The sequence below is a fragment of the Carassius auratus genome, chromosome 20 (genome assembly GCF_003368295.1).
Source record: "Carassius auratus strain Wakin chromosome 20, ASM336829v1, whole genome shotgun sequence".
Classification (NCBI taxonomy): Eukaryota; Metazoa; Chordata; class Actinopteri; order Cypriniformes; family Cyprinidae; genus Carassius; species Carassius auratus.
In genome coordinates this window covers 15,534,613-15,606,701 of record NC_039262.1, presented here as the reverse complement: position 1 = coordinate 15,606,701, position 72,089 = coordinate 15,534,613, and the positions used below count along the sequence as shown (strand labels likewise).

At 37.8% G+C, this 72,089-nt stretch overlaps 1 protein-coding gene across 1 annotated transcript; it reads left to right on the top strand.

The window, feature by feature from the left end:
• The first annotated feature begins 19,390 nt into the window (after nucleotides 1–19,390).
• On the top strand, nucleotides 19,391–69,744 carry nudt14 (nudix (nucleoside diphosphate linked moiety X)-type motif 14). Its single transcript, XM_026291227.1, has 5 exons — nucleotides 19,391–19,649; nucleotides 55,047–55,090; nucleotides 60,433–60,497; nucleotides 62,764–63,061; nucleotides 67,335–69,744. Exons 1-5 carry the CDS (start codon nucleotides 19,569–19,571, stop codon nucleotides 67,582–67,584), a joined length of 738 nt encoding a protein of 245 aa, XP_026147012.1. The 5' UTR covers nucleotides 19,391–19,568; the 3' UTR covers nucleotides 67,585–69,744.
• Nucleotides 69,745–72,089: the final 2,345 nt, after the last annotated feature.

Sequence of the window (72,089 nt, the reverse complement as noted above, 5' to 3'; positions counted from 1 at the left end):
AAGACTCCAGTCTTATCAGTAGCCTAATTAAATAATAATAATAACAATAATAATTAATTGTTGTAATGAACCATGATTTATTTTGTGAGGGATGGGGGGAGGACTATGATTTTTCTTTTAAGCATTTTAATTAAGGATGAGATGGATGAGAACTGATGGATGAGACTTACTGGAGTAGATTGTATAGATTTAATTTTTGTTATATATTACATTTATGCCACAGATGTTACAAGAGTGCATTAAGAGTGCATTATCGTAACATACATTTTTAATTTAAATTATGCCATATTCCTACTGCACGGATATGCAAATATGGATGCACTACATTGCTGAACGCACCTTTAAGTGCACAAAATATGTTGTAGTAGAGACTTTTGTGGGATAAAGCTGCAAGTCACCTGCAGGAAGTAAACAAGAAGAAAGGACGGTAAAGATGGTCGTTTTTTGCCATTAACATAGACTCTGAACCCTGAAGCCTTCAAAAGCCCAAAGCACTGTTGAGAGCCAAGCTCTTCTGCTGCTTATTAATCTAAACACTTGATTCATCTGTGAGAAGGGAATGTAAAACAGGTTGAATTCAATTCAAGAGCTATTTACTGAACGTGTCTTCATGAGCTCTCATATTTTATAGAAGTAACTTCAAAGAGTTTCAGGTCATCTGCAAGATCGAAACATTGAAATGAGCCCTTATGTCCTTCAGGCAGATCTGAATGTGCTGGAGAGGCACTAATTGAGCAAAATAATACAATTAAGACTAAATCCTCCATTAACGAAGTGTTCAAGGTTGCTTACTCTGTGCAGAATTGACTCTTGGCTGGTGACCGTTATCATGCTGATTTAAAAGGCACAGCATGTTAACGAGCAATCACTTATGCCCCTCAACGTGTAGATGTGTGTGTTTGGCAGGGGGTAGGCATGATGAAGGGTTAATGCATTTATATTTACTACACACTACTGGGGTGCCAGTGCAGAGGAGGGATTTAGGAAATGTCAGTGTGCACAACAATATTCACAGATTTGTCATCTTCGTTTAGATGTTTTCATTAAGCTCACCACATCTGTAAAGAAGATCCAGTTCTGCCTAGAGGTTTTTAAACAACTAGGAAGAGTAAAACATTTGGTTCTCGGTTGACTAGGTCATTTTGGCTTATTCTTTACTGTGGTTTCTTTCATTTGATCGCCATAAAGTTAGATGTTTGTTCATCCTAGGCTTTAAGCCAGCAGGTGTCACCCTGGAGCGTTTGCTGAGCAGACTTGAGACGTGAAGGGATTTTTAACCTGAAAATAAAAGATCTGTCATCATTTACCCTCATGTCGCTCCAAATCTTTATCAGTTTCTTTCTTCTGGGGAAGAAGGACATTTTTAGAAAAATGCATTTTCATCAAGATAATTTGTGTTCTGCAGAAGAATAACATTTTTTACAGGTTTGGAATTACACGAAGGTGAGTAAATGATGAGAGAATTAGAATTTTTAGGGTAAACTATCATTTTAAAATACCTTTAGTTCAGTGGTTCTAAACAAGAGGTCGGGGGCCCCTAGGGGCTTTAAAACATCTAAGGGGGCCTCAAAATTACTTTAAATAAACGAGTAAACAAGCATTAAAATATTTAGAAACAACAAGATTCTTATTTTAATTCACCCCCTAAACACAGTTTGTTTTTCTGTGAATTCTTATAAAAAATTGATTTCTAGATTTGGAAAAGCCATAAAAAATAAAAATAAAAACCTAAAAACATTTTATGTATGTGCAGGTTTCTAGTGGACAACAGGAAGCCTTGGAGTCAAAAGTGTTGAGAACCACTGTTTTAGTGAACTGTTACTTTCGGTGTAATTACTTGGCACAAGCACAAAATCAGAAATGGTTCAAAATAAGGAATTTTGAGGGCTTGGAATGACATTTGGTAGATGTAGGGTTTAGGTTAATGGCTGTAGTCAGGACTTTTCTTCTGCTATTCATCATTTTAATTGTTTCTCTGTAGCCAGTTATGATCAGATCCATTATAAGCGGACACGTTAATAAATGACAATGAAATCAAATTTGTGTGTGAAAGTAGATAAACTGGCTTGAGAAAATGGTGAATAGTGTTTAAAGACACTGAAATTCACTAGAGAAACAATGGGAGTAGGTCTTTATTTATTATTTATTTTTTGTATCACACTTATATTGCAGAAGCTGTTCAGAGGATTTGGTTTCTGCTGATTATAAAGCACATTTTGAACCATGAGTCCCTTCCATAGGCCAATGCATTGCAGGATAGACGGTGAACAAGAGAACACTTTTTTTCAAGAGAAATCTATCCTGCTGTGTTCCTTGCTTTTTTATTACTTGTTTGCATTCATTTTAAAGACCTGAATGCTGAAGTGCAGTATCCAGCTACTCTTCTGTCCGTTATCTCTGCAATCACAGCAATACCCTCCCTCTCAAAGTAACAAAACTGATCACTGTGAAAGACCCTTTCAGTGCTTTGTAAGTGTCTACACAAAAAGAGTGTGAGAGAAAGAAAGAGAGTCAGTGGATCAGAAAGAAGTGTATTATTATGTAGGCTGGTGTATTGTTTCACTAGTGACACTTCAAATGAATGCAGATGGTGGTTGGGTAAAATTACCTTTTTTCTCAGGTCTGTGACTGATATGTGGATAAGATGTGTAACAATGAGCCTGCTGGTCCTGACATTCCCTGTCTCTCTCTCTCTAAAAAAAGTATTTGTCAATCAAATACATGCCACAAGCTCAGGGTTATAGTGCTCCTGTGGGGACGCAGCTCTGGAAGATGTTGTCAGACAAAAATAATAAATAAAAATTCCATGTTATCTTGTGTTTCCATGTTCCAGAAGTGTGACCAGGTAGCATCTAGTCATGAAAAACCTGCCAAGCGTATCCTTTAGGCCCACATCTACATCTGCTGAGCTCCAAAGAAAGCTCTGCAGATTTCCACAGAATTGGAATGCCTGTCAATCATAAAATTCTTAAAATCCCTGTTCCCTTGCCTAATTCTTAAAAAAACTTGGATATTTTAGTAATGCTTGAAGTTACAGTTACAGTTATCTCTGTTTACCACATTTTCCCTCAAATCAAGACAGTGCTAAATACAGTATAGAACTAACAGTCAGGGTCAGTTGGGTCAGATTACCCCAAAAGTGTAAAAAAATAAAAATAAATAATAATAATAATAAATGGTCAGAAATAGACTTTTTTTTTACTTTTCTTTGGTGACATATTTTGATTGTGTAACTGTCGATTTTACAGACATGGAAAAACTACAATAGGTAAACATGTCAGCTGTGTGAACTCTAACAATATTGATTTCTTGATTTGAATCAATCTTTGTTTTGTTGACATGATATCGATTCCTAATTTCCAAGCTCGATCGTAGTCTATGCTGTTTTCTGTTGATGCATGAACAAAACTAAACATTGCTTGTAGTGTACCTGCCATCCAATTGTTAGTTTTGATATGAAACAAAGTCATAAACAAAAAAAAAAAAAAAATATATATATATATATATATATATATATATATATATATAAACAGAAAATGTAGTGTAATGGGTTTTTTTCTGCTCTTTAATGTGACATGACAGATAGCTGTAGCCAAATTTACTAAATATATACTTTATTACATACTGTTAACCTGTTAGTGATGTCTTTACTCATTAATGTCAATTTTTATTACAGCCACCACTGAAATGTTATATTGTGAGAGACATCTTTACATCTTTAAAAAGTTGATAAACTGCCTGATGTGTAATTAAAATGTGTTTGTTTTTATTGAAGTGTTGATTATAAATAAATCTGGTTAACTAATTCATTAATAAATAACACAAAATAATTTGGATGAATGAAAACTTTAATTTTGGTTTCTGTGATTTAGTAAAAAATCACAAAAAAAAATCAGTGGAAATAGGCCTAATTCATCTCAACATGTCTGTGTTTATGAATAATCTGCACACTTCTTTGTGCACTCTCAAGGGGATGCTGGTAAAAAGATGGAGATGGGTGTGACTGGGTTCCCATGATTCCATGTATTCTACTTAGAAGAGCCTCAGGCATCCTCTGCATTCATGAGTTGCTGCTCAGTAGACGGCCTCTGATTCTTATTGATGTCATGAAAGAAGCGTGAGAGCATCAGGCGTCCATTAATGTCTCATTAACACAGACTGTGAGCATGAGTGAATGGTTCAGCTCAGCCAAGTAATACCATTGATCTGCTTTCATAAGCTTGAAGTCCAGCAACAACCCAACAACCACCTTACTAAGGCATCTGACTTTATCATGTAAATCATGTTATGTATTTTATTTATTTTAACATTAACAAACTGAATCTGTATATTTTTCGGTCTGTACCATATAAATCACCCAGAAAAACCCTGGTAATCAAATAGAAACCCACTCAAATCACCCAGAACCGCTTAGCAAACACATAGCAGGGCTAAGGCAGCAACCCTGCAATATGGTGACATTGTGATGGCCAATTTTACATGTGCAAGCAATGCTCACTATTCTGCAAATATAAAAATAGACTATCAGCTTTTTGTGTTTTCTTGACTGGGTGTCTAAATGTGCATTTAAAAGAATTTGATAGGTCGGTCTCATGCACTGCATTACAGAAAGTCACATACCCTCATACATACTAATGTGACTTCCTGTAGAAGGATATAGGAAACCAATATAAGGGCATTTCGTGTCATCACAGACCTGTATTTGACCATGTTTGATATTAATGATGACTTGATAGAATGAATTGAAAGTGATTTTCTTTAATGGCAGATCAAGTCGTTCATGTGAACTTTAAAGTATAAATCATTTTTAAATTCTGGCTCAGTGTAATGTGTGTGTTGTTGTTGTTTTTTTATTTTCTTCTTCTTCTTTTTCCATTGATCTCACTGAGGGCAGGACTCAACAATGAGGATTAGCCACTATTGCAAATTTCCTTTTCGAACATATAATTTTATAGAAATTAAAATCCAAATTTTATGTAAACAATATATAATTATGTTTTTTATATATACGTTTTAATATTAGATATGAATTAAAATTAATTAGAATTAAAATACAAATGTAAATATAAATAAATAAGAATTACATAAATATAATAATATAATATAATACACACATTAATAAAATCCACCAGAAAAAATGTCTTATTGTTAAGATCTAGATAGTGGAATCATGTGAATTCTTGACATGCTGCCTAACAAAATGTACTGTTCCATAATAAATAATAACATGAGAATGACACGACCGGCCAGATGGCGCTGTTGTCAAATAAAAGAAAGGCTTTTTTCATCTTTTCAGCATTAACAAGTGAAGTAGAGCAGGATCAGCTTTCTCCTTGGAGTCTTTCAGTGTAAATTCAAATATACATAATATGAGCCTTCAAAATACAGACGCAAGACATTTTTTTTTTTTTTTTGTAAGTTCTGAACCTGTCATCTGTGCAGGTGCTCCAGCACATAAACTGTATATAATTTGCGGTTATTAATGTGAACTTTAAAACTGACAGGATTATGCCCTATAGCAGAGCTTCGTCTAAACTCACATCAAAGCCTAAGTAAATCATCTTTATCCCCCCCCCCCCCATCCCACATGTTAAATACTTGTATTTTTTATGTATTTTTTTTTTTTGCACCACTCTGAAATACAGTAGCTGCCTTAATAGTTTAGGAACTTATTTATTTTTATAAAAAAAACATTTGCAAGGGGATCATTATGCTATGTGTGGGTCCTTCCTTGGCAACAAAAAATTAGAAAACCACTGCCATATAAGTGGGATTTCCATAAGGCACCTCAAATAACCTTCCCCAGTAGCTTTCCACCTATTTTCCACCTCTATGCATTGTTGTGATTGACACATGGGTTCGTTAATGATTATTCCATGTTTCCATTGCTGTACCTCCGTGAGCTAATAATAATAGTTCCCGGAACGTGCCACGGTAGCCTATATAGGCCTGTTTGCTCCCTTGAGCTAATCCCTCTTGAAAAAGAGTTCCGCTCTACAGCAAACTGCGCGCCTGCCGCCCTCCCTCCTTCTCTTTTGCAGCAGGGCTGACATGAGGGAACACATCCCATTAGCCACCTACGCTCGCTCTTCTCCTCATGGATAAACCAGCTGCACACCACCTCCAGTGCACCCCCAAACAATGGCACTCAGAAGGCACATTCTTCTCTATTCATATGTTCTGTAGCCTCCTAACACCGGCCACACATTTCTCTATTCTCTGCACAATCATTATTCAATATAGCTAGGCTTCCTCTGGATTGCTCGGGCAAAGCCTAAACAAGTTCTGTCATATGATGGCTTAAGTCCTGCTTATCGTACACTTTCCATCAGCTGTCATGGTTGGAGGAACTGAGACTAAAGCCAAACACTATTTCCAGTAAAGACAATAGATCCTGGAGGGAGTCGTAGGACGTTATAATTGAGCTAAGGCTGAGCAGAAATATGATCTCTGCTGTAACACTATCTTTCTAAAGTACAATGCAGCGATATAAGAGATTGTTGTCATCAGGGGAGGCAATTAAACATAAAGAAAGGAGAAAAGAAATAGGCGAATTGAACCATGGTATACCGTATATATCACTTCAATGTCGGTCGGCGGAACCGGTGGAATCAAAGCACCCCTGGGAGGAAGCCGACTCCACTTCAAATGCTGGTTTTGCTGGTACAGTATATGGGCCTGGCATTAGATTCCTCTTAAAGGAGTAGTTCACTCTAAAATAAAAAATGGTATAAACCTGTATGGCTTACTTATGGCTTATGTCTTTCTTTTGCAATTTTTTTGAAGCTGTTTGTTGATATGGTGAAAGTCAATGGCATCCAAAATGTTCAAGTTTCAAAAAGAGCATACACTGTGGTTCAAAAGGTTGAGGTTGGTAATATATATATATATATATATATATATATATATATATATATATATATATATATATATATATATATATATATATATATATATTATTGCTGGGCACTAACTAAATACGATGCAACTTTGTTGCTCAAGGAACAATTCTTATTATTGTCAATATTACAAACAGTTGTGATTCCTATATTTTGCGTAAGCTCTGACAATTTATTTATTTATTTAGCATTTTTTGACATGAGCTGAGCTAACTTTTCAATCGTTTGGTGTAATCACAATTGGTACTGTAAATTAATGTTATTTTTTTTTTCAATTGGTCAGAACAAAACTGGCAGACATGTTACTTGTACAGATGACATTTTATGGTGAAAATTCTTATTTTGTACATACTTCTAAGACGTACTATCTGTAATTCCGAAGTACAGTAAATATCCACACTGGCGCTTGAATGACAGCCCACTCATATGCCTCAAAACATTAGATTCATCCACGGTGAAGAGCTGTGCCGACGCACAACCCACGTAAAGAAGACATTTCTGCAAATAACTGCAATTTCAGGTTTTACACAGAGATGACATTCAGCATTATTTAATATTATGTTTATTATTAATTTATTTCGAAAATACTACAGTATTTGGAGTAGTGTAATTGTTGGAATTAGCCTGAACGTTCTGAACCCCATTGATGTTCATTGTATGTACAAAACAGCTAAAACATTATTAAAATATCTTCTTTTATGTTCTGCAGAAGAAAAGAAGGTCAAACATGTTTGGAAAAGCATGAGGGTGAGTAAATTATGACATTTTTCATTTTGGAAAGAAGTATTCCTTTATGGAGAGCTGTGAGTATCTTAACATACTGGCAGTTTTGTGTCAGTAGGCCATAGCAACTGGCCAAATGTCCTTGGTGATGTGAAACACTATGTTCTTATGTGTTATTTAAATCCAATTATCAGGATCTGAGCTTTTAAGTAAGCACACATTCTTCATAGAAACCATAAAAGGAGTGTATTATGATTTAGGCCGATCCCTTCTTTACAAAGTCTTTTTTTTTTTAGGATTACCAAAGCCGTGGCCTGATTGAGAGAAAAAATGCTAACATGTATGGGCAGGCGGTCTGACCCCTCCACTGATTTCTGGGCACACACAGGTGTGGTGATATACAGGAAACGATCCAACGTTGAACAAAAGATCCAAATGCAACCCCAAGGCACAAATGCATCAGCATTCAGGGACACATTGTTGTTGTGCGCCGTCCGTGGCTGACAAACCTGCAACGTAGCTTTCAAATAACTTAAGCACTATTGCACTATTTACCCCGCGTTTATACAGAACGGGACACATCATTTTTAATTATTATTAATAAGTTGTTCCCTGGTGGTCTTAAATGCCAAACAATGCAACAATGAAAGGCACGTACAGGATATCAGCCATTTTAAAGCACCGTACAATTACGGTTATCACGATGGGAAACAATCAAACTTGTCGAGAGCTTTTAATACCCCGCTCTTTGTTGATGCTTCCTGCTGGTCACCCAGTCCCATTGCTGGGACATGTTTGCGCAAAGCGCCACCCTTATCGGGGCCTATCTACCAAAGCCAGCAGAGCCCGGCGAGTGACAGCAGGAGCACGTACAGTGGAGGGAAGATAAAGGTGGTGCTGTTTAAATAAAGAGCGGCAGCGGTAAAGTGGGCTCAGAGGAAGGCCGCATTCTACGTCTAGTACAATGGAATCATTCTTCAGACCTGGGGACAGAATAATATTGCCCTTCTGAAGCGGGTGGCACAGGAAAAGAGGGAGCCTCTAGGGAGTTACCCAAAACTCTCTGGCTTTATTTACAGCCGTCCGGTCACTGACGTACTGCTGGCACCCATGGGAGGGCTGCAGAATCAAAAGCGCAGCACGACAAAACACCCTGGCTGGGCCTTGACTCTGGAAATCTTTTCTCAAGGCCTCGCAAGTGTGGCTGCCTCAGCCGAGGAATTGTTGTGCAGCAACAGGATCTTTTGATGGATTTACAGCTGCATGACGTGTGTTTGCTTAAAGATTGATTTAGAGTTTTACTGAGGAGTACAATGGCTGAGCTGAAGATGTCCTTGTATGCTTGTGTTTGAACACACAGTACTTCTGAATTCATTTTAACACAAATTCTCTGGCTTTCAGGGGCAGTTCAGGACTCTGACCAATGGATGGCGCTTATCCCTCAGAAAGTTGCAGACGTATCACGTCCCCTTTGTAAAGACTTTGCTGTGTGATAAATATCTTACCATAGATGAGAATCAGTTTGGAGGGTGTAGGCATTATACATATTAGTGTGTATGCTTTATGTGATTAACAGCTTACTGTAAGACCATCTGTGACTAATCAATTCACACTTCATGTTGATGTGCAAATGTACAGGAAGAGATAAGCAGCAGACAAAAACTTTTCCATGTAAATCGTGGTCATTGTGAATGAGAAGTTACATCGTTCTGGATTGTATTTGTCATGATTTTTATCATAACCTCCCATGTCTGTTTCAAAAAAGACAAACCCTAACTTTGTATCATTTTCAGTCTCTCACTTTTTAGGATTATGAAGATTTCTTTTTTTTTACCACTGCAGGTGTCTTGCTCTCTCCGAGCCAGAGGTGAAAATGAATGCTGGTTGTTGAGTGGGGGTGTGAAACTGTTTCTTCACACTGATAATGAATTCTGCCCTGCAGTCATTAAAAGAGGTTCTGAATACCCAGATGATTTCTGCATGTGTTTTACACTCATGTAATCATGTTTCGATAAAGAATGTGATGATCTAAGGCTGCCTTTCAAAAGCTTTTCCCCCCAGAACAGGATTCATTTTATCTCAGTATTGCTGCATATACTTTTCTACTCTACTTTTAATTTTAGCCTCAGATGATAAATGGGCTCTGATTCCGCCTGTTTTGGACTATATTAACCCTTGAGGCAACATTTTACAATAAAGTTCCACTCATTAATGTTAGTTATTTAAATAGGTATCATTACGTATGACCTGGCAATAAACACTTAAAGGGTCATTTGATGCTTTTTTAAAGATCTTTTGTGTGTGTGTGTGTGTGTGTGTATTTGGTGTAACAGAATATGTTGACATGCTTAAATGTTCAAAAAACACATTATTTTTCAAATACTGTACATTATTGCAGGTCCTCTATGTCCCACCTCTCTCAAATGTGACGATTTCTACAAAGTCCCTCCTTTCAACAAGCACAGTCTGCTCTGATTGGCCAACTGACTTATTATTGGCCGAACACTGCAAGCACTCGTTGGAAATGTAATGCCACTCTCCATAATCGCGAGTTTTATCTTTCAAAATAAATGTAAAGACTTAGTTTTACCATCAGTTCAAGCTTGAAAGGGGAACAGAGTCGTGTGACAGTGATGAAGGTTGTATGTTTTTTCAGTACACAAGCCACGGATGGTTAAGACAGCTGACTCCACTGTGTGACTGTCTCTCTCTCTCTCTCTCTCTCTCTCTCACACACACACACACACACACACACAAACAAACGCACGCGTGATGCACAGATACTATTAGCAAAAATCAAAACATTCATTAGCAAATACTTAAACTGATAACAAAACATACTTACAGTACAGTAGCTGACTCAGAAGTGCCAGATTGTGGTTGCAAAGTCAGAATTACCTTCTCTCCTAGGTTCACGAAACAGTCATCCATAAAATGCGTTGCTGTTCAGTTGTAAGTAGTCTTTAACATTCCTAAATGCATCTATTTTTTTTTTTTTTTGGAAAACCCAAATAAAGTGTTTTTGCTTTCATACACACAGCATCTTCCTGACATGGCTGCTTCAACACTAACTGTGGTTACTGAAACCACACCTTCTTTCTTTGCATGAACATTTGGGTGGCATTCAGCAAATATTTCCACACAGTGATGTAGACATGTGGGGGCGTGTTTGAATGAGCCGTTTTAGGGGGGCGTGGCAGATTCTGAATATCTCTTTGCATTTGAGACTTTAGTTTTTGCAACTTTACAGATCTTCTTTATGCACCAAGATTTGTAACACTCCAAAGAGAAAGGAAAACTTTAAATTGCATCATATGACCCCTTTAAGGTATAGTTCATGCTTGTTCATATACATTATAATATTATTGTTCAATACATTAGCTGTTTTAAGTTACTTATTAATTAACCAACAATAATAATAATAATTTCCAGTTTCTCTGATGTTGTCAACTTTTGTTTTATTGTTGATTATATCATAAGCATACATTCAAATGGGAACAATTTTAATTCCTCCTTTAATCCATTTCTATTTGAGCTTGTGAAAATATTCCAGAGCTTCAAATATTTCAAAAAGCATGTCAAATATTGTTGCTCCTTGTGTTCTTCTTTTTTTTTTTTTTGGCATTCATTGGTGGATGTCCCCTTTCTTGTTTTGTACAATCTGCAAATTAATAATAATAATAATAACAACAACAATAGAGATCGTTAATTCATAAAATTACTAAATAAATAAGAAACAAATAATGCTGTTAAAGTATTTGTCATTCATGTCAGCTGTGGCATAAACACATTTTAATAAAAACATCTTTATTGTAAACTGTTACCAACCTCGACTATGATTGCTTATTGATAAACCATATTACTGAAAGGCTAGACCAAATGTTAACTATATAAGCTGTGAAAGAGGCCGACAATTCCTGGTAGTAACCAGGCTCTAGTTTTGTTTCGGGGCTGTTAATCACCTGTTGTACGTTTTTTTTGTAGCCAATCTTCCTTGATGCAACATCATGTGCAGTTGATGTTTAGGGCCACAGTGCCGCTGCAGTACCACTCTCTGCAGTGATTACAGCCCACCATGACATTAACATACCACTGCTACAACAAAAGCACTAATTATTATTCTTAGACTGTAGTTAATGAACCCAGCTGCAACCGAGGGCCCTCTGCCATAGTGCCTTTCCCACCTATCACCACCAAATAACTTCATCAACCACAACTGTGACCAGCACCGATTTTCCCCCCACCGTCACAGGGCACAGAATGGTCTATGGAATTAGAGACAGAATTGCATTTGCACAGTTGGTTTAGTGTGACACACTGTGTTTCTCTCCTGTCACCTTTTCCACTACAGCCCCCACCGCCGCCCTCCGTAACCCCTTGCTCCATATACAGCCTGCACCTTCTGTGGAGTGTCTCAGGTTTTTGGGATCAGGTTACATGTCATTAACTGTGCCTCTGTGGGCCAATTCAAGCGAGTAATTAGCAAGGGAACGTGCATTCCCATGGTGATGAGAGGCACAACCCATCTCGCAAACACACTTGGGCCGGAGCCCTGCATTTGAGGCCAAGCTCGACTGTGTGCAAGCATCATATAAAAACAATAGGATTTGAATTTCGAGGCATTTAAAATAGTCTCCCCTCCAGGAAAGGGGGTGGTCAGCTGTTCCTTAGTAAATTGAGAGAGTGAGAGATCAAGGTTCAGTCGGCTTGTCAGGCCTGTGGCCCTATAATCCCCAAAGACGACTGCCACTTTTGTCCACTTCTAAAAATACCTCCTCCGGCGCCCCTTTATCACTTTACCATCACCTTTCTCAACACATCAGAATCACAAACTGCCTCTTTCACCTCCTTTTTTTATTTGTGACACTTGAGTTGTTGGTCTGAGTACGCGATCATCATTTTTGTGCAAGATGAAGAGCAGGATGCGGGAATTCTGTCTGGGTAACACATCCGGGGCCGAGAACAATAATAGCTCTGCCTGAAAATACAAGAAGCAAAATAACAGCGGTGGATTCCATTACAAAGGCCTTGGATGGAAGGGAGGCCTGCTGCTTTGAAGGACTATTCAGGAGAGGCAAGTTCCACACAGATCGGGTTGCCTTAATTTAGGCCCTACCTGGAAAGGGAGGAGGGTCGAAGTCTCGTTTGATGTGACAGGCAATTGCCATTCTTATCCCAGCCAAAGCCGCACACATCACACCTGCCCACATGGCATCACGTACGAACCCTTTATTTTCCAGCCCAGCTTTCTGACTCGTGATGGTCATGGTGCATTCATTGCATTGCTGTAGTGGAACTCAGCAACGTCTCCATACAGTATCGATTAACTTCTTCTATTTTGAGTAATATTCAAATTGTTTATTCAGATTTTTATAAAGGCATTTTTTTGTATTTAATACGGGAATTGAAAGGAAATGCAAGAAAGAATATGGGACACTTGTTATTTTTAACTTATCTTTAACATTTTCTATGATGAGGATTTTTACATTTTTGTATTAAAATACATTTTTCTATATTTGGTGCAGGCTCATAAATGTCAAGGTGACACAAATATTTATGCACATAAATACACACACACACACACACAAATTCTTTACTGCTTGTTTATATTCTTGTTTTTGCTCATAAAATATATATTTTTATAGATTTACAATATATTGCTTTTAATATTATAAATAAAAAGTAACATGCTACTTTTTACATGAGTGATTTGGCATAATAAGATTTATCAATGAAAATCATTAATTGATAAATCATATAATTCTAGAACACTCATCACTTTTACCTACTTAGATATTTAAAAAGCTGCCAAATCATGTCAAGTCATGTTTTCCAACATGCAGGGGAAAAACATCATGACAGGAAACAGGAAACGACATCATAGAGAGGATGTGGAAGTCCCCTCATGGATGTGTGTCAAGGTCAGTAAGTGACTTAAAATATTAAATAATTTGACCTTTTTATAACAAGAATGTTTCACGTATTTATGACATTTTCATTATTGTAATATATATGTAGACTACTATATATAAACTGTATGTATGCAGGTTCAGTTTTATATATATATATATATATATATATATATATATATATATATATATATATATATATATATATATATATATATATATATATATATATATATATATATATATATATTCAAATAATTTTCTTTATTTTCATGACTATGAAAATTATAGATTCACACTGATATATATGGGCTTAAAGTGCACACTGAGCTTTAGTCTCATACAAATTTGAGGAAAGGTTAAGGAATTGCAGCTCTATGTACCTCCCCCCTTTTTCAAGGGTCCATAAGTAATTGGACAATTGACTCATAAGCTGTTTCATGGACAGGCTTGGGCTATTCTTTTGTTATTTCTACATCAATTAAGCAGGTAAAAGGTCTTACGTTGATTCTAAGTGTGCCATTCGCATTTGTTTCTGTGAACCCACATCATGTGGTCAAACAGACAATTGTTAGGCTTCAAAACCGTCTGAAATTAAGATCAAACTGTACCAGAATGACGAGAAGAAAAAAGTTTGGAGAAGGCTTGGAACAGCTCATGATCCAAAGCACACAACATCATCTGTGAAACATGGTGGAGCAGTGTGATGGCAAAAGCATGCATCATTTCCGGTTGCGCTGGGTTACTGCATTTCAGTGATGTTGTGACAGGACAGAAGCAGTCAGAAGAAGTCTGAAGTGTATAGGGATATAGTGTCCACCTAGATTCAGCCAAACGCAGCAAAGTTGACTGCACTGCACTTTTTAGTACAGATGGTCAATGACCAAAACCATACAGCAAAAGCAACCCAGGAGTTTTTGAAGGTAAAAAGTGGCAATGGCAGAAAAAGTCAATCTCCTGATGTCAACTCGATTGAACATGCATTTATCTTGCTGAAGACAAAACTAAAGGCAGAAAGACCCACAAACAAACAACAACTGAAGTCAGCTGCATTGAAGGCATGGCAAAGCATCATAAAAGAGGAAACCCAGTCTCTGTTGATGTCCATGAGTTTCAGATTTAATTCTGTTCTGGGGCCATAGAGAGCCAAAATTATGAAAATTGTGTCAGTGTCCAAATATGTATAGACCTATCTCTGTCTCTATCTATTTGTGTGTGTATGGTCACATTTCAATCAGCTCCCTAGCTCCCGAGTTTGTGAATCAGAAGATTGTGAACATGAATTCGGTCACTCAAATTCCAGTGACATGATTACATACAGTGTCAACAGACAACATAGTAGAACGTCATCACTGGAATTAAGAAACAACAGGCAGGACCAATCAAGTTTTTATGTTTTTTTTTTTTTTTTTTGGTTACATGTTCTTACAACATTTCAGCCAAATATGAATTATAAATAATAATTGGATGTGTTCATTACCTGTCTAGCGCTGTGTGTTTATGTCGAAATATACTAAAACAGTCTGTCTTTTAAAATCTTCTATCGTGTGTCATTATATTTATCGTGTTGACTCGTGTGGTTTATGTTTCACGCTTCAGAAATGTGATGTTATTTTATAAGGGAGCATAGTGAGTGCCGATGCTCCCTAGATTTTGTGGTGCATTGTGGGATTTTTCATGGAATAAACGTTTCAGTGCACTGGAAGGATTTCGCGATTGAGACTACCCTTAAAATGGCCAACTCCCTGATCAATGCCCTGACTCCTGAACAAGAGAGCTGATTGAGATGTACCCATATATATATATATATATATATATATATATATATATATATATATATATATATATATATATATATATATATATATATATATATATATATATAAGTACTAAGAAGAATTTTGCATGTTTTGAGAAGATCCTTTTCATTATAGTGTACACTCTTATATGTCATTGACCCATATGCAACTGACCTTCAAGACCACAATCTATAACGGGATGTCGTGTCTGGCTCGACACCCTGTGAACGCTAACAGAAGGATAGCAGGCACCTCAGCTAAGTGCATTCCCAGAAGTCTGACCTTTGTCATCTCCGGCAACAACAAATCCCTGCTTGACCCATGCTGATAAACTGACTGTGCCTAGACTACTAGAGGAGACAGAGAGAAATCTAGAAATATGAAAAAGAGTGTGTGAAGTTCCATGACCCTGTATTCTGTGGAGCCAGCAGTGGCCTGGCTTGTGTTGCAGCACCAAAGAGTGTAATTCAGAGTGAAGGGATGGTCCAAACCACAGCGACGCCCTGAGGTGCGCACAGGGGTGCGGGATTAGCACACTGTTGGGGCTCCCGAGCCAAAAAGATGGTATGATAAGATACAGGGGGTCTTGCAAGGGGCCTCATGTTGACTGAGAGGAAGACCAGAATATCCAGTATCCGTTTTCCATTCAGCTTTAAGAGACAGACTGTGTAATGAGCCATGTCTCATCTTGAGTTATCTTGTGTTCTCAGACTTTCACTACTTAGGCTACTTATTTGGATGCTGTGCGAAGTTCAAAACAAGGGCAGTTCACACAATAGCTCTGCCGCAGAACACAAGGCTGTATTTACAATGGCAGTTATAAATATCTTCCAAATCCTGTGAATGTTTAATCTCTTTCAGTACAAAGCATTTTACTACGTGCTAGAAATAGAACTTGGAGAATAAGACATAAATTAGGCAAAAGATACATTTGAACTGATTTGTGAATGTGAGTCATTGCAAATGACTCTTATGAGCTGGTTCTTTAGTAATTCAAAAACATACAGCACAACCAATGTAGTCCAGTTCCCAAATTAATAACTATACGAGTTGGAACTCAAAGGATAGTTCAAATTACTGATTTGAATCAATCTGAGAAATCCTTCACTGCACTGAATCCATCAGAGCAGTTAACTTAATCAACATCCAATTCACCTACTGAACTGCAAGTTATCATTATATTTAGTGATGTCTATGAATTGAACAAAGTTTTGTAAAAAAGTTATTGTATTAATACCAATTAGCATGCAAACATATGAAAACACATATTCAAATCCGGTAAAAGGTCCTTTAACCTCTCTGTGAACCACTTCTTCAATTCTGAAAGCCACAACTGTGAACCCCCAGTACTGCTTATCATAGACTGCAGCCTTGTTCAATCGGTTCATATCAATTGGCCGGGTGGAGAAAAAAGGGCTGCGTTTCCATTCCAGTCGCACATTGTTTTGTCTAGCAATGTTTATTTAGATGTAAATCAGCCAGCAAAAGTGTTACATCCTGCCAGTGTTTGGAGGGTGGGACTTCTGGCCCTCCGAGGAGGAAACTGGCTTGAAGAGATTGGGACCCTCGGTATGTCAGAAACGGAGTGCCATATTGCAGTTTGGGTGACATCATTCTCTCTCCATCAAAGTAAGGGCATCCTGGGTGTTACACGACTTCAGCTCCTCTCAACACCTCCTGGCCCAGGCCTGTCTGGTGCTCAGTGATTGTACTGATTATTGTATTATTGTAAGCAACCACAATCACTGTACCACACAGTATTGCGTCTTAAGATGTTTGGAAAGGTGCACACCCCGGGGTCCACACTGAATTTCCTTATCGACCGACTTCCACCCAGCCTTAATCAAGCGATCTAATTTAGATCAAATTAGAAGTTGTATTTTTCCAGTCAAACTCAGAAGATTGCAAGGGCGGGAAAAAGGAACCAAGGGGCGGAAACTGTTCGTGTGGGAGAGTTCTGAGGACTATGATTAGAGGTATGAGAAATGTGATTGAAAGAACAGGGTGTGGAGTATATTGTGGATTGAATTGCCATCACATTAATCACTGTGGTTATAAAGAGAAAACCATGACCACATGAGAAATAAAACACATCTTTTTTGGTGTCTTTTTTTATAATATTTGTTTGATTTTTTGAAGAGGCAAAAGCCTCAAAGATATTGCTGAACATAGAAGAAGGTTAATGCAAAACAAAATCGCATTCAAATACATTTGTTTGATGATCAATTAAGAGAACAAAATTTCATACAACTTTATAAAACTAGAGCTTTTCTAGTAAACATTTTATGTCTTTCACTAAATGCTTGTGTTTTGGATTTTTTTTATTATTATTTAAAACTAAATTAATGTAGATAATTCAAGAACTGCAAGCTAATTTTATGCTCTTTATGTACCTTGTAACCTTGACCTGACAGTCATACAGGGTGATTTCCTCAGTCCAATTAGCAGTTCTCTCCACTTTTGCTGTCTCTGAAATCATGTCAAACCATCAAAAGACATATTCTCCACCTGTTTATGATGAACCGACTAGATGTCATTTCTATATGTGAGAGCAATGATCACATCTAAAGCAGACAAAGGAAAATTGTCACCCTAAGAGGCAGTAGCTACTTGTCGGGGGAGGCACAGCTTCCCCAAAACTATAGGTGAAAATAGGTCGATTTCATGTTAATAAAATTCACAATTCAGTTCATGTCTCAGAATGTGTATTTTTTTGTTTGTAATTTCACAGCTGTAATACCATACTGAAGTTACTGAAGTTGGAAAGTGTCACTTTTCTATGGTGAATGTGTCAAACCTGCTGCTAGCCTCCCTTCTGGTATATCAACCAATTATCATAGAGAGTAAATTACGTGCTATTGATAATTTAAGTACTTATGATGATGGCGACATTAAATATTTGATCGCCAATAGATTTACAAAGCTGTCATTCAAAAAGTATATATACACAAATTACAAGTAATGGGAGAACATGCTTAAGCTGGATATGGGCTACACCAGTCGGGCTGATGGTGACAAACAAGCATCCTCCTCTCTTACTTCATCACTGATTTGAAGACATATTTTATATCATTATTGAAATACTTTAACATTTCGATTCAAATTACTTCAAATTTACCATTTTGAGCCTATTTCAGCGGATCCTCAGAGAAAATCATGTGTTTTGATGCTTTAGTGCTGGGACCCCCAAATAAGTCACCTCAAGACTCAAACATCGAGAAAAATAAAAAATAAAGTAAAGATAAGTAAAGGTGTACCAAGGAAGAGAGGATAAGCTTCTTCATCTGGTTTTGATGAGACATTATCAGAAGCATAAGGTCAGATTAGAAACCTCCATTAGTTTCCTCAAACTACATTGGAACCACATGTTTAGATGTTTCCTCTGAGATTACTGATGTTTTAAGGCCAACAGATAAGCAGAAAGATTTACTTTGCAGTAGTAGATGTTTTTATTATGAGGATGAAATACTTTTGCTATAAGATGGAAGACAGAAAGGCTATATGTCTAGGATAGTACACTGCTGCCTATAAAAGTAGGCTATAAAAGAATGTTTCAGATTATTGACACGACCTAATTAGCTCACATTAATATAAAGTTAGACTATTTCACTTTTTAAGGCACTTGTTTGGCAGATTAACAAAATAAATGGGTCTGGTCAAGAAAGAGAAAACAAAGAAATGTGTATGTTAAGGTATATAGGCTAAATAAATCAATTAGTATATATTCAAATATTTAAAAAATAAATAAAATAAATCATTGTTACTCTCTGTATAATGTATTATGTACAAAGTTTTGTTGTCATTTTCTTTTTTCCCACAATTATACTGAAGCCAAAGTTAATATCCTGTCGAGGAAGGTGAGGGATCAATCATTCAGGCATTTGGGCAGTATCCGTTTCTTTAAAGATTTACAGAAAATTATTAAGTACTAGTTTTGGCGGTTTATTCAGCGAATCACGCGCTTCCTGAAGTTGGCGCTAAATCTGAGGTAACGCCTGCACGAGCCAGATTCATTTATTTAACCTTTAAATAAATGAATGACGTCATCATCACGCAACTATCGCTGACTGGCAGTTTTCTGCACCGCATAGTCCGGACATTACTGCAACGCAAAGACTATAGAGCGTTCTTATTCTGCCCTTCACAGGCTTCCGTAGACATTTCCCCTATTCTCCTCCAGTAGTCTGCGGCTGTGCCATCTGTGGGGAGAAGTACCCGTGGGCAGCTATATCAAAGCCATGGAGCAGATCAATAATATTCAGGTGGTTCCGTGCACCAGCTCTAACTATCTGAAACCGTTTAGGGTGCATTATAACCAGGTGAGTCGCTATAGTCTAAATTGCACGTTATCATCTGTCAGTGATGCGGTCACACCTCATCATTTTGCTGTCAGCTGCCCAACCCCCATTCATTCTGTCATTGCTTTTATCGACCAACATTGTTTGTAATGTTTCACAATGAGCATACCATCAATTGCGTCATTCAGGATTTCAGAGGAAATGTTGTTGATTTCGTATAATGTCATATTAGCTTGACTAACAAGATGCTATTGCGCTAAAAGGCTAGACAGGAAAGCAGCCACTTTTCCTCGAGCACATGCTTTATATTACAAGCAGCAGCAGCACAGCTGTCTTAGGAAAGCTTTACTAAAAGCCTGATACACACAATATTGTACAGTTGGTAGTACTGGAAACGCGTGTGAAATAAATAGGCTAGAAAACAAATTCTGTTATTAAATCTATCTATCTATCTATCTATCTACCTATCTATCTAAACATTTATTTAAAATTATATATATATATATATATATATATATATATATATATATATATATATATATAATGTGTGTGTGTTTATATGCATGTTTATATGTATGTGTTTGTATGTAGATAGATGAATATAAACACAGAATATTTATAGATATAGGGCATTATGTATTTTGATAGTTATCATGAGTAATAGCAATTGATGGAGACATCTCTTAGTAGAGTCCTTTTTGCTTTCATAAATATACAATTTAAATATACCGTAAGGATCAATTATTAAAAAAAAAAGAAAAAAAGAAAATTCAAGCAAATTCATTAGGTGGCATCCTTCTCCTTACTAGAATAGAATTCTTGGCATAGCAGAATGTTGATGGCAAAACTGTTCTCTGTGGTAGCTGTGCAGACGGGTGAATGATCACTGATGCAATGATCATTTTGTATTTTATTTATTTATTTTTATTTAGTTTTGAGAGAGAGTGAGTTTATCAGACTTTTTTTTAATGTTAGCTTGTAGCTATACATTCAGCGACACTCACCATCACAACACATAGGGGGATATACACATAAATAAATAAATAAATAAATACCGTATATTAGGGGTGGCACGGTTTGCTTGGAAAAAAAACCATACCGTTTGGTTCACCACACACGATTGGCACGCGATGGGACCGCGGTTCAACTTAAATCAGCATGTGTAATACGGTTTGTTATAAATAGCAGTTAATATGTTTCTGTTGAAGGATGCGCATTCTGGATTCCCAGACATTAAAACAATAGCGATGAGAAAAAAAAATCCCTGGACAAACCGTTCACTCTTAATCAATGTGAATGACTTATGCTGGAATATGAGCAGTCATTTATTCTGTCATCATCCGGGTGCTGAAAGTGTGCGCACTGATGAGACTTGAACAGCACACGTTAATATGTATTTAAAATAAACTAATTTAAGCTTTGTCAGTTTAAACATTTAAGAGCCAAAGACGCGAGCTCGCGTGTGCAGTGAGAAGAATTGTGACTGCGCTCACCCGAAGCGTGCAAACCCTTTTTACATTTTATTACTTTATTCAATTTCTGTACCTAAAAACTTGTGCTAGACCTGACAAAAAAGGTCTGTATCATTACTCTATTGTATATATGTGTGATGTTGCTTGTAGTTGGATTGAATATTCTTCTTCTTCTTTCTTCTTTTTTATTAGAAAGTATAGTTTTTCCATAAACATAGCACATACCGAACATTACCAAAAACTGTGACTCTAAAACCGTGAAACCGAACTGTAAAAATGTTTTTATGTATATATATATATATATAATGTAACGATACGCGTATTCGTATTGAACCGTTCCGTACGAGGCTTTCGGTTCGGTATGCGGTACGCATTATGTACCGAACGGTTCGTTGGACTAATTAATTATATTTGAAAAAAAAAAAAAAAGTTAAATATGATGATATGCGTTCAACAAGGTAGCCCAATAACCCAAAAGACGTAACAGGCAATGCCCCTGACACCCCCGAAGAAGAAAAAAAACCACCAACTTATATGTTTATGTTAGGCTACTCACTCAGTCAGGCGCTCGCTCACTCAGTACGCGCTGAGTGAGCGAGCAGTTCCTGCACGTTACGCGGTGGCTAATGCGTTTAACAGACCAGAAATAGAAGATCCTCCAATAACCAACAGGTCTGGTGTTTGGGTGCACTTTGGATTCCCTGTAAGCTATAATGGTGATTGCAAGAGAGTGGTGGATAAAAAAACAACGGTATGTCGCATCTGCTACATGACAATAGGGTACACCAGCGGGAATACAAAAAAAAAAAAAAAAAACACCAGCAGGAATACTTGAAACATGTCAACTCATTTACGCTGACATCACCTTAGTTTGTCAGTATCTGGGAAAAGACGAAAAAGATGAGAAACATACACGCAACAAACTATCCCTGCAGCATTTATTAGATAGACATTTCCAACTGACTCAAACAGGGCAAAAGACATCACCGCGGCGATTGGTAGGCTACATTTACGTTACATTTACATTATAGCCGCAGATATGAGACCTTACTATTTACCATTCATTCTATCATCACCATTATAGCTTACAGGGAATCCAAAGTGCACCCAAACACCAGACCTGTTGGTTATTGGAGGTTCTTTTTCTAACTTCGCTCGGTGTTTCACTATGGGAATCGCTTTGGGCGTGACCAACTACGGAAGCTCCTATGCCACCACGTCTGTCTTTGACAGACAGGTCGACCTGAGATCAGGCTCCGCCCCCACCTATATTACTCAGGTCGACCCCTACGAAGTCATTCTCGCTTTCTTCCCGTGAGGGACTACAAGTTCTCTCAGCAAGTCCGAACTTTTCGCTGATTTCGCTTAACTGTTCAACTGGCGGGCCGTCATTGGAGTACGCTACCGAACGCGACATCAGTGGATTGGATTGGTACTGTGTTGAGTGTCACACCGAATAGTGTCCGCGTCAAGGCGAGCTATTCTGTTCAGATTACCGCGTGTTATCACGACGATAGGATTTTCAGTGGTGTCAAGCCACCATAGGCTTTACGCGTCAGGGCGAGCCGCGAAAAGGGCTAACTACCCTGTGAACCATTAATCGGACTAACGTGTTACGACGAGTCTTCGAATCACTCTTTCTCTCTCCAGCCGTCATGTCGACAGTCATTACCCCCGCCAAAGGGAATGAGTCGAAGAAGGAACCCGCACCCCGCCCGTGTCCATCATCATGTGGAGCAACCGTCTCGGGCAGGGATCCCCATCCCATGTGCATTGTGTGCATGGGCGCCAAGCACGCTCAAACGTCGCTTGTGGACCCACAAACGTGCGTTCACTGTGCGTCATTGCCGGTTAAAATTTTGGAGAGAAGGCTGAGAGTGGCGGTGGCTAGTCAGCAGGACCCATGTCTGGCTGGAGCCATCGCGAAAACTAAGGCTAACGATCATCAGCGAGCTACTACGACGAGCTGGGCTGAGATGATGGAAGCCGAATCCCCGGATATGCCTCCTCTGTTCGATGGCCTTCTCGCACACGAGGATGAGGAGCCGGGAGACGAGGACGCAGAGGGCGATGCTAACTCTGACCTCCTCGACTTGGACATGGACGAAGAGGAGGAGGAAGACAACTCTCTCTTCCCTGTCCAGCAGTCTAGACCTCCTAGCGCGACTGACACTGGCTCGCAGGCAGACAGTAACCTGCACGAGGTATGCAAGCGAGCCGCGGCAAAACTGGGCCTAGCGTGGCCCGCGGCCCAGGATTCAGAGGGAGCAGAGAGGGACCTTTATGACGGGAAAAGGCTACCGCCTGCTCATACCACAACGAGACAACTCCTACCCGCCGTGCCGGCGTGCATGAAGGAGATGTCCCGCCATTGGGGTAGCCCCTTTAAGAGCAAGCTCCCGACCAAGGGATGCTCTAAACTTGAGATCCAAGGAATGGGAGAGCTGGGGCTGGCCGGACCCCCAGCGATAGAGTCTTCAGTGGCCTATCACCTCCATCCATATCGTCGATCTATTTCTGCCTCTTCCCAAATTTCGCTGCCGAACAAGATGGAACGCCTGACCGTGTCCATCTATCAGAGGATGTACAAGTATGCGGCGCAGTCAGTGTGCTCGCTGAACGCGGTGACTTTACTGTCAGCGTACCAGGCGGAGATTTTGGAGGAGATGGGGCGACAATTAGATACAGGAGTGCCGAACCCAGCTCTCTGGGACGAGATATGTGTGGTAAACGACCTAATTCTCTGTTCTTCTCGTGGCGCGGTTCAGGGCTGTGGCCGTGTTATGGGCTTGGCCGTTTCAGGTGAGAGAGCGTTATGGCTGAACCTGTCTGGTTTAGGCGACGCTCAAAAAGCTGAGGTGATGGACGCTGCGTTCGACCCAACTAAGGGCCTTTTCGGACCAGCTCTCGAGAAAATGAGAGAAACCAGCACCCTCAGGAAACAGGAGGACGAGGCTTTTAACCTCTGTTTACCGCGCAAGCAAACACCGCGACCACCCTCTCAGCCAGCACGGCAAGGTTTTGCAGCAGCCGCTGCGGCGAGAGGAAGGCAGACGGGAGCTAGGAGTGTGAGACCGCCTCCCAGCGGACAGCAAGTAGGCTATCGTCCGAGATCTGATGGCTCCGGACCCGGGGGGAAACATTCATTTGCGGCCGCGGCGGCGAGAAACCGCCCACCCCACCCCGAGGATCGGAAGAAGAAGCGTGCGACCTGACACGCGAATGTTCCCCGTCACTTCTCTCTCCGCCCGCAAAGAGAAAGAGGGGGTCCAGCCCTGTTGTTCTCAGTTCAGTAAGGGCTCCAGCTATAAGCAATCAAGTTCAAAACGTTTTCAAGTGTCACCAAGCACTTACACTGGGTTTTCAAACGCCCATCAGTTCAGGTGAATGTTTAATAAAAATGCATTATCGCATCCAGGCCACAGGCTGAGGGCGACGTGCTCCCCCAACTCATTAAACACAATAAAGGTTTCACTATCGCAGCCAGGCAGACAGCCGAGGGCGATAGATTGCAAAAAAATCCAAACATTGAAATGTGTATCCCTAGCCTCTCCGCTGGAGGGAGCGCGCGCACCTCCAGAAGGGGTCAGCGCGGAGACGGTAATGACGTCATTAAAACGCGCCGGCGTTGGGGAAGTATACAGGGGACCTCTCTCGGCTCGCATACTCAGTTGGCGCGCATGCGCAGCTCATCCGTGGGTTGTAAACACGATTTCACGGGGATACAGGCTTCAATTTGCCATGAAACCACCCAGATTCAGTGGTATAATAGCCTCAGCGGCCGAGGGAGAGTCAGCTCGCGTCCTGACGGCCGAGATAGACTGTCTTTTAGAAAAACGAGCCATCAGAGTAGTGCCAAAGGAAGTGAGCTGTCAGGGCTTTTATTCCCGTTACTTTGTGATCCCAAAGAAGGGGAGCATATCTCTGCGTCCAATTCTAGATCTCCGTGTGTTAAACAAGCACCTACGGAAATATTCATTCAAAATGTTGACACACAAGACACTTTGTCGATCCATCCGCCAGAACGACTGGTTTGTGACGATCGATCTGTCAGACGCGTATTTTCACATAGATATTTACCCGTCTCACAGGAAGTATCTCAGGTTTGCTTTTCGAGGCACTGCTTACGAATTTCAGACAATGCCCTTTGGTCTGTGTCTAGCACCAAGAGTATTCAGCAAATGTGTGGAAGCAGCACTTTTCCCACTGAGAAACAGGGGGATAAGAATACTGTCGTACATAGACGATTATCTGATTTGCGCCTCGTCGAAAGAGCAAGCAATCAAAGACGCAGATATGGTGTTATTGCATCTCGACAGCTTGGGATTCAGAATAAACATGGAAAAGAGCCGCTTAGAGCCAGCTCAGCACGCAGAATATCTGGGGCTCAGTATAAACTCCCTCTCTTATCGAGTCACTCTGACAGAGAGGAGGATCGCGTCATTCACTCAGTGTCTCTCCCGTTTTCAGACGGGGAAAGTTGTCCCGTTCAGACTGTGCCTGCGAATGCTGGGATTAATGGCTTCAGTGATATCTGTAGTACGACTGGGACTACTAATAATGAGAGACTTTCAGCGCTGGGTCGCGCATCTGCGTCTGTGTTCTCGGCGTCATCTCAACCGACAGGTGAGAGTGACGTATGCGTGCGTCAGAGCGCTCAGACATTGGAAAAGCCCCGCGACCCTCAGATCGGGGATTCCCCTGGGGGCAGTGTCGTCGAGAGTCACTATGACGACGGACGCATCATTAAAGGGCTGGGGAGCGACTCTAATGGGCAGAACTGTGAACGGCGTTTGGCCCCCTCAGCTAATTCACAAACACATAAATTACTTGGAATTGTTGGCAGTGTTTCTAGCGCTGAAACATTTTCTGAGCTTCATCAGGGGTCAGCATGTTTTAGTGAAAACAGACAATTCCACAGTGGTTGCTTATATCAACCGACAGGGAGGCACACGCTCTCTTCAGCTGCACCAGCTGGCAAAAGAGCTGATTGTGTGGTGCGACATAAGTCTTTTATCCATCAGGGCAACCCATGTTCCAGGGATATTGAACAGGGGGGCAGACTTGTTGTCCAGAGGAAATCCCCTGTACGGAGAGTGGAAGCTTCATCCCCAGGTGGTGAAGCAGATATGGCAGAGATACGGCCAGGCGGTCGTAGATCTCTTCGCCTCGCAGGAAAACGCCCAATGTCCTCTGTACTTCTCTCTGGCAGACGGAAATGCACCATTGGGTGTGGATGCTTTAGCCCACCAATGGCCAAATGTCCTGCTGTATGCATTTCCCCCTCTGAGCCTGATTTCACCCACTCTAGCCAGGGTGAGGGAAATGGGATTGTCGCTGATACTGATAGCCCCACGTTGGCCTTCCAGACCTTGGGTGGCCGAGATTGTTCAACTACTGTCGGGTCAGCCGTGGCCCTTCCCTCCCCGGAGGGACCTCCTGTCACAAGCGGGGGGGGAAATCTACCATCCTCACCCAGACAGGATAGCTCTCTGGGCCTGGCCCGTGAAAGGTGAAATTTAAGTGCAGCAGGTCTGCCCCCATCGGTCATACACACTATACAGAGTGCAAGAGCCTCTTCCACTCGTTCACTGTATAGTAATAAATGGCGAGTCTTTGATGAATGGTGTGGACGGATTCATATTGTCCCTTTTCAATGTTCAGTGAGGGACATTTTATGTTTCCTGCAGGATCTGCTAGATAAAGGGAAAGCTTTTTCTACGATAAAGGTATACTTAGCGGCTATATCTGCTTGTCATGTGGGTTTTGGTGACAAGACAGCAGGTCATCACCCTTTAATAAGTCGATTTATGAAGGGGGCACGACGTAAGAGGCCAGGGGCCAGGCGAATGGTCCCATTGTGGGATTTGTCTACAGTCTTAGAGGCCCTTTCTCAACACCCTTTTGAGCCATTGGAAGCTATAGGGTTAAAGTTTCTCTCGCTCAAGACAGCACTACTGTTAGCGCTGGTGTCAGCTAAGAGGGTGAGTGACTTACAGGCACTGTCGGTTAGCCCATCTTGTCTGCAGTTTTCTGCAGGGTTTAGAAGGGTTTCCTTTCGCCCTAACCCGGCTTTCGTACCTAAAGTAGTGGATTCGTCATATAGATGTCAAACTTCAGATCTTGCAGCTTTTCACCCTCCTCCGTTCTCTTCTCCAGAGGAGAGGAGGTTGAATGCCTTGTGTCCTGTACGAGCACTTCGTGTGTACGTAGAAAGGACAGCAGGTTTCAGGAAAAATGACCAACTGTTCGTGTCATGGGCTACTCCTCACAAGGGGAAGCCATTGTCACGTCAGCGACTGTCCCACTGGATTGTAGAAGCTATTTCCTTAGCATATGCATGCAGAGGTTCCCAACCTCCCGAGGGCTTAAGGGCCCACTCAACTAGGGGCATGGCGACATCATGGGCCTTACTCAGAGGTGTTTCGGTCCAGGAGATCTGTGCTGCAGCAAGCTGGGCCACACCGCACACTTTTGTGCGATTTTATAGACTGAACATGTCTGAGCCATCCTTAGCTCATGCAGTGTTAGGAGTCAGCACGTCAAGTCCCATATGATTGGTATAGCGTATGTTGCAATCCGGGAGTGGTCTATATCTCCCATAGTGAAACACCGAGCGAAGTTAGAAAAAGAACGATGGGTTACTTAACGTAATCCCAGGTTCTTTGATAACAGAGTGAGGTGTTTCACCAACACTTCCCTCCTTGCATAGGAACGGGAAGAAATCTCTCTTAATGACTTCGTAGGGGTCGACCTGAGTAATATAGGTGGGGGCGGAGCCTGATCTCAGGTCGACCTGTCTGTCAATGACAGACGTGGTGGCATAGGAGCTTCCGTAGTTGGTCACGCCCAAAGCGATTCCCATAGTGAAACACCTCACTCTGTTATCAAAGAACCTGGGATTACGTTAAGTAACCCATCGATCTTCTATTTCTGCTCTGTTAAATGCATTAGACATTTTGCAACGAGCCTTCAGCGCATGCTGAGTGAGCGAGTGCCTTAGGGGCCGTTGTAGCAGTCGACTCTGTTCTCCTCGGAATGTCTGTTTCCCCTCGGGTTGCCAGGTCCGTGTAATAAACCCAACCAAATAGTTAATCAAACATTTTACCAAAGTAGCCAAAATTCCACGGATTTGGCAACATTCCGCATGAAAATACATTAAACATACCTTGATGTAAGGAAACCAAAAAGGGACAAATTTATTGCTACACTGCAGCATAGTAAATTGATTCTCACACTCCCGTTTATGTTCTTTTTTAATTATTATTCATCTTGCAGTTGTTCCGTTATGTTTGTCTTATGTTTTTACATTTCAAGTTGAAAAACCTGTCGTCTTAAATTTAATTTCAAACTTAAGATTTAGGACGGTATTTTGTACTATTTTACTTGCCGTACATCCAGTCACACTTCTTGCGCACGCTAGTTCTGATCGTACGTATAGTAACTCGGCAACTACGCAAGAATTGTAGTATGTTTCCGTAAAGGGGAACAGACATTCCGAGTCGACTGCTACACCGTTCACATATCGTGCCTAAAAACGCGTGGAAAACGCTAGGTGCGTCTTTCTCCTCCTTTCCAAAGCGCTCGGGCAGAAGCGCCCCTGAGGCATCTGCCTTTGCTAAGCAACAATTATGTGCTCTCTCCATGAAGACGCGGAAATTTCAGCAAAGGATAAATGGATTTGCAGCTCTAAAAATCGCTTGCAGTAGGCTAGCTCTGCTACTAAATTTATTTCAAAATTGCAATCCATATACAACTATGATCAGCTGTTCCTCCATCTTGGCTGAGCTTTCAACGTTGTTACGGGAAAGGATGAAGCTGATTGGTTAGTTCTTGTCACATGACACATGTGCTTTTACATTTTGCTGTATCTAAAACGTACCGAACCGAACCGAGACATCAGTGTATCGTATCGAACCGAACCGTGAATTTTGTGAACCGTTACACCCCTAATATATATATAATAAAAATGTATGCATTTAGCAGACACTTTTATCCAAAGCGACTTACAGTGCATTCAGGCTAACATTTTTTACCTAACATGTGTTGGAATCGAACCTACAACTAGTGCTGAAACGATTCCTTGACTAACTCGATTACAAAAAATGATCGAGGCAAATTCCTCTGCCTCAAAGCCTCTTTTAATTTATTTTAAATCTCACGTCAGGTTCTTTCGCAATGATTTTTTTTTTGAGATACAACGCGTTTACGTCACCCACAAAGCAGAAGGAGACACAAGCGTTGCGTCCGAAATCGCATACTGCAAGGAGTCAGCAGTGTTTTGATTTGAGGGCGCAGGCAAAAGTAAAGAGAACGTTGTGGCGTGTGTCCATTGAAAGATGGAGCTGGCATACCACAACTAGGGCCCTATGATTTCCGCAATGCAGAAAACAGGGAATTTGCCAATTTTTTTGTGAATTAAACAAAAATAGGTCATTGCACTTACATCAAATTACGATATGGACTTGTATCTGTAAATATTAAGCCGGAACAGTCTATTTAAATATGAATCCTGCATGTTCTGCGTGTTTGTGTTAATGAATGGAGCAGAAGCGCGACTTCCTTTATCACACACACTGAAGCGCGCATGACGCTCTCGGTGATTTCGTCTGCTGTCTCACTATATAAGGACGTGAACAGCACATGAACAACATCTCCAGAACTGCTCTGATAGTCACTTCATGAGCATTTGACCATTTGATTTGAGTAAAACTAGCATCACATCACATACACAGAACTTTAAAGGTACGTCAACCAGTCAAAATAAAAGTCCGGTTTAGTTTAACAAAAAGTATTTGCCAGATATGTACAGTATTACTATCGTTCAGCAGAATGTACGTAGCCTACTACTAAAAAAAAAAATTAAAAAAAAAATAAACTTTTTTTTTTTTAAGGTTTAATCACACAACATGTTTTCCATGTTTTATTTTTCAAAGTAAATCCCCTTTGTTTACCAAAAAGTTTAATTTTCAATAATTAAAAGATAAATTAAATTAATGTTTTATGTGTTTAATGTTTAATGTGCATCTCAGAAAATGCTTTATTTTAAACCCCAACTGAATGGCACTTAAATGCACTTAATTCATCTGTCAACTTTATTGTCATTGTTCACAGTTCAAGTCCAGACAGAGAAACAATGAGTAATAATTACATTTTTATTTTTGATGTATGCATTGCATAAAAAAAAATAAATATATATATATATATATATTCTAAAAAAGGAAACTTGAGTCTTATTTTCTCTTGCATAATTAATATTGCACTTTAATTAAGCAAAAACACATTTTATCCAATTACTCGATTAATCGATGGAATTTTCGGTAGAATACTCGATTACTAAAATATTCGATAGCTACAGCCCTACATTCAACCTTGCACTGCTAACGCAATGCTCTACCACTTGAGCCACAGGAACATAGGAATATAATTGAAAAGTAATATTTTAGGCATTCAGTGTTTTTTGCCTGAAACTGTGTTTACTTTGTGACCCTGGTTTTATTTTATAACATACTTATGTGTTGCATTCCTTTTCCTTTTCCTTTTCACATCTGTAGCTCTTGCTATTATATTCAAATAGCCTATGGTAATGGTTTTAATCTTTTAACCTGTTGGTACTGACTGCTTTTTGGCATGCATCCCCATCCTTTTCTGTGGAACCGTGGTAGCAAATATGTCAACACATAGTGTTTTCCTGAATTTACATCCTTTTTCTTCTGTTGTGCTGACATGCATTAAAACTTTTTCCTCTTTGATTGTTATCCTCAAGCTGTGTGCTGCATTTTTTGGAGTAAAGTAATGCTTTCTCCTGCTGTAGTTTGACAAGCAGACCCTGGGTCCACCTCATACATGAGGTGTCTTAGTCATCTGCATCCATTGCACTGTGCAGGCATGGATGGAATGTACCGGGCTTTCTGTCCAGATTCTCTTGCTATTAGATTAAGTCTCTTAAAAAGTAAATTTGTAAATTCTCTTAAAAAAGTAAAAAAAGTAAATATGCGCCGAATTGCTGTGTTCAGATCCTGCTCAGAGGCTAATTTGATTTTAATATTAATGTTTTAACATATTAGCATGATTTCTAGGTGGCGTGGTACAATCATATTTACACTGTGTAAATCTGGTCTCAGTCTAGATTTGTGCCGCGTTTCCACCAAAAGTACCCGGAACATTTGTACCAGGAACTTTTTTCCCCAGGAACTTGTTTTCCCCCCAGACCTGTTGCTTTCTGCGTTTCCACCGCAGTCTAAAGTACCGGGAAGACTAGGCAAATAGTCTGGTGACGTAGGTCTGCGCGCGTTTCTCAATACAAACTACAATGATTTTGGACTTGCATCCTCTGTAGTTCAGACTTTGCGCATTCAGCTCAGGAGTGTGATGTCTGTGACGACGCAAATCCGGTAATTCTGCAAACAGCAGTGTACTTGATAACATCAGTCAGCTCGCCTTTGCTACTGCAATTTTCATCACTGTATATTTAAAATAAAATGAAATAGGATATCAAATAACACTACCTCCTTTCGTTTTCATTTAAACATAATAGTAGCTGCAGGAATGTACTAAGTTCAGGGAAATGTGTATATATACAGCCATTACAATGAAACAGAATATTATATAAATTTGTCTTTTTTATTTTCATTTTAACATATAGATTAATTGAATACAGACCAAAGATTACCTGTTAGATATATCTAAAACAAATTATATTTTATGTTTAACCACTAGAGAGACATCAGAGCCAGCGGCACATATGAGAAGGTCTAGCAGAGTAGAGACTGCTCTCGGCGGATACATGAGCACTGAGCTCCCGCTGATCACATGGAGCTGACCATCTCCGATATCGGCAAGAATTTGAGTTTTAAACAACTACATTCTCTCCTGAAATACTTTTAAAATTACATTTCATGACTAGGCTTGGGTATCGAGTATCAATTGGAACCGGGACTAGCTTTGCGATTTTCCCGGAGTCGTTCAAAAGTTTAAATTTCGATTCCTATTCCCGATTCCCGATTCCCGATTCCCGATGGTTTCACTTTCCTAAACAGAACGAAATCTTGGCAAAATGCAACATTTGCATTAAGATTGTTTTATATTATAAATATTACACCTCATGGAGTTCATGGAGTAGAAATAAATAACTGCCCGTCTTTGACGTGCTGCGCCGATCATCCTCCGCTGTCTTTTTTTTCTCCTATTTATGTGTTCAAGCTTCTTCTACACCCAGCGAACGCGTTTTCTCCACAGCAGGAGATAATAAAGTTATCTGTCCAGAACACTCACGCATCCTGCCTGAGAAGGCAGATATGATAATTTTCCTAAACAAGAACTGTTTCTGATTTTATACTGTACCTGCTGTTAATCTATACTGGGTTTTACAAGTTGTTTCTTATTGTAGGACCCTATGATTCCCGAGATGCTGAAAACGCGGAAGGAATCGCAGAATCCAGTCATAAAAACAAAATTTACAGTTTAATGCGGAATGTCACAGAATTTGCCAAATTTTGAATTAATTAATCAAAAATTGGTCATTGCACCTAAATCAAGTAGCGATATGGACTAGTATCTGTAAATATTAAGCCGGTAAAGTCGATTTAAATATGAATCCTGCATGTTCTGCATGTCTGTGTTAATGAATGGCGCTCGCAGTGATTTGCGAGTCTGTCATCTCTCTAAAAAAGTTTTTTTTTTAGTACAAGTACAAAGAAAAAAGTAAAAAGTTCACAGGATTAAAATTGATGAAAAAGGTCAGACTATTTCTTTCAGAAAGACCACTGGTTAGCTAGATAATTTAAAATCCGAAACTTTTTTTTTACCCTGCCTCTTAAAAGAATCGGAATCGAGAATCGTAAGGAACTGGAATCGAAACAAGGAATCAAAATCGGAATTGGAATCGTTCAAATTCAAACGATACCCAACCCTATTCATGACACAATAACAGTAATGTTGAAAATAACGGTAGTAATCAACACCGAATATTGGAACAACGGAACATATGCTGTCTACACTGGATGCGGCGCGGAATGAAGTATTTATGATGTACTGACACAAATTTCGAATGATTTTCAACAGTCGTTTTGTCACATCCAGTGTAGACAGACTAAACTGTTACGGCGCGGCACAACAAGACAAGTCGCATCCGGACACGGTGTAATAAAGGCAGGAATCTCTTTGTGTACGTCTGTTTGCATTTTTATTATGTCGAAAACCGGTCATCCAATCGACTTCACGCATGGCGAGTGTGTTGCTGCGGACCCAAGGGAGTGCAGTGTCGCATTTTGGTGCATTAAGAATGAATAAATTTGTATTAAACTACAGAACAGCACGAGTCGGAAGCGGGCGCCGAACTGCAGTAGTGATACAAAACACACAGGTCTGTTAAGACCAATACTTTTAATGTAGACAAATTATTATTAGGCTGGGCTACTGTATGTTTTTTTTTTTTAATGACTGCTGTATTTGCAAGTATTTTCCGAGCTGTTTTTTTTTTTGATGTGCTGTTGTGGTAGGCCTGTTTCAAATTGCATATTTGGCACACTGCCTTTGTCTTGTCCTCACTCAATTTAAAGTACTCCCACACCGCTGAGGTCTTCGGCATGTTTGTCTTCTATTCCAGATGAAATGAATCATGACGTTCACTCATGCGTAATTCATATTTAAGCAAATGAAAACAGTTTCCCTGGGGATGCCAGGGGTTCGAGGAAAAAAAGAAAATAATATTCTAATCTCAAAATTGAAAATTGAATGCGAACCCACCGAATATTCAGATAATCAAATATTGTGGTTCAGCCCTAGACTCAACCCTTTTCTGGTCTCTGTTTAAAAAAAAAAAGATTCCAGAAGGAGTGTTTCACAGAAATGTCATGAAGGAATCAATTGGGTCCACCAAAAAAAAAAAAAAACTTCTTTCTGAAGAACCTTTTTTTCTTTTCTTTTTTCTACTTCTTTTCCCACTAAGTTACATTATGAATGAAAGTGCCAATAAAGAACCTTTATATTTCATAGTCTTCAGGTCTCAGCTTGTATATGGTTTACCAGGTAAATAATTTCTTTGGAAGATCAACTTATAAATTATAATTATATAAAAGAATGTTAATGTTTGCCAAGCACCATGCCAACATTCAGTGTAGGGCTGATTATTGGTAAAGATTTCCCAGTTTGGTTAGATTTCGCTCACAAGCAGATTCATATGCACAAAATACATGGAACCTTTTAACAGTTTCTATGTTGGAATTACTGAGTGGTATACCCTTACCCTACCCTGTGAAAATTTAGCAATGTTTGGCAGGTCATTTTTCTGCCTTTGCATTGTAAGACTTTTATTCACAGTGTTGATTAAACACTTAAGCATGCCTTTTTGTTGAAAAAAAGACGGGATTCCCCTATGAAACTGATGCTGTGGTAGGTCATAATAATGTTCGCCATTTAAATAGATTTTCTTTGTGTTAGAAATACTCCACAGGTCCATTAGAGTGAATTTTTTTTTTAAGCCTGTCAGTTCACATATATATATATATATATATTCATGTTAATAATTACAAAGTGTCGTCAGGATTGCATGTGTATGAATTCAGACTAGTAGATAAGAATAATTAGGCCTTAATTGTCCTGCTTTTCCATTATGAATGATCGTAGGAGGTCTTAAATGCATTAAAGTGGTCGCTTTAAAGTGCAGGTTAGAAAATACCAGACACTTTTTCAGGTGCAGCTGAAGATAAGTGCAGTCTATGCAGCAACACCTCCAGCCTTTGCCTCTGTGAAGGAAGTTGAGTTTTTTCAGCACCAGCCGCATCACTGAGTCACAGCACTTTGCCACCCACACAGCCCTGCTGCCATGTAGCAGTAGACGGTTGCAGCCAATCCATTCCGCCACCTGTACTTTCAAATATTGCCACCGCCCAGCACACATCTCACCTTGGCACTACACCTTTTAATCAGTTTTCAATGTACTGTATTTCTGCATTATGGCACTTTCCATCCTGCAAACTGTGTTCTGCTAAACAAACTTGCTCATCCACATTCAAGTCTCGGTTTAGAAAAAAAAGGTTATTAATTTGTTCTTTAAAACATAGTTATTTAAAAAAAATTGTCTATTGTCCAATTGCTTCAACACACACTATTGGGAGTCAAAACAGAGAGCAGAGAGGGCTGAGTCCAATACTGGAAGAGGATCCAACCAAGTCCAGATTCTCCTAGACAAAACTGATGAGATGAGTCCATAACAAAACCAAGACAACACTGGTACCAAATCCAAGGATCTGGCATGAAACTCTAGACGGCACAGTTGTATAGGTCAAACTCAATAAGACATAATGACATTGTCATGTGGCACAGCTGATTGCTTCTTTTTTTAACTGCAGCAAATGAGCTTGCTGCTTAACATTCAGATACTTGGCTAGTGCTTGCTGTACCAGTTGCAGCACACTTCAGAAACCCTCCACCTTCCCCAGCTCCACCTGTCTATATCTGCTATAAAGAGATTCATGTATGGTATATGGGGTTTATTTAATATGTTATATGTGTAGCAGCAGTATTTTTTACATGCTCATGGCAGCATATTGTGGATGTGTTGGCAGTAGTAGTAGTCTGTACTTTTTCTTTTTTTTTTTTTTAGCAGATCTATTCCGTCAAGACCATACACATTAAAGGTGCACTAAACAATTATGGAAAACACTTGACCACAGCATCGTATCGAGTCCCAAAACACATGTTTAGCCAATCGGAAGTAAGAGGGCATGTCTTGCAATGACAGGGAGAAGACTGTACGTAATTGAGTCGGCATTGGAATGCAGATAAGCTTCACGACAAATAATACTGTTATTGATACTTGCGTTGTTTTATCTTTGTATACTTCAATATTAACAACAAATTAGAAGCTGCTGCTTGTCATTTTCCTTCACTGAATGATGTGGCTGAGGTTTGCTCGATGTGCGTGTGATATCCATGTGCATGTGCGTTGTGTGTTTACATTACAAAACAAGAGTTTGGGCAAGAATGTGGGCTTACATTACAAAACTAAGCGACGTCAGTGTCAGATGAAATATACGCAGTAGTGTAATATTGAACAAAGGAGGCAACATTAGTAACATAATAAAACATTTACTAACAAACATCTACCTCAAGCAATGCTCTGTATTAGGCTGTCTCCCGGCTCCAGCTCCAACTGCAACTAGCGAGACACATTCACATCAAATGTTGATTCGGTAGACACTGCACTTCTTGGCAATAATAAAGTACATTATTTATGCGTGTTTTAAAGCTTTGCCGGTTAAACGTTTAATTTGTGTGCTGTTTTAGCATGTGCTTATACAGAGCGAGTACACCTGAAGTATCCATACGAGCCTGATTAATTATATTAGTTTTTTATTTTTATTTATTCAACCCTCTATGGACACCTTGGCAATTGAATCGCCCTTTGGCTAGTACATTTTTTAGTTTACTCGCCAGACTGATATATACATACATACATACACACACACACACACACACATATTTTCAATGCATATTTTCACACACAGCTTTTTAAATACCTGAAAGTAGGGATGCACGATCATGATTTTTTTTATGGCCGATTCCGATACTGATTTTTTACAAGCAAACTGGTCGATTCCGAAACTTTTTTTTTCTTTTTTTTATCTTTAATCTTTTTTAAACTTTGTGCATAAACAAGATGTTTATTTGGAAAGAAATTTTGAAAACAATAACCATAACCATCTGAAATTAACGGCAGCATCTGCACAGTAAGTAGACTACATTTAATATAAACATAGATGGTACAGACATCAGCGTTTAGCTTTTGTATTTGAATTGGGTTGAAACTACATAGAACTGGCCTTAAATTAAAAGATTAACAGTAACCATGTGAAATTAAAGCCAATAACTGCATAGTTCTACAATCCAAACAACACATTCAATAAGATGTTTCTTAATCAGCACTCAGTATTTTAGTTTTTAAATTTGGTTTTAAATTTTAAAAAAGGTCTTAACCAGTGAGACCAAATAAAAGTATGCTATATAAATACATTATTCCAAAATGGTCAAATCAAATAATGTTGGTGCGAATAAAACAAAGATGCAAAAGTGTTTCATTCACCCAATAAAAAATAAAATACAATTATTCACATATATATATATATTTTTTTTTTTACTTGAGCCAATGAAAAATAAATAACTATTGTCTCAAGTTAAAAAATATAGATGTGAATCATCACCCTAAAAATTTTTAATTTGATGAATGAAACACTTTTTTCAGTGTGCCCCAAACTTCACATTTGATAAGACTCTGAACCTGAACAGATTGACATGCCCATATACAGTTATAGTCATAGCGCCACCTATTGGCAACATGAAGTGACCTTTTATAATTTTTCTAAATCAAATCGAATTGGGACATCTGAATTGATACCCAGCCTTAATAGGTTGCATTGCTTCTTTTTGATATGTGAATAACGTTTTTTTTTTTTTTTTTGCTTCATTTCACACAACTTATCTGCGTTGGCTTTTGTTTAAATATGCCTGTGTCATCTTCACTACTTTCTGTGATTGTCTTTATGCCAGGGTTGTGTTGTTGGGGCATGGGCATGTTTGTTTTGGTGCTTTCAAAAATCGCTTAGTGCACCTTTAAAAACCTCTACATAACCATGCCAATCCATCAGAGAGTTGTCATGATAGAAATTATTTTTGACTGTCATCTGTTATGGCAGGCTCTTCTATAGTAGGGCTGTATGATAAATCGCATGCGATATTTAATGTGCATCTTGTCAGTTAAGCCGTTTCTGTAATCAGTGGTAAATCTCACCTACGCACTTTCACAAGGAGCAGCATTTACTACACAGAGCCGTTGCTCACTGACAAGCTGCGTAAAACATGCACAAAATATGATTGTGGCTTTGCGCAGCTTGTCAGTGAACAATATAGTAAATAAAAAAACGTAAATACTGCTCCATGTGAATGCACGCAGGTGATTTGAGAATTACTACTCATTACAGAACAGGCTTTACTGACAAGATGTGTATTAAATATTGCATGAAATTTATCTTGCAGCCCTATTCCGTAGCAGATTCTTGTATCTCAGGTACAGTAGTCATCCAGTGCTCTCTCTTGGGATCCACCTCCAGTGGATTAAGTTGCAATTAATTAGAGTGGTTGGATAATGAAATTTAGCCTGAGCCGGTTTCCAGTGTTGTTCTCGTGCAGAGCCCAGAGTCACTCAGGTCCCGAGAACCAGCAGCTGAGCCAACATGGTCAACTGCTCCAGCTGCCAGGCTACTGCTTTAGCAGCAGGGGTCTTGGCCGTGAAAGGGGGGTTTCAAAGGAGAGTGTATTGGGGAGAGGAGGGGTGTTGGATTAAAGCAGGGGTTGGTGGGCAGACAACAGTGTGCACTGGGTGGGGAAGAACAGATGAGGAACAATAGGGACAGGGATGCTGGAGTGAGCAGAAGGGTGAGGAGGCCATGGGAAACGTGTGGCAGCCATCGCCCCAGCACCAGACCACTGGGCGCACTCAATAGACACAGGAAATGGGATTTTAGTGAGGCAGATGTGCGCAAGAGAGGTAATGAATGCATCAGAGCCCAATGAGCAAGAAAAAGGTGAGAGTGACCAATGTGCGCTTCCCATGAAAGCCGTTAACCCTACCCTCTGTGTAGACCACCTCTCTTTGACTGCTTTACAGAAGAACTCTAAAACAATGAGAGCACAAGCAGATGAAAAGCGAAAGAAAGGCTATTGAGCCTTAAGTACTCTTTGTCACCCAAGGCTGGCCTGTCATCTTGCATTGCGTGGTAAGTGTGTCATAGTGAAGCTTACTACTTATTCACTGTTTCCAAACCCACAACACAACTGATGACAGGAAACTGTTACTTTCCCAAGACTGCGCAGCCTTATATCACTATTGACATCCTCTCTCTTTACAGATGTTGGTTTTGTACAGTGAGAATCTGGAAGTGACTGCACCAAAAACATTTTCCCACTGCATGGCATAGCCATAATCTTGTGGCTAGAGGTTTTCAGCCGCAATTCAGGGCATTGTATTTATGTCCTGTATATCATTTCCCTGTGAGATTGTGGCTTGTTCATAGGAACAATGATGTGTGGTGCTTTGAAAAGTTAATAAATCAGTAGCATAGTGGAAAATATAATGTACGCTGATGTCTTCCCTTACATGTCAGAGTCAGATGCCTGTTTTTCCCTAGTGAAAGCAAAGTTACAAAGGGTTACAATTTTTTTTATATATATAAAAAACAAACAAACATCGATTCATACAGACAATGACTTAAGTGCATTGCTTTTATTAAAAGTAGGTTTTGGAATTCTGAATTTAAAAAGTAATTTTAATTTAACTTAAAGACTGTTTGTCAAGCGTCAATTCAAATATTGTATAATTTGTCCTTTGTTTGACAAGGCAATGCTAATTCAGGTTCTAAAACAGTGTAAAAGACTTCCTCCAAAACTTAACAATTATTATGAATCAATAATATAATTAATAAAATTCATGATTTGTGAAAAATTGAAAACATCGTATGATTTTTTTTCTGGTTTTCTAAACCACATAAAATCAACAACAGTTCTATGATTTTGCATTTAACACTTTTTCTTTTATTTTTTTAACCCTTTTACTTTTTGTGGACACACTTATTTGTCATTGACAGATTCAATTAAGAAAAGCCTGTCACAGTGTTCCATATCGTAAGAACCAAACAAGTTTATTTTACCCTCCATCAACTGGCAGAAGTAGGCATTTGTAATGGTTGCAGGAACTTGTAGCCCCAGGCTTAGAGGCATGAGCGCTACTTAAGCCCAGCATGTAGCTTGAAGTGGGGTGGGGGTACATGGAGGGGGCAATTTGGGGAGGTAAGCTCACACCTGTGGGATGGAAGGGCAGAAGGAGAGTGGGGTCGATGAGGGGTGGAGGGCGCGAAGAAAGCAGATGGAGACACAGAGGTTGAGCTCCCTCTGTTCTCCCATTTCTTTCATTCCTACCCCTGTGCTCTGAAGCGCAAGCACTGGAAAAAGAAGCAGCGACACAAAGCCTTTTCAATTGGGTTAAAATGGTTGGTGCGTCTGAATTTGCTCTTACTTTTTCAGATTTTAAGTAAAAAAAAAAAGATATCAGACGAAGATGATGGTCACATCTGAGAGGCTCACAAAAAACCTTCCATAAAATGTTTAACTCCTATTTTTTATTTTTTTTTGGTCGTAATTTATGAGCCGTAAGGGCAATCAGCATGTGTCCACGTCAGGGGGAGGGGCTTTGTTGTTCACACAGAAAGTGATTTGTTTTGGTGGTTGGCGGGTTTGGTCACTTTGTTTGTTTTGATGTTATAACGTCTTGGTTTGCCTTTGAGATCTGAAGTATGGTTGAGGACTCAATTAACCTTTGTACCCTCTCCGGGCTGGTGGCACATAATAGCTTTCCCAAAGAAACGCATCTTTCATTTAAAGCACTAATAGCATGTTGGGCTGATGTTCAGGATCTAGAACAAAATTAATGGTTAAGTGCAGTAAACAAGAATGTGATTTAAAAATAATGATTCCTTTTGCTCATTATCCCTTGTATTTCACACCAACACACCCTACCGGATCCAGACAGCATCTTTCTTACTATGAATATCAGCAGGGCTTGGCACATGATATCCTGGTGGGAATAATGTGCGATGAGGGCATTAAATGTTGAAGTTGAACAGCACATGGTGGGAATTAAAGGCCTTGATTGTAAATGGCAGCGTGACGGCAATTGAATTCTCAGCAGCTGTCGGGGTCACAGCGTTATAAACTGCAAGCTGATGATAATTAGACTTTAAGCATGCAAAAGAACAAGGCCTTTCGCTCCTCCCTTTTCTCTCATAAGCCTTTATTGCGAGTAGGACCGAGGGGGCACAATAATTTCAAGGCCCTGCATCTCCTTCCATTCCCTGTAATCTGCGTTGTAATCCATGTCGCTTGTGATTCCCAGGGTCCCAAAAGGCTTTTCTTGTTGACCTAAAGAGAGTGGCCCTGATAATGAGGGACCCCCACCATCTGTGTGCAAGACCGAGGACCCTAAACACGCTCGGCCACACAGAAAAAACCTATAGGGGGCAAACCGTAAAAACAGCAAGAACCTCATCAGAGCTTCTGAAGGCAATACAATTGAATGATGGATTAAAAATATTTCTACTGGACACTTAGATTTTTCTCTTTAATGCGATACTTAACCCAAAAATTGAAAATTCAGTCATTATTTGCTTAGTCTGGTGTCATTTTAATGTCTCCTCTTTGTTTGTCAGACCACAAAAGGAGAAAATTGAAAAATAGAAGTCTTGCTCACACTTATCCATATAACGGTAGTGAATTGTGACCAAATTCAAGCTTTAACGAAAAATATGCAAAGTGTCATGGAACCTGAAGGTTGTTGATTCAGAATTTGGCTGGAACCCAGACAGATGTTGACTTAACGTTGTACATTATGATGCACTTCCTTGTACTACAACATGCTTTATCATGAAAGCCAAGTGGTGCAGCCAAATGTATACCACATTTCTCTTGTGAAGTGAAGCCTATAGCCTTCCACTAAACCAGAATTTCTTGTACAAGAATCATTTATTCAGTATTCAGAGTCATTAGACCTTGGGTTCAAGTTCAACAGTATCTGTTATGAGCCAGTAGCCTTAATTCTTTATGTACCTGGATTTAAGTCACATAATATACTGTTTTATATATACTATTATATGCTATTAAATATTATATTAATGTAAAAAATTTTTTAAAGTAGATTGCTAATTATTATTACTCATATTATTTACAAATGTTTTTTATCTTGTGATGACCTCTTACAAAGTGTTTGATTTAAAAACAACAACCATATATGCATTTAACAGCCATAAGGTGAATTTATAAATTAGGACGTTGTCTGGTTCTACAGGATCCATTCATGCAGAGCAACTCTCTGAAATCTGATTTCACTTTCTTTGTTTAGGCGAGATGCTTTGCAGAATTTCATTAAGCAACATCAAGAACCAACTTACAGTGATAAATTAAATTATTCTTAAAAAGTATTTTATTGCAAAATATTTTTCTTTTTCCATTCTAATGGCATATTGCTCCCAGTTGCCTGGATGTTGACCGTAAATGCGTCTTCTCAACATACGGCTGGCATCTGTGTACCTGCCTCAATCTGTTGTTTATATCACATAGTTTGTAAAGGCTTGTGGTGTTTACATGCTGTTTATTCAACTGCAGAGTTTATCTGCAGATGAGATTGTGAGCATTTGATGCTCTACTCTGAAATCAAGGCCATTTTTAGGAGCACTTCTACAGTGTGGTGGCATGAATTTAGAAACTGTACTGAGATTACTAAATTTTATAAATCAGTCAGATTTCTTTTTTCATTGAGGCCTTCTTATTACGACTCTTTTTAATCATGTTTTTATTCAGTTTGTGAAATCAGTAGCCACTCATTACTGTTAAAATGGCATCTACTAGAAACAGCCCCAGCCCTCATTAAACTGTTCACGATGATTCGGGATTCTGGCTCCATGTGATTAGTCACGTTTACAGTTGACCGTTGGCTGGCCCAACAGGCTTATCCGAGATTTTTCTGTTTGAATATTTTTATTTATTTATTTTTTTTTTTTACACATTTATCTCAAATACTTAGCATTCACTATGGCAAGACTAGTATTACAAAGAGGCTGGAATCCCCCTTTTTTTCTACTTCAGGATGTCATGGCAGTGATTATAGACAATAGACCTGGTGTCTGTGGTATGTGAATGTGCATCACCTTTCTGTTGAGCAACAAACATTAACTCTAATCTGTTGTACCCTCATTCTTAAAGCCCTTACTCTTCGCTCTTGTGTTTTTTTTTTTTTTTTTTTTTGTACCCTGTAAGAGCTAATGCGCAGTTTGAAGTTCTTTCGTTTTTGGGCTTGTCTTTGAGGTGCATGAACTTGCTTAGCCTCTCCCTCTCTGTGCTCTTTCAAGTTGCTTGTGATGGTTGGTTTACTACTGGTGTTCAGACAAAGACTAAGGGTTTACAATCGTGGAATGTAAATGTTCAAGCTTCTCAGTAAACTGCGGGTTATCTCTGCTTCAGATACTGTAGTTGGCATCACCCCTTATGAACCAAAGAAATGCTCAGATAATGGTAGCGTAAAGACTTTCTTTGACGGTCTAAAACTCTGCAGGTTACATTCCCCTCCACTCATTTACATACCCACTTTCGCCTCCACAAGTATGTACTCAAGTATACACTTGCCATGAAAAGGCACTTTTTATCCCCACTTGCCTGACCCTGTGGAAAATATTGAAGAATTTAGCACCTACACAATTTTTTTTTTCAACATTTAGCAAAACTTAATTGTTTTAGGAGTTTTTTTTTTTTTTTGGAGATAAAAAGCAGAAATTGTATTATTATTATTATTATTATTATTATTATTATTATTATTATTTAAGAAATTTGAAATCATTTGACAGTGGATTAAAAAATAAATGTGTAAAATAAAAATACTTATATTTTAGATGACAGAATGCTTCACAAATAAATATTTAATAAAATAATAATTAAAAAGGAAGTAAACACTGTAACCAACCGGGCATTCAGTATTCTGGGAAGTTTGTGTGCATTGGGAATTATATATTTCAGATAAAGCAAGGGTAACACTCATTTTACATAAAGCACACAGTGAAAATTACATGAATATGATAGTGGGCAAATGTATAAAGCACAGCATAAATTGAAATCACGAGTTAAAAGCATTCAATTCATGCTGGATAAAAATGCACACTTCTTGCACAAGATCTCAAAGCTGGATTTGACTAAGTTTTTAAAGTTTGTGAAATGTAAAAGTTCATTACTAATTCAAAGATTTGTTTAAATTATATAAATGTGTATTTGCTTAATGCTGACGGCAAACGAGAAAGTATTATCATGTTTGCCTTTCTATTAGTAATAATATATAAGCATTCATGATACTTTCTGTATACATTAATTCCTTTGTTTAACCGTTCTATTGCATTATTAGAATGACTTCTATCCCTATTAGACGGATCTGTTAACGACAGTAAACAAGAGGAAGAAAGTGAGCACTGTGTGCACAGGTGCTGCCGTTCTCAGCGCTATCAAACTAAAAGTCCAGCCTCAAACACATAATGGTTATAAGAATAAATGTTTCACTTTTTTTTTTTTTTTTTTTACATATAAATACACAATGTTGGAAAAATGGAATGATAGGCCTACTTTTAAATATGAAACTAAACCACCAGTAGATGGTGGAAAGTCACTGTCTTAATGAGTGAGTCACTGATTTAACCAATTCGTTCAAATGGCTAATTCATTCAATAAATGAAGCAAGTTACTGTCTTAATGAATGGCTCACTGAATCATTTACTCATTGGCTACGTTTACATGCCCACTTTTTGGTTCAATCGGATTGAATTCATTACGATTGATGAATCTGATTGTAGTGTTTACATGAACGTTAAATAAAAAAATAATAATAATTCAAATTTATGCATTTAGCAGACGCTTTTATCCAAAGCGACTTACAGTGAATTCAGGCTATGAATTTTTACCTATCATGTGTTCCCAGGGAATCGAACCCCCACCTTGCTTGATAACGCAATGCTCTACCAATTGAGCTACAGGAACAGGAAATAAAAAAATAAAGTTAAATAAAGTGATCGTGTTGATGTGCGGGTTTATATGTCACAAGCTACAAATCGGAATAGATTTTTATAGAGTTTCTCACTGTTTGCACACTCTCCTACACGGTTTCTTTATTTGTTTTAATATTTACACCTTATGGATAAATATACATATATTATCACTAGGGCCGGGACTTTAACGCATTAATTGAGATTCATTAATTAGACAAAAAATAACGCGTTAACTAAGATTAATTAATTACAGAAAAAAAAATTCCCGCATTTCTAATAACTTATTTTTGCACCGCGGAACGTTTCTCACTGGATTTGTTTCGGCGGACCGATTATATTGAAGCACCAACTAGCGTTCGCTCTGCATATCACTGCAGCACATCGAGCCTCAATTATCACCTCAACGCAAAACATATAGCAGCTAGCGTGGACTTTACACTTTATGTTGAACTATATATTATTTTGTTGGTGCAACAGTTTATGTTGAACTCTTTATTGTTTTGGCAAAGGTTATTGAGAGTTGGACTTAGTATGTTATGGCCTCTGAAGCAACAGAGAGATGTTTTCTAATAGTCAGGGTTTCCAATGTTCTGAATGTAATTGACAGTATTGTGTTTTACTTAAAAAAACTCTTTACAGAAGGTTCCAGCACCTATAAGCTTACTGAATTTCTGAAATGTACTATTTCTAAATTGTTTCTAAATATGCTATTGCTACACTTCATGGCAAAAATTGCACTGGTCTGCTAGACTTGGTTGAACAAAAATAAACAATATTTTGTTGCTTAAGCTTATGTATTCAGTCATTATTCAATGGTATACTATAAATCCATGTGAAAAAAAATTACTTCTCACTGTTTTCAGGTCAAATATTTATATGCGATTAAAATGCGATTAATTTCGATTAATTAATTACAAAGCCTCTAATTAATTAGATAAAAAATTTTAATCGAGTCCCGGCCCTAATTATCACACAAAAAAAGCCCCTCCCCCCGCCCAAAACGGATTGCCTCTGGATGAGTCTCCAAAGCAAGGTTGTCCTGTTCACTTTACAGTTGTCGAGTGAAAGGAGAGTTTTATAATGACAGGACACGCATTTATACAACACTTTATTCAAAAGGAAGAGCCGCTTGTTCCGTGCGTCATACGTCATTATGTTATCAGAATCAGAATCAGAATTAGCTTTATTGCCAGGTATGTTTACACATACAATGAATTTGTTTTCGTGACAGAAGCTCCGCAGTACAACAGAATGACAGCGACAGAACATAAAACACATAATAAAAGAATAAAAAATACAAATAAGTAGATAGTGAATGACAATATACAAATTGACAATTGTAGGCAGGTATATTACAAAATGCAGTTATGTATGTACATATATATTGTGTGCAAAATTTAAGTGTATACTAAGTATGTGTGTTAGATAAATAAGTGTATATAAATATAAAGTGTGGTGTGTTCGCAGTTATTATCAGCTGTTCATAAGATGGATTGCCTGAGGGAAGAAACTGGTCCTGTGTCTGGTCGTTCTAGTGCTCAGTGCTCTGTAGCGTCGACCAGATGGCAACAGTTCAAAAATGGAATGTGCTGGATGTGAGGGGTCCAGAGTGATTTTGACAGCCCTTTTTCTCACTTATTTCTGCGTCCTTGCACATGCACATTCCTTTCAGTTTCTTGGTTCAATCCGATCAAGTGTTTACATGCACGCTCAATCGTATTAGAAGAGGAATAAACCACCCCCTTAAATGAGATTGAAATTTAATTCGGATCGAGCTCTATCGGCTCGATTAAGGTGTTTATATTAACGTTTTTCGTTCCGATTGAGCTGTCAATCCGATTACAAACGGATTATTTGGGTGCATGTAAAATTTGCCTCTGTGACATCATTGTTGTATAAAATCAGGGTCACGTTTGCAATCATGCTAGTGCTTGGTCTTGTGAATATAATCTTTTTTTTTTTATACCGCAGTATGTTTGTTCATGTTTGTTTCTTTGTGTGTGCTGGTGGGCCTATTAGTTTTTATTTTCCATGAGTCAGACAAGATGCACGAGCCTCAACTTATGCAAGATTGATACTGTCCATACATTATCCATGATCAGTTACTGTTTACACTGTTAGTAATAAAATCAGAATTGTTCTCATCAAAGTTTCAGTGCTGCACTTGTTGTTGTTTGTTACTGATGTTTTAATAAAGTTACTTTTCTGGTCAGGCAAGTAACAATCTCTTTCCCATCCATTTGTCCCGGACGAGCGTTAATGTCAAGCCTTGCTTTTGACAACACTACTCGGATAATTTTTAGTGGTAAAAAAAATAGACCTAAGCAAACAATAGATTCTGAAATGACTTAAAATACACAATAGCATTGGAGCAATAATAATTGGTTCAAAAAAAGGAAGTAATCATATGATATTATTGAACAAAACCGTTAAAACACATAATGTAATAAAACAATTTAGGCCTAATCTTAAAGGGATCATGTGACGTTGCAAAAAAAAAATAATTTGGTGTATTTGGTGCATTTTGGTGTATTTGGTGCGTGGTTTAAGGTTCAAAAATCACATTATTTTCCAAATATTGTACATTATTGTTGCTCCTCTATGCAGTGACATTCTGAAACATGTCTATTTTAACAAAGCTCATCTTTCTTAAAAAAGCGAAGTATATGCTGATTAGCCTGCTATCCAGTGCTTGTGATTGGCTGAATGCCTCATGCATGTGACAGAAATCTTAAGCCCTTTACTATACTGTGATGGCGTCTCCCAGCATGACAAGACAAAACCCCAATAAAACCCCATCCAGTGAGGACATAATTACTGATTATAACAACTTATACTGTCTTTTTACTAGGGCCGGGACTCGATTAAATTTTTTTATCTAATTAATTAGAGGCTTTGTAATTAATTAATCGAAATTAATCACATTTTAATCGCAGATAAATATTTGACCTGAGAACAGTGAGAAGTAATTTTTTTTTCACATGGATTTATAGTATACCATTGAATAATGACTGAATACATAAGCTTAAGCAACAAAATATTGTTTATTTTTGTTCAACCAAGTCTAGCAGACCAGTGCAATTTTTGCCATGAAGTGTAGCAATAGCATATTTAGAAACAATTTAGAAATAGTACATTTCAGAAATTCAGGAAGCTTATAGGTGCTGGAACCTTCTGTAAAGTGTTTTTTTTTTTTTAAAGTAAAACACAATACTGTCAATTACATTCAGAACATTGGAAACACTGACTATTAGAAAAAATCTCTCTGTTGCTTCAGAGGCCATAACATACTAATACTTGAGGTGATACTTGAGGCTCGATGTGCTGCAGTGATATGCGAACGCTAGTTGGTGCTTCAGTATAATCGGTCCGCCGAAACTCATCCAGTGAGAAACGTTCCGCGGTGCAAAAATAAGTTATTAAAAATGCGGGAATTTTTTTTCTGTAATTAATTAATCTTAGTTAACGCGTTGTTTTTTGTGTAATTAACCCTCTGGAGTCTAAGGGTATTTTTGGGGCCTTGAGAAGTTTTGTCATGCCCTGACATTTGTGCTTTTTTCAGTTTCTTATAAATATCTAAATGGGTAAAGTCTAATATCACTGTAATCAGCACAAACTGGGCTATAATAATATGTGAAACCCATGCATGTACATGATTGTATTTTTGAGAAAAATTTTTTTATGCATGGTTAGTGAAAAACTAAAAATGTTAAATCACTTGAATAAGGGAATAAAACACATACATAAAATTGGTTGCCGGAAAAGTTGAGAACTGGAGCTTGTAGCCTAGAATTTTTCTTTCTGAATGATGTGAAAATCATCTTGTTTACTCACTCACAGAAAACAATATATTGATTTAAATTTTCTAAAACACTTTTTGTTGGTAAAAGTCATATGCGAGTAGGCGTCAACTATCATGAATATCATTGTGATTTACACCTGAGAAGACAAAGGCCTGCATAATGAGCTGCATAATGAGCCTCTCATTCAACTGTGCCACTGTGAGGGAGGACTTACAAGAAAGAGAACAAAATAAAAGTATATAATTTTATGTTTGTAGTTTATTAAGAATATATTTAATTATCCCACAACATAATTTAATATCCACTTGGGGGAGCAGTTAAAAAGTTTATTAGGAACAATCAAAGCTGACTTTCAAATTTTTTGGCATCCTTTCTCTAGTCACACAATCCTTCAGAAATCCTTTTAACAATCTTATTTTCTACCAAATAAACCCCATTTATTATCATCATTATTATTATTATTATTATTATTATTATTATTATTAATGTTGAAAAGAGCTGATAATATTTTTCAGGTTTTTTTAGGGGGAATAAATCGAAAGAACTGCATTGTTTTTACATTTGTTAGAGTTATCTCTATTTGTTACATTTATATTATTTACATCAAGCTTTTGAATGGTATAGTATTGTATATTGTTATTGAAACTTCATAATGTTTCACTTGATTATACATTTAGTCAGGAATTATAGTTTGGAAAAAGTATTTGGAAAAAGTCTAACTAGTAAAATGTTTACACGTTATGTGAAAACTAGTACAAATAAATAAAGAGAGACTTACTCTGTTTATGATCTCTGCTGAATAAAGTGCTTCATTCTTTTTTCTGAGGAAATCCATTTCTCAAATCCTCAACCACATCACATCTTTTTGGGGTGAATTATGTCTTAGTCCTCTCATCGCGAAGCAAACAGTAAAATAAAATAAAAACTTGAAGAATAGTCTGGCTGCTTTTTCTTCTGTGTGGGCGTATTCAAGCCGCGCGCTTCAGTTTGAATCTGAATAGCGCGTTCAGCGCGGGGGCGTGGTCACATTAAATATAATGAGCGGAGATATGAAAAATAGACATCGCGTTGTTTTCATATGGATTACTTTATCTCAGAATATTTGTTTTCGACAGCACTTGTTTAGTTTAAAAGTAGACATTCCAGGCTTTCTATAGATATCTCTCTCATGTCTCTTCGTTGAGTATTCACGGAGTTACAGTTCATTTTAATGAAATGTTTGTACATGACGATCAGCGGAGACAAAGACTGTAGACAGCGCACCTTGTTTGTTATCTTTATTTTATAAGTGCACAAAGGTTTTTTGTTATTATGTCTGTATCCAAAAAAAACTAGACCCTTTACAGATTCGATTGATGTATTGCTCTTATCTGTACGATTAAAACTGAGAGTGTAATTTAAGTTCTTTTCGGGGTTATCAGGTGAAAATGACTCAAAACGCATATATGCGTTAATCGACTCGAAAGGGTTAATCTCAATTAATGCGTTAAAGTCCCAAACCATACTTTTAACGTGTTGCATTGCATATGGCGCTGTGTAAACAAAAAAATGTCTGCATTTGTGATTGGAGAAACAGCAAACAAGCTCTACTCTACACTGCTCAAAACTTGACTTTGAATCATCAGTGGGGTTATGCAAATCTTCCCACATAGTGACATAGACATGTGGGGTCCTGTTTGAATGAGCCATTTTATGTAGGCGTGGCTTTGGATTTGTGACTTTAGTCTTTGCAAATTTATAGATCCTCTTTATGCACCAAGAGCATGTAACTCTCTAAAGAGAAATGAAAAATTTTAATCACAATTAGGGGTGTGACGGTTCGTATATAACCGTGAGACCGGCGGTTATAGTTGAACACCGTCATTAGAACTCTATAACCGCCAAAACCGTGTCATTAAAATATTTTTTACAAACATTTTTTAGATAGGATCATAAGATGCGCAATATATCGGGAGACATGGTTTTTACCACTTAATGAAGTTTTGTAAATCGTCAGACATGATATTTACCACTTCATAAAATTTTGCTTTGTAGAAAACCTTTCTTAAAAACGAATTTCGTTTTGTACAAATTTTGTCTTAATTTTAATAAATGTTTCATCAACCAATTGCGTGTATTTTAATAAATAAAAAGCAAATATAGCAGACAATGATAACCGACATGGAAGCACCAGCGCGCCGCGTTCACTTGCACTGCACTAGAGCGCATCTCATCGCAAATGAAACTCAGCGTAGGCCTATGCCTCATACATTAGCATTAAATATCTTTGCTGCATCCTTTCTAGAACAGACAATGGCATTTTTTTTGCGACTCGCATCAGCAAAGCATTGCATGGCCATAGACCGCAAAACAATCAGCGGATGGCGGGCGGGTGCGGCTTTGAAATTTGCTCAAAAAACGTTGGCTCGGATGATGAGTTTTGTGACCGATCTCCTTAATAAATGGAGGTCTGAAATCTCTGCCCCTTTACCGATCAGAGCGGTGTTAAACCCCCCTCCCCACAACCCTCCCCTCCCCCCCCCGGTCACATTTGACTCACGTCAATAACCGTCATCACCAATTCTGAAACCGGCACACCCCTAATCACAATCATATGACCCCTTTAATTTATGTACATTGTGTATTATATCGAATGTCTGCAGAGGGTGCCAATGGCCTGACAAGTTTTCTTTTTACACTCTCTACAAAGCTGTTTGTGCATTTATTGTGAACGAAATCGATGCATATAACCTACACACATATAAATAGATGGCATATTAAACCGGAAGCTTGTATTTACTTAATTGAATTACAGCCTTTATGTGTAAAATGGTTAAATAATTATTTTCATGGATACTCGTCCATGAACAGCACCACTTACACTATTTTGCCAGTTAATCGACAGGGGCAAAATGCAGTCGAGGATTTTTAATAATAGAGTACTCACATTTAATAGAGGAAACGTGACAGCCCTAGTCTAAATGATTCATTATAGCAAATCTGAATTACTGAATTTTAAACAATCACCAATGATTGGAAATTCATTTGTCAAAAGGATGCCATTTTTTAGGATGCATTTCTTTCATGTTGCAAAGCAGCAGATTATTGAGTATGAAGATTACAAAGACCCTTTCAGGCATTTAACTAGCTGTTCTTGGATTAATGGAGCAGATCTGACACCATACAGAGCAACAAGACTGAAGTTTGTTCCGCTCTCTCAGTCTTCCCTCCAAAACAGCCACGTTTTGGAGCCAAAAGATACAGGTCATTAGCACGAAAAGCGGCATTGCCCAAAGCAAACGTGACCCAGTCGGATCCACTGACCATGCTTGGTATGCAGGTTCACTTTCCACACTCTCGTTTTACACTGCTGCCTCAGGTAACCGATGAGTGTTTCCATTAATGGAGCTTGCTTCTTATTAACAGATCAGACCTGCAACCATGATTATGTAGGTCACGCTTAAGCTGTTCAACTGGAAAAAGGTGCTGCATTTTTTAAATAGCACAGTGTCTGTTCAATGAGAGGTGATATGGAGCGTTTTGATTATTTCTGGTTTTTGCTTATACACCAACCATCTTACATATGCATATGAAAAAAAAAACTGTCAAATCTGCATAAAGTGACCATCAATTTGAGGGTTTCGCTAGACCACATTCTGTATGAAAGTGAGTAAACTACAATAAAATATTATGACTAAAATTATTTAATATAATATCTTCAACATTTTTATTAGATTTTTATTAGATTCACTTCAAAATGTGAAAGTTGTCTCATGATCCTTTAGCTGATGAAAGTTATAACAATCCTGCTGCTTATTAATTTTTTCAGAGTTGGGAGTGATGTGCTAATTCTTTCTTTTATGGTGAGTGAATAGTTACTGTGGGTGTAACCATGAAGAGCACCCATGAAAAGAAAATTACTAATTTCAAAACTTTCTTGTTATAAAGGCTGTAGGCTACTTGTTCACAGATATGACACATGATCTAGTATGTGTTGAGACAAATATCGGCTGCAAAGTCTCAGAGTTAAGCATAGTCTTAATTTCATTTGAATTGTTCTGTTTGCGAAAATATGATAAAGGATCTGCTGAGAACACACTTCTGTTGATGCCACGCTTCTTACAGGGTGCATCACCTTTGATGCACAGCTCAATTAAGGAGGTTTTTCACTGCGTGGTACGACTGCGGCTCAGCACAGCTCACTACGCCATGGCTCGGCTCGGCTCGCGTTTCCACTGCAGTATAGTTTTGCTTTAGAGTGGGCAGGATTAATCACGTCATTATAGTTGCGCCACCTCTACTTCCTGAAACACATTTCAGTTTTGTCACAGTTTAGTCCGTTTCGTTTCTCATCCAACACGTGAGAAGTTGAGCTGAACATCCCTTCACAGGGCACAGACAGGTACAGTACACTCAATTTAGTGAGCAGGAAAGGGGACTCTTATTTGTGCACCAGTACAACACGGGCTGATCGCTTCCTGCTATCTGTGCCTCAGACATGAATCTCTTGCACTTCCAGTGCTGATCGGCTGCCCATGTCCTGCGCACAGATTTCGAAATACTTCCACACAAATTACATAGTGAACGATTACAATGTAGTATGTGCACACAGGCGCACTTCCGGAAAAATCGGCCAAAAAAAGACCAAAAACCGGCCGGTTTCGATTTATGGCCAGTCAACCAGTGCATCCCTATTTGTGTCACAAGTTCTGTGACCAGGTAGTGAGGATTCTCTCTGGCCAATCCATGATCAGCAGAGTTTACACGTCTCGTTTTGGTAACGGTACGGATCACTTGGAACCTCAACTACAGTGGTACTAAAAAAAAAAAGTACCAGGTACTGTACCCAGTGGAAACCCCCCCAAAATGTTACCGTACCAAGCTGTACCATGCCGCACCATGCAGTGGAAAAGTGCCATTAGTAATTAGTGATAAATATATTTGCAGAAAAGATGCAAAACTATACTAACACATATGTGTTCAGAAATAATATGAGGAAAGTTATTTGAGAAAATCTCAAAAGTCAAGGTAATTCAAATTCAAAATGACTGAAAGTATAACACCAGTAGACTTTTTACTATACAGGTTCTTTTAAAACAACAGCATCTTTCAGCCTGTCACCATGATGCAAACATAAAATATCAGACATACAGTAGTAGTTCTTTACAAGTTTTTTATTAGATCGCGCTGCTTTTCTAATGCCATTCTTAAAACACTGGGCTCAAGTTAAAAGAAGTTCACTCCCATCCCATCTTGCATGTTTTACCTATTCCACTGCCGCGTCGCATCTTTGTCAACACAAAAACGCTGTGTAAATTAGCACTAAATTTATGGTCCTTCAGAGAGCATGTCACACGTGAGGAGTTAATCACGTGTGTTGACATGCGCTTGGATCATTCTTTTCTCTTTACTGTTATCACTGGCATAATGTCAGATTGTCTTATTCTATCATTTGGAAATATTTCTATTTAAAATCGTGATTCCTCGATTTCTAAAAAAAAAAATCGTGGCAAAACAATAAATTCAAATTAATCTATAAAATATGCAAAATCGCCCAGCCCTAACGACAAGTATAAAGTATAAAGAAATGGCAATGATTTACAAGTATGTAGATTGAACAGGAGGTAATGCCTCTTCAAACAGAGTACAAACGCACATGCACTAGGCCGATCCCCCATCATCTTAGGCAACACCAACAACCTTTTTCAGAAACATGTCTGTTCTTGTGAGATTCATGTCTCACAGAATCCCTGTCCTCAGGCACTGTGGTGATCAAGCGTGCTAGAGGTTTATATAAAAGGGTGAGAGACACTTAGTACTGTACATGTATTGTACACAAAACATAAGCCTAGGCTGTTAATACTAACATTTTAAGAGCTGCACACCCTTTCCCAATATTGCTGGGGTGTTTTGAGGACTCAAATACACAAACCTACTTATCAAACTTAAATGCGAAAGTTGTATTTTCATAGTTTAAATAACAACTCTTTAACTTTGGTATATTTCCTATATCCATGAGAACGTTAATGTGAACACGCTCATTGTTATAGCAATCCAGCATGTTTTTTTTTTTTGGCAACAATAAACAAAATAAACGGCAACAATATTATTATTATTATTATTATTATTATTATTATTATTATTATTATTATTATTATTATTATTATTATTATTATTATTATTATTATTATTGAACATCTTTTTATCCCTTTGATTAAACTTTACATTAATGAAAGATCTGTGTTTATATTTAATGTTTTATATGAAACCTTCAAAAATCTTTTACATTAACCACTTTTCCAATGGAACTAAGATTTCTTTACAGGTCATCTTTCAATGTGATTTCTAAAAGTTTACAATAGTTTGGTTATTATTATTATTTTTTAAATGTAAGCCATCATCAATGCAATGATTAAGGCTTTTTACAGTTTTGAATATTCAGACTGTCTGTCTCAGTTGTTTGTTTGTTTTACATCTTTACCTGAACTGTGTTATTTAAGAAATTATATGATATTTTAAATGTGCTTTTTTTCACAGAATGGAACAAAGAAGTCCTGGGACTGTATGCAAACCCATGATAGGTGAGGATGTGTCTTACTGTTTTTATTCATTTTATTTATTTGTTTATTTATTTTTCTGGAGTGTACACTGTAAGCAAAAAACTAGTAAAATACAGGCAGCTTTGGTTGCCAGAACTTTACAGAAAAAAATATGATATCAACATTATAGGTTTTACAGACTTAACTTAAATTGTGTCATTTAGCAGATGCTTTTATCCAAATTGACTTACAAATGAGAACAATAGAAGCAATCAAAACTATCCAAAGAGCAACAATATGTAAGTGCAAATGACAAGTCTCTGTTAGCTAATGCAGTACACAAAGCAATGTATTTTATTTATTTATACACACACACACACACACACAAAGAAAAACAAGTATAATGTTAATATACCAATCTATCGAAGTACTAATATGTTTTGTATTATTTTAATACACTGATAACCACCTAAAACAGGTGGTCATGAGGAAGTCACATGGTGAATCAAAGCTCATCACAAACCGCTTTTCCTCAAGCTGAGAAATCAAATACTGATATATATATATAATAGATGGAAGGTGTACAGTGTCACACAGACACTAAACACCATCATGGTAACACACATGACATCTAAGATAAAACCCTAATGTACACAACTGACAAAACTAAGAAGAAACACTTATTTCAATGAAAAAACATCAAATATGAAGTGTTATGCAGGGAATTCTGGGAATGTCAATTTACGGTTTCTTGCTGTAAATTATACAATGATTTGTTCTTTTCAATTAAAAAAAATATTATTTTACAGTAAAATTAAAATAAATATAATGACAGTTATTTAACTGTTTAAAGTATGGAAGCTTGCTAACCAAAGCATTTTTTACAGTCTTTTACTGTTAAAATCCCTATAATTTTTAACAGTAATTGGAACATTCTGCTGTAGTGAGAAATTAAGATTTGACTTACCGTGAAACCAGTAAGGACAAGATTAAAATAGTCCATGTGAAATCAGTGGTTTTTCGAAGGTGCAAGAATACTTTTTTTGTGCACACAGGAAACTAAAATAACGACTCTCGATCACGATGTATGCGCATGCTTTGATCTGAATGTAAACAAAGTATGCGTGTATCTTAACTTGTGTTCCGAAGATAAATGAAAATCTTACGGGTTTGGAATGACATGAGGGTGAGTAATTAATGACAGAATTTTATTTTTGGGGTGAACTATACCTTTAAGCTGCATGTTTTCACATAATACTTAAAGACGACTTTAAACCTGGAAAAGATCAGAGGCTTTTGGTGCTGGAATGTCTCACCACAGTGCAACTATAAGGTCTCCCCTGCCCCACAACACTTTGTGTGCACATCTTGATCTCTCTTCAGTTGTCTTTTACACGATCATGTCTCCATTGAGCTTTGTCACAATAAATCTGTCCCTTTTTTTTCACTTTGATACACAGTTCTGTTTTAGTAGGTTCAGGTAGGCATTTGCAACCCTCCACCTGTCCTCAATGCACTCGCTGATCCCTGACTAAGTTTGAAGTGTCCAAGAGAGAGGCAGAAGCAGTTAAACTTCAGCTCTGTTTCCCACACAACCCCTTCCCACCGACCCAAAGTGGTTTTTGGGTCATTACACACCTAAGAGCAGCCTCTTTGTACCTCTCCAGTTGTCAACTGCTGCCTCGAGATCACGGGTGACCTTTCATACAGAGTTCATTAAAGCTATCAGCGAGGATTGAATACCTCAGTGGACCATGTGTCAATACTGCAAGACACTTTTATTTTCTCATGGAGATGTATGGAGATTCAATCATTTTCAGCAAGGAGAACAAAGCGACTACAAAGTCTCTGGCCAATAATATAAAAAGAGTTACAGCACATTCCTAAATTAGGTTTCTTAAGAAGGCCTTTGTTCTTCGATGAGGAGCGTCTGGACCATGTCTGTGAGAAAATGGTCTGCGAACCAAAACGTGATTTCTGTGGGCTTGAAACTCCATATTCTAGCCATTCACAACATGACAAGTCTTTTCCCTTCCTCATTAAATCCAAAGTGAGAAAATGGATTTTGGACCACCAGCACAATTCAAGCAACAACGGGAAAAAGAAAAACTCAAATGAAAAGATAGTCACAATATCAAACCTCAGTATCAAACCAGTTCAGGACAAGGTGCATGGACAAGACTGAGTTGAGATGGAGTCACTAAAACCAAGGTCCTCACCACTAAAACCATGGAGGTTTAGTTGTAAATCCATTGAAGGTTGAACACTTTATTTGAAGATGGGAGTTTGTGGTTTTATTTTGATGAACACTACCATTCAAAGGGTTGAGGTCAATAAGAATTTTTGAAGAAATAAATGCTTTTGTTCAGCAAAGGCACATTAAATTGATCAAATGTGACAAAAAAACGTTTTTTTTTTTTTTTTTTTTTTTTTTTACAAAAGATTTCACAAGCAGTAGAACTGTTTTCAAAATTCAGAAATGTTTTGGAGCACCAAATCATTGTATTATAATTATTTCTGAACAATTACTGTATTTTGATCAAATAAAGTAGCTTTGGTGAGTATTAACATATTTATTAAAACCAACCTCAAACTTTGTGTATGCGCGTGCTCTTATTTGATGTCACCATTTGACCTAATCATTGTTTTGTTGCACTGTTTGGTGGCTTGATGAATGAGGTGATCTGCAGTTGAAAGGTAAAGCCATTAAAAGCAGCATCTGTTCAGGTCATTAGTGCCACTGCTACATTCTAATGAGAGCTCTGCTGATGTTTGGGAGGTGACGAGTTGGATGCCATTGTCTTTTGTGAGGGCTTTGAAGAGTGTTGATGAGAGTGTGATATGATGTGCATCAGTGTTGTGATGCGTTGATTCTTATGATCACCAGCACCAGTCCTTTGCTTTTTTTCCCGCTGCTCCGGTTGCATTGCATTCTGCAGCAAGAGCCAAACACCCTTAATGGACAGCATGCTTAACGGTGTGTGACACATCCTGCGTGACTTCGACAGTATTTCCAGGGTGGAGAGGTGAAGCGGCGAGGAGCACACCATTCAGACATGCCTTGGCTCGCTGGGGCACTGACCTGTCAGCTGCACTGTTTTCAAAGGTTGATCTAGACTGCACTCTTTATTCGGGACAGTCCTCTAGATCCACGGGAGGATCTTAACTGATAGAAATTGGATTTGTGCCTTAAAATTTACAGGACCGCTCTTAATCAGGCGTCAAAGCATCAGATCATTGTGTCTCCAGATGATAGCGCTTCCTACCAAATGTTTGTGCATGATCTGAGTCATATCAGTTCAGAAGCACTTTCATCATTGAAGGAGCTCTGACATTTTTTGGTCAATGATTGTGGTCCTCCAAAACTATTTTGACTGAAACCGGAAATAAATAAATACATTTATTTATTTGTAATTTTTTGCAGCTTCGTTTGAATATTTAATTGCTGAAGTTTTGGTGCATCACTGAGATATTAGTGTTTTTAAAGATTAACTTTAAGTTGATCTAAGTAAAATATGGAAAATGAGCATGAACTAAATATCCATAATTGATAAGTTAAACCAAAATGCTACTGATGTACCTTATTGTGCGTCCTATTGCTAAGACTTATTTCTATCTGTAGCCACATAAAAAAAAAAAAAAAAGAATATTACAGGAGAAAACAAATGCTTGTGTGTGAATACAAATTGTGGGTAAGATTCAGGAGTGTGTGTTGGTTTACATGCAGGCTGTGTGGTAATCTCTGGCACCCATTCACCATGGGAAAGGCAGGGCAGGGCTTCCTGCCTCTACAGACATATCCGCTTTCCCCACTCAAAGAGCCGTCTCTTTCCATTGCCACTGAAACAATCACACTAATACAACGTATTATAGCATATGATCTGAGGCCTGTGACAATCTGAAAATCTTGCACTCGAAAGGTGTGGTCACATTTACTGCCTTGTGCCAAATTTTGCAGGCAAAATCCAGTCATTTCAATAGAGCGCTGTCAGACATTTGGGAATTTCGTGTAAAGCCAAAAGATTTGCCAAAAAGGATTTCGCAGCCAGTTCAAATTGCCCACCCATTAGCCATGTTGACAGATAGGAAGTTGCTTGTTTTGAAAGTGACTTATTTGCAAGCTGCAATAAATTCATTGCTAAATGGAGAATTTTTCAGAAATTTAATGTGTCATTGTGTCCACACCTTAAAGGACTACATCTCCCCCAAAAAGATACAGATTTGGAGAAATGTAGCATTACATCACTTGCTCACCAATGGATCCTCCCAAACGACTGATAAAAATATCACAATAATCCACAGGCAATCCACATGACTCAGAACTTTTGAATTTAACTTTAAATTGTTGTTTCAAGCTAAAATATGAGTCCTATATCCATAATATTGCTTTCTCCAGAGGAACATTGGAGAGAAATATGAATAAATTAAGCACCATATACAAGTGAAGGAAATGTTATTATACAGTGGATTACGGGGTCTGAAGCGATGGTTTAAAGATGAACGCCTTAATGTTTGATTTATTACATATAAACACACTTAGCTTTTTGCAATTATTGGCACCCATTCACTGCAAAGGATCTATTGGTGAGCAAGTGATGTATTGCTGAATTTCTCCAAAACTGTTACGATGTAGAAACAAACTCAACTTCATCTTGGATGGCCCAAGGGTGAGCAAATTTATAGTAAATGTTCATTTTTCATTGAAATATTACTTTAAGGCCTTGTACTATTAAGATCTGTCCCTTAAAGTTTAATTAATAAAGACAATTGACTTTAAATTTAATTTTGACCTTCAGCATATTTTCAATGATTTGTCAATTTTAATAAGTCTCCTAAATGGCGACAGATGTTATGTTGGATGTGTCCTGGTTGAAGAGTAGGGAAGATGTTGCTTGTATGAGTGTGAAAGTGCCGTACAGAAACGCTCTGTCCTCTGACCTCATGCCATGCTGAGCTATTAGCTTGCTTTCAGTCCACAGATGCCTGGCTATCCCAGTATGCATCAGTGGGTAAATCCTATTATACATGGATCCTTAAGACACAGGGATTTATTCTCTTCTTTTTAGGGCATTATGTTCAGTCTCAAACCAAGATAAAATGAAAAACCAAGACCACATCCAAGGTGTTAATCCTGGGTGATTTGTTGGGGCTTGATGAAGCAAGGGTTTCCATGTGCCTCTCTCACACACACACATGCTCATGTTCACTTTCTCTCTTTATCACTAAGTCTAGATGAGTTGTTGGATCAGTTGTGTTGATGCTCTGGCAGGACTGGATGCATTAACAAGAAGCAAAGATATCCATAGTTGAGTACTGATCAAACTGGAACCGCTTCTCTAAATGCCAACTCAACTTCTAAATGCGTTGCTTTTCCCTCTTTCCAGTGTCTCTGTGCTGATTTTCAACACCACCTCACACTGTTTCATCCTGGTCAAGCAGTTCCGCCCAGGTAATGCCCTGCAGTCTTTGTTCATTCCTGATGTTTTTCCACACTTTTTTTGTTTGGTTTTAGTTGTAATCTAAAATGAGTCTTTCTTTTAAGGCTGTAAGGTTTTTCAATTACTGTAGATATCAGGGTTATGACTCCCATTTACTTAATGAGTTGTAATTAGAAATTCCACTCCCTATCTTTCTAATTAGAAACAAATCGAGCATTGGTAATGCCATTCTACATTCTTAAATTTTTAATCTGTTTAATTCAGAAATTGATTTAGCTTCGTTTCGTATCTTTCAGAGTTGTGCTTCCCTAAAATCTTCTTTTTATGGGTTTTTCTGACTTTTTTGTAGTATGATTTCACAGCAGAACAACAGCTTGACATGGATTTTACAAAGACTTGCATCCAAACTTTCTCACACATACTTCATTTACAATGTATCTTGTTACAAAGTGACGTACAACACCCAGATCCCTCTGTTATCTCGATTTGAAAGAGATGATAAAATATCTTTTGTTCTGCTGCAGATTTTTAAAAACATCTGATACGCAACAGATATCAGGTGCCGTTTTATAACCGCTATTAGTGTTGCTATGTTGAAATGTTTGGTTGACAATAACATGGATGATAGACATTTTTCTGGTAAAACACAGTTTAGGACCTTGCCACATCCATTCAGGTAATTTCTCTCAAATGTGTTGCACTTTCTAAGACTTTTTAGGCTTTTTCATTTGGTCTAGTGAACTGGTACCATCTTTAGTCACTTCTAAATGAAACGTTCAGTGTTTATATTACACGTAGAGAAAACCACAAAGGCATATATTGACCTAATGCAGTGTAGAAAGCCTCTAAAACAATAAGAGTCTCATAATGGAACATTTTTCATGTCGATGGTCGTCGTGCAAACAGAGCATTTCTCAGTGCTCTCTGTGAAGCTTTGGCCCCGCGCTACACTGTTACACTATTGTTCTATACATGCTCGCCAGGGACGGCGCCCTGCTTCTCAGAATGGAAGGAAAGCCTTGCATTGAAAGAGAGACGTCTTTCTACAGCTTTTTTTTTTTTTTCTGTAGTCTTCAAACAATGCTTTAAATGAAAAGGCAGGCCTTGTGCAGGGAAACATAAGAACAAGTCTTCTCAAGGATGGCTTTTCTCTAAGTGAGCTCTTAGTCAGTCCCAAATGTACAGCACATTCGTCTGAAGGGCGTAGTGCTAAAGATCTGGGTATAGATATCTGTAGGGTTGTAGGCTCAGACCTACTGTATGTGTGGTGAACCATGAGTTCAGCTCAGGGTTATTATTGTCAACTAAAGCTAAAACCGTAAAAATAAATTCATTAACTGAAATAAAATAACAGATCCAAATCCTTTATTACAGAAAGTTGCCAAGGATTTCTGATTTGCATTTAGTACTAAAATAACTAAATCATTATAAAAATGATGTACTGTAGACATATTACAATTATAGACATATTGTGCAATCCATTGCTGTTATTACAAGGTCGGTAAGTCTAAGTATAAGATCTTTTCCCCCAAATATATCTGTTTAAACATCTATTTATCTTCAAAAACATTATGCTTATAAATGTAAAAAATCACACACACACACATATATATATATAGACATACATTCATGATATTTTACAATTATTTAAACATTTATATAAATGGTTTTAAAATATATTTAAAACCCATTTTGAAAAAATAATGATTCAGTGTACTTGAGTATTTAAGATAAAGGGAATTGTTATTATGTTGGTAATGGTTACATTATATGTACATAGTAAATATGTATTAAAAAGTTGGGCTGTTAATTCGATTAATTGCATTCGAAATAAAAGTTTGTGTTTACATAACAAGTATGTACAGTGTATGTTTGTATGTATGTAGCTACACACACATATATGTATACATTTAATAAATATTTACTTGTATGTGTGTGCATATATATGTTCATATTTATATGTGAATATATTACATATTTCTTAAATATATACACATACAGTACCCTCTCGTTATGTAAGCTTTTATTTCAGATGCAATTAATGGATTTGACAACCCTTATGAAAGATTTATTTATACGTAATAAATAAAAAGTTTTTTTTCCCTTTGTCTTGGGCAGCCTTATTGACCCCTCTGCAACTTCTTCTCAAACACATACTTGTGCCTACATGATCTAAAAGATTAAGTTTGAGACCTCATCAATCAAAGTGTTTCCCATTCTCTCTTTGTATTTAGACGCGTTCTTGAACGATGAGTGACACGTCTTCTTTCTCCACAGCTGTATACATGACCGAATGGGAGCGCAGCAAACCGAAACCCCTGCAACCTGCAGAGGAAGAGTCAGCGGAGGCTGCACCAGCAGAACCTAAAGTCCCGGAAGATGATAAAGCAGGAGAGGCAAGTGAAGGGACGTCGAGCCACCAACCTCCCGCTTCGGCTGGCGTGACATATGAGCTGTGCGCAGGATTGGTGGACAAACCCAACCTCTCTCTGGAAGAGATTGCCAGGCAGGAAGTGCTAGAAGAGTGTGGCTATGATGTATCAGTCACCAAGCTGAGAAAGATCACATCATACAGGTGAGAACCCTTAAAGAAGTCACATTTCTTATATGTTATGGTAAGTTCATAAGCATAGTTCACACATAAAGATATCGCCCCATATGATGCAGTCAAAATCTTTTAGCATGTTAGTAGCTAGCTAGCGGCATTGTATTAAGAAATGTGATCAAATTCAATTTCAGCAAGTTATTTCTTGCAAATGGTGTCAGATGTAATGTATTTTGGTGATGTCAGTAAGTATAGATCCCTGAAAGCTGCTGCTTTTGCTAATAATGGATGTGGGAACGTTGTTCTGGAAATTTAGCAGCTTTCAAGTGTGAAAGTAGTTAATAATAACACAAGCAGTCTCATCAGTGATACACTGTTAATGAAACAAGTCATGAGGTTTATACAGGCTTATTTGTTTTCCTTATTAGATGTCTCTCTGAAATTCTTGATTCTGATTGGTCAATCACAGTTTTCTGCAATTAGATATTTTTGTAGTGTCCCCATCGTCATCTCAAAATGAACCCCTTCAGGACTTTATATTTATCATTTACATATATTAAGAAGAGAATATTTGCTTATTTATACTGTATACTACAGCTGTTACTATCAGGTTTTTTTTTTTTTTGGTTCTGCAAGGATGCATTAATACTGATCATGCAGAAAGTGACAGTAAATACATTTATATATAAAAAAATATATTTAAAAAAAATACTGTTCTTTTGAATTTACAGTTCATCAAACATTCCTGAAAACAAAATCACAATTTCCACAAAAATGTTAAGCAAAATAACTGAAAAAAATTAAAGATAATATAAAAAGTGTTACTTGAGCAGCAAATCATCATATCCGAATGATTTTTAAAGGATCATGTAACACTAAATACTTAAGTAATGCCTACTAAAAATGCTGCTTTGTCATAAGAGGAATAAAATACATTTGGTGAGCAAAGAGCATAAGAGACTTAATAGTAATATAATAGTACTCACTCCAATTATTTTAACAGTATATAAGAAAGTGTGTGTGTGATGGGAATGTATAAATATCTGGTAAAATGCACTTTGTCGCAAATTGTCGTGGCTGACAATCATTTTTATCTCAACTATTTTTCTCTCCCTATTTAATATTTAACCTTCTTCTCCATCATTACCAGCCCTATACCCCCAGAATAAAGAACCTCAGATAAAGTATTCAGGGGTTAAATGTGCCCTGATCTCTTGTGTAATAGAAGAAGAAACAGTGCTGCATTATGCTCTTATCAGTCTTCATTGATGAGGCTGCCGTAAACCTCTGCCGCCTCACACCTGCTGGAGTCACACACCTGTCTGTCTGCGTGTGTGTGTGTGTGTGTCCGTGTGTGAGCCTGCAACATCTGCCTGGTGCTGTTTGTTGTGACCTGTGCCACAGCAATCTCTGATTAGCTAAGATACCACATGGAGTCGGGGATCCTCCTCTAAAATGCACACGGTCAGACGCACCTGCAGACTGCAGCATCATAAACTGCACCACCTGTGGACCTCACGCTGCACCTGCTGCGTTCATGGGCTGGGCAACGACATGAAGGAATGCAAAGAGAGGATGACCTACTTCTGTTTGATTGTGTTAAACAGTGTAATTGTTTTCCAAATTTCAAAATAGTTTAAAATAACTGTTTTCTATTTTAAAATGCCATTTATTCCTGGCAAAGCTGAATTTCCAGCAGTCATTACTTCAGTCTTCAGTGTCACGTGATCCTTTAGAAAAAAAATTGTAATATGCTGATTTCGTGCTCAAGAAGCTTTTCTTACTATGAATTTTGAAAATATTGAGCCTCATAGGGTTTTAGTAGAAATGTAGTAGCACTGTGGCTCTATCAAAGCATTGCTTAAGTCATTAACTGCTTTTTTTGTTCTGTTCTCTAAGGTACACTTAAAATGTTATCAAGATTTTTACATAATTTACAATTAATAGGCTATTGTTTTTGACCCCCCCCCCACCCAATAACGTTCTGTTTAAGTAGGTGTGGTGGATTGTAGACTCCAAAGTAAACGGCCACTGCAATAAATCAATACATGCACATATCAAACGATCTCTAATAACAGACACAGCAATAGTGATCACGTAAAGAAAACATTTAGAAAAATATGTACAGTATTTCAGTTTCGATCTTTCCAAAAATCTTGTTGAATTGAGCATTGTTTGTAACAAATCTGCTGTAAAATGAAGTAAACAGGACCAAGTTCCTACTGTTATGAAATGGATCTTCATTAAAAATCAAGTTCATCCACTCTTTCCTAACATTGGGATCAGAGGGGATGGCATTGCAAAGGCTGTTTTTTTCATAACTTCACACTGCACAACATACTGTTTTCTTCAGAGCCATCTTTATCATTTGGTTTCTCCGTAGACCTGCGTTTGCCTTTTGTCATTTACCTAGCACATTTGCGAATAGGAGGGCGGGGCTCAGCAGGCAGTGGTGTTGAAGCAGGCGTTGATCATCATCTGCGGAGGCGGTGCTTATCCACACTATGACATCACAGAGTGGTACATTCCACAAGCTGTCGTTTTGGCAGACTTTAATAAGCTGTTTTTATATTAATGATAAAGTTTTCAATTGAAGATTTCTGAAACTTATAGGATATTAGTATAGCTCAATGACCTCCGATATGTCAAAAGATCAAGGGAATTTTGATTTCTCAGTTCATGACCCCATTAATCCAAGTTATTTTGGGCAGTACTGAAGGAACATTAGTAATCTGCATTGAGTTTACAATTTGCAAAATTAGTGTAATTAGTCAGTGCTAAACTTTCTCCTAAATAAGGGAGGATTCCATGATAAAAGATGATGCATTTTCCTTAGATTTCATAGAAATACTGTAAAAGTACTGTACTGTATCTTCTGGCTCCTTTAGAGCTCCAGGGGGGTTTCAGAAAAGAGTTCATTTGTCATATCTTGTCTCTATTCTTCCTGAGTGGGTGTCAGCATAGACCCCATTCTTCATTGGTGACAGACGCAGTGGAGTCCTGCAGATTCTCTTGAAATTCGTCCCTCAAATATAGAGTCATGTTTTTCAATGCACACAGTGTGGTTAGTTTAAACTCATCCTAGAAACTGATTGCCGGGGCTTGTTCCATTTTTATCTCCTCAGGCCATCATCCATCACTTCAGTGGTGCGCAGGCATCACGGCCTTGTAATTTTCTTCCATATTTCATGAGCTCATTTAAAAAAATCTGTTTCAGTCTACAAAATACTAGGAAAAGAAGGGGCTTTTGGAAGCTTCCCATCTCTGTAATGCTCTGGGGTGTCAGGGAGATTCTCCATGGTGACATCTCTATGACAGAGTCTCAGGTGAGGTAACGCCTTAGTCACAGTGGAGCGTACCAGATGCTGCTATGTTGTTGTCCATTAAGGTTTGAGAGGTCTTTCTCCATGCCTTCAGGTCTTTATAGTAGACCTCTGTGCCTCTACCTAGTCTTGCCATTTCACATTATATGTAGTGAATGGTGTATATTTCCTAATTTGTGGAATCCATGATGTTTTGTTTTTTTTGTTGTTGTTTTTTAATCCGTTAATGGGAGTTTTTTTTTTTTTTTTTCATGACTAAGTGCTTTTAATGGCAGTTAGAACATTGACTCGCCATCTGGGTAACACCCATGGGTAGCTAGTTTCTAGGTTGGTAATGAACATACAAGTACAAAACAGTTCCTATCGAACTGAATAGGGAAAGACATGAATTTAGTAAGCGATTTGCAGAGATTACATTTCAGTAACAGTTCAAATCAGGAATACAATTTGAAAACAATGGTGTACAGTATTTCACTTTTTTAGCAAAACGTTATGCTCCAGCGTTTAAATTATGTCAAGGTTACATTTTAAGTCAGAAATAAAAGCTAATATTTAGTGTTTTTAATGCAAAAACGTGGCTTCTTTAGCTTAAATCATGTGAAAATGTACTAAGCTATTTAGTTACATTTCAGTACAAGTCAGGAATGTACTGTAACCAACTGCATTTGGCATTAATATTTACCAAAAATGTGTTGTGTCTTTAGCTCAAACCTTGCTATAAATGTACTACACTGTGTGTGTGAAGCTGCAGTTCAATAACATTTGGAATCAGAAATAATATAGTTTGTAGCTGTATTAAGCATTAGCGTTTATTTCATACAAATGTTGCTGCTTTAGCTTAAATCTCGCAAAACATTTATTGCTATTGTGTCTTATGAAAGAAAACTGAGGCATCTCAAGGTTTCGGTGATTCTCGTGTTGCTCCTTTTGGCTTGTCATTATCGGGTGTCCTGAGTCCCTTGTGCTTTCCTCCCCCACAGGTCAGGAGTTGGAGTGACCGGATCGAAGCAGACCATGTTCTACGCTGAGGTGTCTGAGGAGAATCGCGTCGGAGAGGGAGGAGGTAAACCCCAAGAGGGCGAATTGATCGAGGTGGTCAAAGTTCCCCTTCATGAAGCCATGACCTTCGCCTTTGATGAGAGCATCCCGAAAACGATGGGCGTTATTTTCAGCTTCATCTGGTTCCACAGCAACATGTCACCGAAGTACAAGATCTCCACCAATGTGTAACATCAATAAATACAAGTCATTGCATACATTTTTATATATATAGTAATCAATTTGGTCACTAACTGGTAATCATTTTGCTATTTCTTACACTTTTATCTGTTTGTTGTGGTTCTAGCTATTGTCTTATTTCAGACTGAAGCCGCACTTGTGTGCCATCTGCTGAAAAGGTTCGTTGTGAGTTTGTTTTGTGTAACTGAATGCTTTGTTTTTAACATGCCAGGAATTTCAGCCAGCCATTTGAAATCACACCACGGCCCTTAAAGACTTTGTAATGGTGATCTGTTCCACTCTAATTTGAGAGGGTAAGATCTGAAAGACTGTGTTGATACCATCGGACTGAAAATCACAAACTGGATCAATCCTGAGTGAAGCTGTACTTTGTGATCAGAAAGTGAGACCTCTAGCCATATTCCCACCACTTTTGCAGGTTATTTAGTAGAATGACATGCATTTTTAAATAAAAATAAGCAAGTAAATAATCACAATAATTAATGTGGATTATGTGAACAAAACACAGGCAGCTACACAAATGAGAACTTGAGAGCCACTTCTTATAAAACAATCAATGACAAAGAAAAACAGTTACGCTCTTGCTAAATCTCAGGTCCAAAGCTGACTTTGGGACATTCAGGGTTAGTGATGATGCTGAAAAATGCTGAGATGTTTTTTTAAATGCCGCTTAAAATTAAGTTGATACTCTGAGTGTGTGTTTTGCACAGAATTTATTTATGAAATATCTACTACAATAACCTAAAGTGTGAGTACAGTGCTAGTGCTACAGGTTTAAAGCTGCTTTGCCACAATCATCAAATCTATAACACTGTTCTGAATTCTTTCAGAACTTACGGAACAGAAAATATGAAGGGTGCATGAGCTCTTGCCTGCTGAAGTAAAAAACAATAATAATAATAGAAATTAATTTTTTCAAATACCATACAGTGGCAGAAGACAGGTACCTCCTAAAGTCACAGCAGCAAAACTTAGTGACTTTCTGAAATCCCTTGAATGCGATACTTGAAAATCATTTGTTGCCGTTTCCTGTATGAATATATAGGGTGATGTCTATAAATGCTTATATATAATCAATATGCCCTCAATTTTTTTCCACAATACCTCCAGAATTTGAAAGGCTGCTTACAACTTTTTATTAAGGTGAGCTGAAACTTTCTGAATCAGATTTTCACTCTGTTGTGGTTCAGTTCAGATTCTTGTATGCGCAAAGCATACACTAGTTTAATTTCAATCGATCAATTAATCAGTCGATCATTTTTCCTATATTTTGTTGGCTTAATTATTTTGTGAATGATATTGAAGTGCACAAACATTTGTTGATACTATCTTTGTACTTATGACAATGTTCACTACAGTGTTGAATACTATTGTCAGCTGATTGGATCTTACTGTAAAGCATTTTCCTTTGTCCTATCACTGTTCTCTGTAGTCTATATTCTATTGTGATTGAGTGTTATAACTTTATCAATACATATGATCAATGTGCAAATTTACAAATGACCATGTTCATATAATCAGTCAAAACAAGTGTGGAAAAAGACCACAATGGGAGTGTTATTAACTTCAAGCACTCCTCTTCAAGTATGCAAATGAGACATTTAAGATTTATGCATTTGTTTTGGAAGTATTATTTCATATCACAATGCCTCAGATATCATTTCCTCATTTTCTTAATCTCTTCTTATAAAAGAAACTTTTAACTTGTTTGAGTGTTTTGTACATTTAACTCAGGATAGGGCTTGATTTCTTTAAAAAATTTATAAATTGTTGATTTATTGTCATGTGCTACTTTTATTAATGCTTGATTTTCAGACTCAGTATTTCAAGAGGGGTGTTCACTACTACATTTACATTTCTTTTGAATCTCACATTTGTTTACGGATTGTTTTTATTTATGGCACCTCAAATTAATATACAAACACACACACATACATACATACATACATACATACATATAATTAAGTATCTTTTGAAATTTGAAAACATATATTTCAGAAATGAAATATTGCATGTGCACTCTGTATTACATTGATCTGCATTCAGTTTAAATGAATAAAGAGGTTATGGTCTTAGGTCATGTAGTCTATATTTCTTTCATTATTATACATATTCAAAATTATAAAGGGTTGTAATGACTAATAAACAACACTATTTTGCATTATATTTGCTCAATGAAATTCAGAACTTGTTTCTTACTAATTCTGGAGTGTCGACTCCAAAATATAGTGCATGTTTTGCTCTAGCACATCACACTTTTCCACAAAATGTGATGCATTTTTGCTTTCGACAACCATTTTTAAGGTGAACAAGTCTTGTATTACCTCTTAATCATCAGCAAATCTGCCACAAAGACATAATTCCTATCTTCCTTTATCTAGGTTACAACTATTTATTAAATTATCTGCCAATTTTCACGTATTTTTTTTAATTTAATTCTTTTATTTTTTATTTATACATTTTTTTCCCCTAATCCTGATTTCAAGGTTAAAATTATGGCCATGAACAAAAAAGAACTTTAGGTAATATTAGGCCTTTGTTGCAAGTACAATTTTATTTTTCAATGTGCAGTGCTGTAATATATTTAAATAGTGGTGAGATCTACTCCACTTGCTCTCATATCACTCTCCTTTCTACGGTCCCTCACATTACCACACCTTTTGGTTGCAATCTTTCTTTCATGTGCCAAATGAGTGTAATGAACAATTTGTCAAGTCCTTCTCCTCCAGAGCTCACTAGGAGTCAGATTGAGCTCTTCGTTATGTAGCGCTTCGAGAGGAGTAATCTTGTGAAGGTAATGTTTGCTTTGGTCTCTGCTCTTTTTAGGCACATTGGTAATCATTAGACCGCCTTACTGGCGGATGTCCGGGGCGAGGGATTGTGGAGGAGGGACAGGTGGTTGTGTGAGGGGGTCACAAATAATAGCATTGAATAACTGAGTGTAACTACCACGACTTTGCTATAGCAACCGCACGCCTCACAACAAGACACACAATAAGTGTGATCTGTGGGGCAGGAGAGAGGAGAAGACATGGCAAGGAAACTTAAGCATGCTTTCCATGCTTCTTGATTTACTGATGGCTTTGTTCAGATGACCCAGAAAGGGATTGTGCACTTTACGCAGACTGAATACATTATCAATACAAAACAATCTTTCATTTGTCAGGCCCTGAGCCCTTTTTTTAATTTATTTATTTTTTTGCTTTTTCTTGTTGGCCGTTTCATGTAATGAACTAGAAACCTCTCTAGAGATGCTATGATTATTTCATAATGCACCCTAATGGGATTAGCTTGCTAAGAGAAATTAATGATGGGCGTGGGACAAATTTACATGAAGATTTTGCCTTGGTTGTGTTTCTTTCAGGTGCATTTTTTTTATTGACCCTGTAATGCCTGACATGAAATATTAGATCAGTTTGATTTGTTTGAAATTGTAGTAACAAAATATTAATTAAAAAAAGTTTGCATGTGTTTTTGTTTACTATCATATTTGAAACATTGGTTTTTATGGTATATACTGTATAAAATATGATATATTAAGAAAAAAGAAAATAAGCTCCAAACGGAGTAAAAATATACAGTTTGATGGAGTTGCTGATATATTGATATACCCCAAAAGGTGCAATTCTGAAATTCTGTAGCTTGTAATATCAATGATATATTTATAACAGCATTGCAAACTTACCTAAAAAGTGTTTAAATATCAGTTACTGTCACTCTATATCTCCCAATGATATGTCTTAGTATGGACATTAAATGATCGAAAGATATATGAATAAATGCTCAAAGCCTGATGTGTCATTGTTTGATACATTTTAACATGACTAAAAGATAATATTGTAGCCTACTGTATATAAAATCAAATAAACCTAAATTGATTCCAGTTAGTGATTATCTTGAAATATGAACCACAACCTTTTACAATTAAACTAAAAGGCCTTTCACTTGCTAAATAATAAATAAAATTAAAAGAAAAAAAATTGATGGCACAAGGCATGTAGAATATTGCATACAACTGGTTTTCAACAGTGGTCTTGAGAATTTACCGACCTTGATAAATTGACCTCCGGTGACATATATATATATAATATATATATATATATATATATATATATATATATATATATACAGTACAGACCAAAAGTTTGGACACACCTTCTCATTCAAAGAGTTTTCTTTATTTTCATGACTATGAAAATTGTAGATTCACGCTGAAGGCATCAAAACTATGAATTAACAAATGTGGAATTATATACATAACAAAAAAGTGTGAAACAACTGAAAATATGTCATATTCTAGGTTCTTCAAAGTAGCCACCTTTTGCTCTGATTACTGCTTTGCACACTCTTGGCTTTCTCTTGATGAGCTTCAAGAGGTAGTCACCTGAAATGGTCTTCCAACAGTCTTGAAGGAGTTCTCCGAGAGATGCTTAGCACTTGTTGGCCCTTTTGCCTTCTGTCTGCGGTCCAGCTCACCCCTAAACCATCTGGATTGG

Excerpts from the sequence above, each read along its gene's own strand:
- nudt14 (XM_026291227.1), top strand. The coding sequence starts at position 19,569 with ATGGAGCAGATCAATAATATTCAGGTGGTTCCGTGCACCAGCTCTAAC. Across the intron at positions 19,650-55,046 it reads TTAGGGTGCATTATAACCAG|AATGGAACAAAGAAGTCCTG; the intron begins GTGAGTCGCTAT and ends TTTTTTTCACAG. Across the intron at positions 55,091-60,432 it reads TGTATGCAAACCCATGATAG|TGTCTCTGTGCTGATTTTCA; the intron begins GTGAGGATGTGT and ends CCCTCTTTCCAG.